This window comes from Doryrhamphus excisus, chromosome 8 (assembly GCF_030265055.1).
Source record: "Doryrhamphus excisus isolate RoL2022-K1 chromosome 8, RoL_Dexc_1.0, whole genome shotgun sequence".
In the NCBI taxonomy this organism is placed as follows: Eukaryota; Metazoa; Chordata; class Actinopteri; order Syngnathiformes; family Syngnathidae; genus Doryrhamphus; species Doryrhamphus excisus.
In genome coordinates, this window is record NC_080473.1 from 19,624,480 (window position 1) to 19,696,568 (window position 72,089).

The 72,089-nt window shown below is 40.7% G+C and overlaps 2 protein-coding genes across 4 annotated transcripts in view; one reads left to right on the forward strand and one right to left on the reverse strand.

The window, feature by feature from the left end:
• Nucleotides 1-312: 312 nt before the first annotated feature.
• On the reverse strand, nt 313-20,849 carry LOC131135065 (probable G-protein coupled receptor 149). The gene is made up of 5 exons (XM_058080880.1): nt 19,654-20,849; nt 16,574-16,754; nt 13,883-14,382; nt 6,465-6,608; nt 313-5,208 (listed from the first exon to the last, which is right to left on the reverse strand). The coding sequence occupies exons 1-5, from the start codon at nt 20,572-20,574 to the stop codon at nt 4,705-4,707; spliced, it is 2,250 nt and encodes a 749-aa protein (XP_057936863.1). The 5' UTR covers nt 20,575-20,849; the 3' UTR covers nt 313-4,704.
• Nucleotides 20,850-45,056: 24,207 nt separating this feature from the next.
• LOC131134323 (neprilysin-like) overlaps nt 45,057-72,089 on the forward strand; it is a 53,153-nt gene continuing 26,120 nt past the window's right edge. The window contains exons 1-4 of one of the 3 annotated variants that reach the window (XM_058079458.1): nt 45,057-45,264; nt 58,944-59,120; nt 60,542-60,577; nt 64,770-64,931. In XM_058079458.1, coding sequence (XP_057935441.1) covers nt 45,222-45,264; nt 58,944-59,120; nt 60,542-60,577; nt 64,770-64,931 — 418 coding nt within the window. In that variant the 5' untranslated portion in view covers nt 45,057-45,221. The remainder of the gene's footprint in view (nt 45,265-58,943; nt 59,121-60,541; nt 60,578-64,769; nt 64,932-72,089) is intronic. The other 2 variants (XM_058079460.1, XM_058079461.1) reach the window with 2 other exon arrangements.

The window sequence follows — 72,089 nt, forward strand, 5'->3', positions numbered from 1 at the left end:
TTTGTCTATATGTGCCCTGTGATTGGCTGGCGACCAGTCCAGGGTGTACCCCGCCTCTCGCCCAAAGACAGCTCGGATAGGCGACCCTCGTGAGGATAAGCGGTAGAATGAATGAATGAATGATGAAAGTAAGGTCAAGATATGGGAATCAGGTCAAAATATTACAAAGGCAAATAAATGCAGGCAAAAATGGAACCTCCATGTAACAATCAGTAGTAGTTCTGAAGTCAAGGAAATGTCACGATTAGAATTTAGCATATATTAGCTGCACCACTGTATAAGCTGTAGGTTTAAGAAAAAAGTAACGGCTTATACACCAGAATTTACGGTAAGAAGATATTGAGAATATTTCATACTCTATAATATGCTTCATCACCTGTATCCCAAAGATGAGATTCAATTTTGGACACCCCTGCATGAAAGAAGCAGAAACTCCGCCGCTAAAATGAGAGCGTCTGAAATCCACTGTGAAATAATCACCACACTGTTCTCCTGTCAGCACAAGTATAATGAAAGCCCAAGTAGATGTTTTTTTGCACTTTAGTCACTCCGATAAGGAATCCCATTTGTACCCAGATGGCTGACAAGAATGAATAAACACCTGATGTGCAAATCCAACAAGTAAAATGAGTTTATTGATCGACAAAGCACAAATTGACGCAAAGATGAATCCCGTTGAAAAGTGAGAGCGAGTTGATAATTGACTGACTTCCACTCAGCTGCATTGTGGAGAGATGAAGCCGCCTGAACGCGCCACTCAGAACCTTTGGCACCATTAAGAGCTGAAATGGTTTGTGGTCACTTGGACAGCAGGGCATTGAAGTCAACTTTACATTCATTACGGGAGCTGAGCTTCTATACCGTAAGCTTGGTGTGTTTTGTCCTCTGGCCTTAGGAATAGAAATGTCCCGCAGTTTAGTCGGAGGCTGTTTCCTCTAATGAATCTTTAACGATAGCATTCTTCAGGGGGATGGAACACGTCACAGTTGATGGAAGTGTGCTCGCGAAAGAAGAATTCAGACGCCTGCAAATGATGTCTTTACAAATGATGTATCTAAGAGCAGCTGCTCAAACTGCACACGCATAAAAGACACAATCCAAACCATAACGACATTTTAAAATGGGTTGGGAATAACTGTACGGTAGTTTGTTGCACACACACACACACACACACACACAAATATTGAAAGATATTTCATTATCAAGGAGAGTGAAGGCAGACTTGGTTCTGATAGACCAGGGGTGTCCAAATGTTCTTCCAGAGAGAGGAGGGCCACATAGTGAAAAACGAAAGGATGCAACTTTGCCACTTTGATATGTTGGAAAGCAACACATGTAAATATGCTAAGAAGTTATATATTGTATTATTAACAACTACAGGTCAAAAAGCCAGCTGTTTGGTCTTTGTGCTTTGTTTCTCAAGTTTTTTGTCATAATAGCATGACTTTATTCCCAGAATATTTGGAATATTGTATTTTTTTCCAAACCTAATGTTACGAAATGAACACATCATTATTATAATTTCCCCCTACATATTAAGATTTTTTATATTTTTTCATTCATTCATTCATTTTCTACCGCTTTTTCCTCACGAGGGTCGCGGGGGTGCTGGAGCCTATCCCAGCTGTCTTCGGGCGAGAGGCGGGGTACACCCTGGACTGGTCGCCAGCCAATCACAGGGCACACATAGACAAACAACCATTCACACTCACACATTTGGAGTGGCCAATTAACCTAGCATGTTTTTGGAATGTGGGAGGAAACCGGAGTACCCGGAGAAAACCCACGCATGCACGGGGAGAACATGCAAACTCCACACAGAGATGCCCGAGGGTGGGATTGAACCCTGGTCTCCTAGCTGTGAGGTCTGCGCGCTAACCCCTAGTCCACCGTGCCGCCCCTATTTTATTCATATTTTTTGAAATATATATTTTTTCTATAATATTTCACTTGTTTCAAAATGATGTAATTTTCCCTCATAAATTTGCATCATTCATGTTAAAAACTTTTTCTCATTAGATTTTGTCTTTATTCTCAAATAAAAAAGATTTTCCAACATTTTGCAATTTTATGACTTTTTAAATATCATATTTTTTCTTTAATGTTTCACCTGTTTGGTGCTAAAATGACATTACTTTTACTCATAAAATTGCTACTTTTTTCTTGTTAGAGGACAACTTCTTTATTTTTTTTTTTACGTTTTCCAAATTTTCCTTTTTTCGAATTTTCCAAAAATTACTACTTTATTTTGTTGGTTTTTACAACAATTTTTTCTTTTGTATTTCAACTTCATGCACCATTCTTTTTTCTCATAGTATTAGTTATTGTAGTAAAAATATTTTTTTTTCTTTTTTGATTACAACTTTTTTCGTTATATTTGGAAATGACTGAAGATTTTTTCCATTTTAGCTGCTGATGTGGTTTTCTTGTTAAATTATCTTTTTAAAATGTGCTGCGGGCCAGTAAAAAAATGGCAGTGTGCCCCGATTGGCCCCCGGGCTGCACTTTGGACACCCCTGTGATAGCTGTAGATCCAAACTGGTGATAAAATACACAACGTGACCTCCATAATCCCACTTGTGGATTTATGCACGTATGCATGTGGCCACCGGTGGCTCACTGATTGGACAGGAAGTGAATGCAGTGAGCCCTAAATTAGTCCTGCGATCGGAAAGAACATTCATGTGCTGCCCACACTGTGAATGCCCATCTCCATACAGCAAGTCCCCTCATCCTCGTCTTCAATTCCAGAATGGCTCGTCACCATTTGAGTCTCTCTCTCTCTTTTGATAGCAGCAACACTGACCGTGTAATACATAATGGATGTAGAGCAGGCGCAAAGAGAAACATGGTGTAATTAAAACAAATCACCAGAGTGGCTGCATTACATCAAAGAAAATGCTGTATGAAAGCTCGTGACGGCGGCAGCATCACAAACCATTACGATCATTACAGTCTCCATCCTCCATGGCGAATTTTGGAACAAAGACACACACACACACACACAAAAAAACTGCACACAGGGATGAGTCACACGGGTCAGCTGATCCCTCCCATCGCAGATCGGTATGGATGACGTCAGACATGTGACCACATCTTCACCCTTAACCGTGTCGTTATGAATTTATCTCTGGCCGCATCCGCTTGGGGGGTGACAGGCTGCGAGAAGGTGAACGTCCGGCTAAAATACAAACACTGAAACCTTGTTTCCTTCTCTAAAACTCAAAGCTGTACAGTCCGTACTGTACAGATATTTAGACAATAATGGATGTGTGCTGACTCCTTTGCAGTGGATGGTAAGACTATACTGCTACACAAGCTGTACACTGACTACTCTAAAGCATGGCTGTCCAAACATTTTCCAGCAAGGGCCCCATAGTGAAAAATGATATTTTGTACAGCAACACATGTAGATATACTATAAGAACTTAGAAATATTTCATGGAAGAACTGCATCTCAGCTTTGCCATACAGGTTACAGAATGTATTTTTTCCCTATTTTCACTGTTGCCTTTTTCTTGCATTTTCCAAATATTTAAATTATTTTCTCTTCAGAATATTTTGATTTAATTCCTGTACTATTATGACCCTTCCCCAACCTAATTTTTCAAGAATAACGACTCTATTATCTAAGTTTGTTTCATAATACATATTCATTCATTCATTCATTTTCTACCGCTTTTTCCTCACGAGGGTCGCGGGGGGTGCTGGAGCCTATCCCAGCTGTCTTCGGGCGAGAGGTGGGGTACACCCTGGACTGGTCGCCAGCCAATCACAGGGCACATATAGACAAACAACCATTCACACTCACATTCATACCTATGGACAATTTGGAGTGGCCAATTAACCTAGCATGTTTTTGGGAATGTGGGAGGAAACCGGAGTACCCGGAGAAAACCCACACATGCACGGAGAGAACATGCAAACTCCACACAGAGATGGCCGAGGGTGGAATTGAGCCCTGGTCTCCTAGCTGTGAGGTCTGTGCGCTAACCACTAGACCGCCGTGCCGCCCATAATACATATAATAATCATAATCATATAATACAAATCATAATACACCTTACAAAATAGACAAACTAAATTAGTTGGAATTCGAGTTTATCATTGTAAAAATATTTTTTTGTCATTTCTGTTGTCTATTTCAACTTTTTTCTATTAATTTTTCTTTATACCCATCATATTTTGACTTTATTCTCATAACATCAGGATTTCCCTCCCAACATAATCAAAAATTGCAACTTGTTGTTTTGTTTCTCACAATATAATGACTTTAAAAATTTAATTCTTTAATATTTCATCTTTATGCAACAAAAATTATTTTCCTTATAATATTACTAGTTTATTCTGGAAAAATTGTGATTTTTTTTCTTTTTTCTTCCCATAATATTTTGACTTTTTTTGTAAAATTACTGCAGATTTTGCATTTTCTTAAATATACTTATTTTAATACTTATATAATGTGCTGTGGGACAATAACAATGTAAGGATAGGCTGCAAATGGCCCCCTCAGTGCAGTGTGGACACCCCTGCTTTAAAGTCTATCCAAGATTTCTTTCTATGCTGCTGTCCCTGGGTTTGTGAAATACTGTTCCTTTTAGTTCCCAGTCTACTAACTAAGAGAAAAGTGTGCGCCATGTTGGAGTCCATTGCTGTACGAAGTGTCTTTCTACTTCAGGGTCATTCATGAATGTTTAGCAGGTTTCATTCCGTGTTCTCAGCTTGTTTCCTGTAGGCCTCATTGAGCAGCTGTATTTCCTCACGATATCCCGAGCTTCCCTGCGTCTGTCTACGAGTGTTCTGCCGATGCGCCTCCACAGTGTCAGGGATCGTGATGTTGATGGCCTCAACCTCTGGGTTGCCGGTGGTTGGGATGAGCAGAGAGTAGGATGCCGTCTCCCCCAGGTCGCAGGAGACAAAGCGGTTTTCACGGCGCGAGTAACGCAGCGAGGGCGAGCGGGCGTGGGTGGAGGACTGGCTGATGTTGGAGATGATGGAGACGCTGTCCATGGCCTCCTCGTTGTCGCAGATCTCCAGCACCTCCAGGTGGATCTTGACATTTGTGTCACCCACGCCGGCTCCGATGCCCATTCCGATGTCCAGTCCCATGTTGATGCCGCTGATGTTCACATCGCCTGCTTGGCCTTCTGATGCTTTGTCATCTGCACTGGGCTCATGGCCTACTGATTTGGAGCGGTACACCTCCACCTGTAGGCCATCAGGAGATAATGGACACATGAAAACACATTATCATCATCATTAATTTCTAATTACTCCATTGTGGAGAAATGCTGATAGAGTATTTAATAAACAACAAACGAGTGCACACATAGCGGCAAAAAGCTAAGTACAAATCAGCAGAGGAGTGTAAGTAAAGGCTTCATTATGCCTCAGCACCACGGCTAGTTCTTCTCCCTGCAAACCCACCAGTGGAACCTGACGTTCGCATCCTAAAAATAGAGGAAAAATAAAAATAAACACAAAACAGACAGTAGCTCTGTTGTGCTCCCAGATGTTCCCAAATCCAAAACAACACACAGTGGGGGTGGAGGGAGGACTGCTGGAGTGCCGCTGGGCATTCGCCCCTGCCGCATGGACTGGAGGGACGTCAGAAACTCCTGCAACTCCTGTTGCTTTCGCCTGCGGCCAAGCTTCTATGCTCCCCTTTTCACTCCTGGCCTCCTCTTTATGGTCAAGACTTTGTTCTTTGTTTTTGGCCGCTCTGCGTGAACTGATATATTGCTCGTTATAGACTTAATTATTCAGATTTGCCACCATGTCTTGGGGTAACTTTACACTAAATAATAGCTGAACAGAACAGAACAAATCAGCAGCAGCAACAACAGCATGTTATGGCTCTGGAAACTCTCTGGGTCACAATTCATCTTCCGGCTCAGGCTCCACGCCGGCCCAAGGTGCCCAAGGTCCGGTCGCCTCCTGTTCCTGCTCCCAGGTTTGGTTGCCTACTGTTCCCACTTAAGGCAGGCCGAGGTCCGGGCGCCTCCTATTCCCACTCCAACGCAGGCCAACGTCCGCTCAACTCCTGTTCCAGCTCCAAGGCAAGCCCATCCCCTTCTGTTCCCAGTCTATGTCAGATCCCGACACTTCCTGACACCTATTGTTATGGCGTGGGTTTTGTGTTTGTCGTCCTCCTCACCTCAATTGTTTGCCATAGTCGTTTGACTCGGCCTCGACCTGCCGCCATTCCTCCAGTCACCCACGAGGAACCCTTCTCTGGTCTCCGCTCTACCCACCTTGGGTGGTAATGTTCCTGTTCTTTGTTTTACCACCATGTACAGACAACCTATAGTGTATTTAGCTTAACTAATCTCACCATCATTTCCATTCATGCATGTCACACAAGTTTAATAAAAACATATTATGTGTGAAATTCCCTCACAAGCGAGCGTCTTTATTTATAAAACCGTAAAAAATTGAGAGCGTGAAGTGCCTGTGGGCTTTACCTTCTTGGCATTGTTGGGAGATATTTTAAGTCCATCACTGCTGACCTCGTAGGTAGACAGAGAGAGAGTCTTCCCTGTGGGGGCTTGCAGAGATACTGTTCCTTGGAAGGCACACAGCGGGATGGACAGACCGGCGGATGACCTCTACATTGAGAGAGAAAATAAATGACTTTGATTTTACAGGTGGGTTGACTATAATATCAATTTCACTTCATCACTTTTGTCTTTGTAGTGCATCAGCCCATTTGTTCATGAGATTCATTTACATTACAAAAATCATTTCATTTAATCCGTCAGAGGAGGCTGACGTCATTTCAGTGCCCCAATGAATGCAATGTATCATGGGAAAACTTTAAAAGACGTGGTTTTCCCCATTTAAAACTCAAATTGGTACATGTTTGTATATTTCTGTACCTATTGAGTGTTAAGTTGAATTTAGTGTCCTTTGAAAAACAGACTATTACATTATTATATATATAATGACCTCCTATGGTATGGTATGAATGTGAGTGTGACGCCTCTCTCCCATAGTCAGCTGGGATAGACTCCAGCATACCCCTGCAACGCTAGTTGACAAGCGGCATAGAAAAAGTGTAAATTGTCCAATCTCATTCTAAAATGTTAATATGACTAATTGCACTATTTTTCAGCTCAACAAAACCCTGCAATTAGAAAATGCATGATTATATTCTACTCTGTGAATCACCACCTGATTGTGGTGGAGGGCATTGAGTGCCTGAGTGATCCTTGGAGCAATGTTGTCCAAGGCTATACACCCCTGGTATATGGAATTTGACCATATATATCAAAATCAGTTTTATTACAAATTTTATGTAGAGTTAAATGTGATCTTTCACAGAGCGAACCATCCCCTAACATTTAAAGCAAAAACAGTCATGCCAATGAATCAGATGGGCATTAAAAGGATTAAAATGATGAAAACATTTACATCGTTTGTATTTTTTATTAAAACTGAAGCTGAATGTGAGATTTGAGGGAGAAAAAAATTATGATGTTTTTATATGTTTACCACAAAGGGTAGGAAAATTGGCCTGGGTGTCTGGTTGGCCTTGGAACAAAGTAATCTGAAATTTAAATTTCACAATTTTTCATGAAAAAAAACCATGGAAAAATAATCTCAGATAAAGTGATAAACAAAAACAAGCAACCTCAGAGGATTAAAAGCTTTTCCATGCATTGCTTCTATGTGGTGTGGTATACATTAAGTGGTTTGGATCCAGTGAAGCACAATAATTAAGAATGAGTATGAGTTAACACCATATACCGGCTGGATTTTGCTTTATTTGTGGGCTAAGTATAAATGGATATGATGATGATATATAAATCATGCAACAAGAGAGCAGTGCTTTTAAGCTGCTTCATTTCTCCATGACCCTAATGCTGTTTTATTCTTTGATTATAGCCCATAATGGTGATACATTTGTGGATTTACCTATGAATAATGGAGCGGCAGTTACTTTATTTGCAGAAAAAGGGGCACAGTGGTGAGACAACGAGGAGTAGGTGTCATTAAGCCCTTTACATTATTTACATCATAGCAGCATTCTGGGCAATGATTGCAGTGCATAGAGAAAAGAGGACGTCAGTGTCTTGTTCTGTCTGACTCTATTACCTTAATAGTCAGTGTCTTTGCATTAGCGTGAATGAGTGCGGGATGAAGAGATGGAGGGAGGGAGTGAGAGACTTGAGCGCTGAGAACACGTTGTCAAGTAAATCAAATAATGTTTCAAAGCCATCAGCGTGATGAGCACACAGATGGAAGGCAGCGTGTTGTGGGGAAATAAATCTGTTTAGACGCCGAGGGGATTCATAGGACACAAATAATGGTTATGAATCATTATATTTGAGGGTGCGGCCTTCATTGAAGGTTACACCAATAAATACACAATCGGAGGATAGCTCCCGGTCCAAACTGCACAACCTTGCATTTCTAATGAACTTTTACAGTACGGCTCTTGGACTGGATCTTATTAGATAGTGTACATAATTCAGTGCCACTGTGGCTATATTCAACATAACCTGTGAGAACAGCATCTATTTACGTCAGGGGTGGGCGAACGTTTTGACTGGTGGGCCGCGTTGAGTTAACAAAATTGTCCGGGGGGCCAGAAAATATATTTAACACACACACTTTTTTTTAATAATAATAATAATAATAATAATAATAATTATTATTATTATTATATTAATTCCAACAAATAATATTGTGACAAATAATTGTTATTGTAATGATAATTATAATAATAATTATTATTATTATTACAAGTAATAATAATAATTCTAACATCTTGCATTGAATTATTGTCTAATTTTATCTGTAAAAGTGTCATAAAAGCAGCTATATGTTTGGATATCCCGTTTTTCAGGAGCACTTTAAACATCAGACCACATCAAATTACAAAATAGAATTTTACTTTTTTTTTGCTTTTTTTTAACTTTTTTTTTTAAATTTTGACTTGCAAGTCATGTTGCCAGCTTGTATGTTAAAAGTTGAAATACTTAGAAAGCAACTGGCGGGCCGGATTCAAACACTTGGTGGGCCGCATGTGGCCCCCGGGCCGTAGTTTGCCCACCCCTGATTTACGTGAATGGATGTACTGTACTCGCAAAAGGAAAAAACAACTTCAGTTTTGCTACATCTGAATGCACAATAAAGCCCCCATCGCCCCCAGGGAGCGGGCTGGCAAACATGCCTCCCGGATCAGCGCTCACAAACCCAGTCTGAAGTCAAAGAGAGGGTAAAGATGTCTTTAAGCTTTAATTCCACCTCTCTCTCCGTGGAGGCCGCAGGCCAGAGTGGCTGACAGTAAGGAGCAGAGACAATGGATAATGACATCTCGCCTGTTAATAAGCAGCAAAACACAGCCAGGCTCCCCATAAATCACAAACTTTGGAGGTGATGCATGGCTTTGTGTGTCTGCACAGCTTGCGTGTGAGGATAAATAAGCTGCTTCTATGGGGGGGGGGAGAGAGAGGGAGGGAGGGAGGGCTGCAGACCCATTCAATCTTTTTTCGAAGGTTTCTATTCTTGAGCTTACTTGTAATTCGTCACAGTGACCGCCGGGCCGTTTGTTTACTCAACTGCAGACAGTACCAGGCACCTAGTAGCGGCAAGGTATTGTTTCCTTAGACTAGGGGTGCTCATTAAGTCGATCGCGATCTACCGGTCGATCGCGGAGGTGGTACTGGTCGATCGCTGGTCGATCGCGGCGTGACATTAAAAAAATATCATCCCAGCATCAATGCCGTCACTTGATTGATATACAGGGCAGCCATTCAGATGACAACTGAATGTTGCCCTTCGGGCGACCAATCAAATCAAACAACGTCTCTAAGTGCAGCAGAACTTACGATGTCAGCCTATCATCCATCCCCGTTACTTGATTGACATACAGGACAACCAGTCAGATGACAACTGAATTTTGACCTTTAGGTCACCGCTCATGCGTAAACAACGATGCAAAGTGCTAAGCTAGTCGGCGAATTGCGTCAGATTTTAAGCCCTCGCTAAAGTTTATGGTCACTAAAATGAGTGAAGGAGCTGGACCAAGTAAAAAGGCAAAAACATATCACTTCCATACGGAATGGGAGGTGGACTTTTTTTTTTCACAATGTCTTTTTCGAAGTGCGTTTGCCTCATATGCCATTCTACCATCGCAGTACGAAATAAGGGAAATGTGGAGTAATGTGGAGGTAATTACAAAAAATGTTAATAGTTAATTATGTGTGTTTTGCAATATTGGCTCATTTGGTTATGTAAGGTACATCAACATACATTGTACGTACAAATAATCCTCAATACATTTGAAAATAAATAGATGTTTTGCATTTTTGTAGTGGGTAGATCATTTTGACTCGGTCATTTTAAAAGTAGCTCGCATGCTGAAAAAGTGTGAGCACCCCTGCCTTAGACACTCCTGATCAAAATATTAAAACCAGTTGAGAAATTTCAAGAATGTAGTGTAGGTTCTTAATGAAGATCTAAGTGGAGCTTCAAAATGCAAATAATATGGAAGTAATACAAACATATTCGCAGTAAGCAATATATGGCAAACAAGCATTACAGTAAAATAGGCTGGTCATCAGGTGATTAAAAGCCCATAGCTCCAAAAAGCGCCTAAAATAAAATGCTCAAAAAAGGACTCGGAAGCTAGTGGGAATGTTGCTCCAGGTGGTGAAGATGTCTTCACCAAGACATCCACTGTCTGGAACTGATTCCATTTTTGTAAACTTCCCTTTCCATCCTTCCCCAAATGTTAGATAGGATTTAGATGAGGGGAAGACGCAGGATGAAAGATGCCCCCTCCAACATCTCCACATAGCCAACTGCTGTTTGACGCCCCTGCACAACCTGAAGCTCCATTGTTCCATTGTAGGGACTTTATGTTTACTATTTATTTTTACTGCAAAGCTGTGTATTGTCTGTTCTTCTATTTACTGTCTTTAAAATTAATACATTTAATACAATAAAAATCGTGAGTGCCGAAGACTTTTTCACTGTACTGTATGTGTATGTATTTTTTTTTCTCATGAATCAATTATAATAAATAATAGATTTGTTGTTTTGTTTTGCGACACGAGTGGTTAGCGTGCAGGCCACACAGCTAGAAAACCCGGGTTCGATTGCACCCTCGGCTATCTCTGTGTGGAGTTTGCATGTTCTCCCCGTGCATGCGTGGGTTTTCTCCGGGTACTCCGGTTTCCTCCCACATTCCAAAAACATGCTAGGTTAATTGGTGACTCCAAATTGTCCATAGGTATGAATGTGAGTGTGAATGGTTGTTTGTCTATATGTGCCCTGTGATTGGCTGGCGACCAGTCCAGGGTGTACCCCGCCTCTCGCCCGAAGACAGCTGGGATAGGCTCCAGCACCCCCCGCGACCCTCGTGAGGAAAAAGCGGTAGAAAATGAATGAATGAATGGTTAGCGTGCAGGCCACACAGCTAGACAACCCGGGTTCGATTGCACCCTCGGCCATCTCTGTGTGAAGTTTGCATGTTCTCCCCGTGCATGCGTGGGTTTTCTCCGGGTACTCCGGTTTCCTCCCACATTCCAAAAACATGCTAGGTTATTTGGCGACTCCAAATTGTCCATAGGTATGAATGTGAGTGTGAATGGTTGTTTGTCTATATGTGCCCTGTGATTGGCTGGCCACCATTTCAGGATGTACCCCACCTCCTGCCCGAAAACAACACTTGTGAGGATAAGCGAATGAATGAATGAATGAATGAATGAATGAACTGCAGTGTGTGTGTCTGCGGTAGCACGGGTAGTACTAGTGTCAAGGTTCATTACAGCCAAAAGGAGAAGTAGGACGCACCGGCAGTACATATAGCACACCAGCTTTGATTTAAACATGACGTAAAGTGTGAGCCAAAGCCAGGCAGTAGAGTTGCATGCTCCATGGATTTTACACCCTCTGGTGATTTTCACACCGAAACATCTCAGGCTTTCAAGTGGAGCAGAAATGAGTAGTATGAGTGTGTGTTTGACTGAAAATATGCATCACACTAATAGTGTTGACTCGCTTAAACCCACCAACAGTAAATGCGCTTTTCATATTTAATGCATTAAACATGACCTCAACTTCATTTAGGAAATAAATGAAAAAAAAACTACCTTGGAGACCAGATTAAGGTCTACCCCATCTCTTGCCTGAAGTCAGGTGGGATACGCTCCAGCTCACCCGTGACCCCAATGCGAGTACGGTATTGAAAATGAATGGATGAAAAAAAGCTAAAAAGGAAAGCTCAGTAGTTGGTCTCCCGCAGTAGTAATAGTGTGTACAGACAAGCCACAATTATAAATAAATGTAATTCATATAGACTTGAACACCACTCCCAGGAAAACACACAGTCAATAAATAGATGTAAGCTGAACTCTGTGGAGCAGCACGTAATGAATATTTAGGTGTGACTGGCAGGCTGACGTAATGTCTGTGTAGATTCTCAGTCATCCAAGTAATAGTAACCGGCAGGGGCTTCATCCAACAGGATTTTGATTTTTTACATTTCCTTTTTTTTTACCTTTAACACTTACTTTACTACTATACAGTGTGTGATTCTTGTGCTGGTGTATACAATGTATGCTAATTAAATGCAAAAATCAGCCAACAGTGCTCCATTGACATAACTGAGTTGCATATTAACCGAGCTACAGCAAAATTATTATTGTAGCAGCTAACATGAAAAACTAGCTAATTGCTAGTCTGAGCATCATTCACAGACAGAAGAGTGGATACCTCGCTCTCCATTTAGCTACCAAGACTCAACAAGATGCTGTATTGCCGTCAGCATTTTTTACCCGAGGACTGGAGCACACACACGTCTTGTGCTGGAAGACACAGCCATCCCAAGGATCAAAATCATCAAAATACGGCAAGATACTGCAAGTATTACATGTTAGTCCCAATGACAGCATTGTAAGCTAGCTCATATTAACTAATTTTGTCATGTTATAATGCACAGAAAAGGGAATGTTGATGTTTCACATAAGTGCAGTATTCTACCTTCATGTGTACAGGTTGTCATAAAACTGTCTTTAATTTCAGTTTGGCCCAAGTGTAAACACATGAAGGGAGATTAAAAGCCATGTATTTTATAGCCCTGTGTTGATTCTAAGGGTGGCCCAACCAGTTATTAGATTGGGGGGCAATCACTTTTTCACACAGGGCCATGTAGGTTCTATTTTTTCTTCCTTAATCATAAAAAGTTGACTTTAAAAACTACATTTTGTGTTCAGTTGTGTTGTCCGTCCATCCATGCATCCTTCTTATATGCCACTTATCCTTACCACAATCATGAGTATGCTGGAATCTCCTAGCTGACGTTGGGGCGAGAGGCGGGGTACACACTGGACTGGTCACCAGTCAATGACACCAGTCAATGACAGGGCGAATTTTACATTTGATGATCTGAAACATTTGAGTGTGACAAACAAAAGAAAAGAAAAAGATTCTACCCAATTCTAAAATTCTACCCAACGCTTTGGGTTGTCCAAAATAACCAAACACAATATAATGGAAATCACAACCCAGCAGCAAATAACTTAGCACCCAACAGAGATAACCCAACGAATTGGGTTCTCAGAATACCCAATTCAATAAAAATTACCCAATTAAATGACCCAACAGGCTCAACCCAGCGGTTGGGTCAAAAAAATAACCCAGCATTTTTAAGAGTGTAAGTGGTTTTAGCAAAGGGTAGTATATCATCATATACTGCATGCTAATGCAGCAATTGTTATACTAGCATAAAGAGGCATCAGACTTGAGTGAGTGTTGGGGGGGAAAAAATCATTTCATAGTAGCCATAAACTGCAAAATGACAGCTACAAATTGCTTCATTAAATGGTTCGATGTCAGAATAACAAACCGACCGTGCGGAAAATGCTTGTACCTGTCTGGGTGTTCGCTCTGATTTACTCCTGCACCATTCCCAATCTGTCAGCTCAATTTTCCGGCATTCTTCGTGCGACAGCCTCCTCTCGGATGCTTCGAACACAGACGAGGTGTCTGTAAGATGGTGGTCTTGTTCCCGGTGATTAAGTGGCGAGGAGGGGAGGTCGTGGAAACTTTCCTCATCTCCGTGGTGGTTACGGGCCAGTGGAGTACAATCAGCCAGCGTCTCTTCCCCACCAGCAACAGCCTCCAGCAAGAGGTCTGCATGGGAGGAGCTGTCCACAGGCAGCGTGGTGCTGAAACTCAAATTAGGCCCCAAACTGCACAGCCCGCCGCTTTCAAGTGCATCCGGACGTGCGTTGGGAAAGTCGTTGTTGAAGAGGCTGTGATAGGACGGCTTCTCGGCCAGTGTGGTGGGAGAGACGGGGACGTGGGATAACTTGAACACTCTGCAACCTTTGTGGAGGGAAAGGTTGAACTCAAAGCTTCTTTTCAAGCCTGTAAAAGATTTGACAGTAATTACAGCGTCTCGTCTAGTTTACTGTTAGTGTGCTTACTGTAAACATTTATTATACTCAGATCAATAATACAATGTCAGCTTTACAGATGCCATGTCTTTTATACAGAAATGTGCGTTATGATTCAGACATTGAATGCATCACGAGGTATCAGTCACATAAAGGTATTTAGAATAGCTAAGGAACATCACTTTTTTACGGTTGGGGAAAAAAACAGGCTTCTATATTTGAGGTGTGGTACTTATTTGTTCTGGTGACACTTTTTTGTTTTTTTTTTACTGGAAAAGGCTTCTATTTGAGGTGTGGTACTTATTAGTTCTAGTATCGCCAGTTTGTGTGGCGCTATTGGGGGAAAAAGAGAAGACATTATTTGAGGTGCTGCATTAGGCACCTGTTTCTTTTTTACTGGCGAGGCTTGTTTGTGAGGTGTGGTGCTCATTCTCAGTTTTTTACTGAAGGTGAAAAAGACGGCTTATATTTGAGGTGTGGTACTTATTTGCTTTGGTAACACTTATTTTTTTTACTTGGCTTTTATTTGAGGTGTTATTTTTTCTAGTGGCACATGGTTCTTTTCTACTGGTGGGCAAAAAGACTTCTATTTGAGGTGTGGTGGTTATTTGTTATATTGTGACACCTGTCCAGTTTTCTTAGTGGAGGTGAAAAAAGGCTTCTATTTGAGGTGTGGTGGTGATTTGTTATATAGTGGCACCTGTTTTCTTAGTGGAGGTGAAAAAAACGGCTTCTATTTGAGGTGTGGAACTTATTTGCTTTGGTAACACTTTTTTTTACTTGGCTTTTATTTGAGGTGTTATTTTTTTCTAGAGGCACATGGTTCTTTTCTACTGGTGGGCAAAAAGACTTCTATTTGAGGTGTGGTGGTTATTTGTTATATAGTGACACCTTTTTTCTTAGTGGAGGTGCAAAAAGGCTTTTATGTGAGGTGTGGTGGTTATTTGTTATATAGTGACACCTGTCCTGTTTTCTTAGTGGAGGTGAAAAAAGGCTTCTATTTGAAGTGTGGTGGTTATTTGTTAAATAGTGACACCTGCTTTCTTAGTGGAGTTGAAAAAAAGGCTTTTATTTGAGGTGTGGTGCTTATTTGTTGTAGTTACACGTGTTTCTTCATTACTGGTGAGTGAAAAGTGAGTTGTAACGGTGCCTGTATTATTTAGTGGAGGTAAAAATATTTAGGGTGTAGTACTATTGTATTTGTACTAGTGGTGCCTGTTTCGTTTTTACTGGTGGGAAAACAAGGCTTTTATTTGGGGTGTGGCGGATAATTGATATAATTGCAGTCATTTTGTCAGTGGAGGTGAAAAAAGAAGGGATCTATTTGGGGTACGATGCTTATTTTATTCTAGTGGCACGGGTTTATTTTTTGATCGTGGGGGGTGACAAGGCATCTATTTGAAGTATGGCACTTATTTGTTCTAGTGGCCCAGGTTTTTTTTTTTATCGTGGGGAGGAAACACAGGCTTCTATTTGAAGTATGGCACTTATTTGTTCTCGTGTCCCCTGTATTTTTAGTGGAGATGAAAAAATAGGTGTGGTGCTTATTTGTTCCAGTGGGACTGACTTCTTCTCTACTAGTAGGAAAGGCTTCTATTCGAGGTACGGAGCTTATTCGATCTAGTGGCATCAGTTTATTGTTTTACTTGATGGAAAAAAAAGAATGCCTCTATTGGAGGGTTGGCACTCATTTCACTCATTTATTTTCATGGAACTGTTGTTACCGGTGGGAAAATAAGGCTTCTCTTTGGGGTGTGGCGCTTATTCTAGTGGCACCAGTTTAATTCTTTACTTGTTAGAAAACAACAATGCTTTCTATTTGAGTGATGGCACTTATTTGTTCTGGATAAATTTGCTTCTGTTTTTACTGGTGCAAAAAAAAACTATACTATTTGAGTGTTTTGTTCTAGTATTTGTTCTAGTGGCACCCATTATATAAGTGGAGGTTCAAAAGAAGGCTTCTATTTGGGGTGTGGCACTTATTCTAGTGTCACCTCTTTTAATGTTGTGGGGGGGTATTCATTGGAGGTGTCGCATGTATTTCTTGTTGTGGCACCTGTTTCTTTTTTATTGGTGGAGGGAAAAAAAAGAAGGATTCTGTGGTGCTCGGCGTCTATAGTGGACAACATACCCACTGATTATGCAAGGCACTTACTACCTACCGGAGGCATCTTGCTTTGGGTCACGGTTGCAGTTAATGAAGCAGCCACACGGCATGTGGATCCAGCGCTTAGACAGCGCAAAGAGCGGCGTGACCGCAGGGGCCAGCAACGTGAGGAAGAAACTGAGTGTCTCCAGGGAGGAGCTGCGTGCATTGGCTGCGTGGCGCACCAGCACCAAGGTCTGTGAATGAAAAGGAAGAGGAAATGAATTCACTGTGGAGAAGCTGCTGATTCTAGATGCATAAGGGTGAAAACGTAAAGGAACACAGAGGAAACCAAGCTGGTTCTTCATGAGCACGGACGTTTCTATATTTAGGGTTTGCACGTCAAATCATTGTTTGTCCTGAGATCTGTTTAGTTACAAAGAAATATGACTTTGGCATTTTGTCTACACAAAAATGACATGTTCATTTGTTTTCGATTGGACCATTACTGTAGACCAGGGGTGCTCACACTTTTTCAGCATGCGAGCTACTTTTAAAATGACCGAGTCAAAATGATCTACCCACTACAAAAATGCAAAACATCTATTTATTTTCAAATGTATTGAGGATTATTTGTACGTACAATGTATGTTGATGTACCTTACATAACCAAATGAGCCAATATTGCAAAACACACATAATTAACTATTAACATTTTTTGTAATTACCTGAGTTTACTTTGATGACTTGCACTGAATTGAACCAGCCAGGGATGCATAGTCCGGACAGTAGCTGCTGATAGCCAGCCTCAAGCACACTTCCAAATGTTTATCAGTCATGGATAATATCCGTATCATAATATCCGTATAATATTCCATATCCGTATGGAAGTGATATGTTTTTTGCCTTTTTACTTGGTCCAGTTTTTGCCTTTTTACTTGGTCCAGCTCCTTCACTCATTTTAGTGACCATAAACTTTAGCGAGGGCTTAAAATCTGACGCAATTCGCCGACTAGCTTAGCACTTTGCATCGTTGTTTACGCATGAGCGGTGACCTAAAGGTCAAAATTCAGTTGTCATCTGACTGGTTGTCCTGTATGTCAATCAAGTAACGGGGATGGATGATAGGCTGACATCGTAAGTTCTGCTGCACTTAGAGACGTTGTTTGATTTGATTGGTCGCCCGAAGGGCAACATTCAGTTGTCATCTGAATGGCTGCCCTGTATGTCAATCAAGTGACGGCATTGATGCTGGGATGATATTTTTTTAATGTCACGCCGCGATCGACCAGCGATCGACCAGTACCACCTCCGCGATCGACCAGTAGATCGCGATCGACTTAATGAGCACCCCTGCTGTAGACTGTGCAGGTGCACCTGGTGTTGGGTTCCAGGGTGAAACTGTTCCATTACATCTAAACGACGGAGTCAGAAATCCACTCTGAGCTGTTATGATTGCCAAATGTGAAATCAAAATGTATTTACATACTCATTCCCAATAATAATTTCTCAGTGTTGAAAGTCATGTGATTTCTGCTTGCCCAGGGTTGTCTGTGGGCTGGCTGGCATTTATGATCCAATATTCTTTATTTACTCTGCAGAAAAGGCAATCTTCTATCAGCAGGTCTCCTTACTCTTCCTCGTGTGGAAAAGTATTTCAGAAAGAAGGTTTTTCTCAGCCAATACAAAAAGAAAAAAATCTATTCTTTTTTTAACACTGCAGATCTAAGTGTTTATTTTATTTACATATATTTGCACACACCAAAAGATAACTGAAGTTAGCTCCACTGGCTTGAACTATATGTTTCTCAAGCTGCTGCACCCCTCTGAAGTCTTGTGGCCTCACTTTGAAAACCGCTGAACTACGCTATTGGTACACATGGGGCATTTGTTTTTACATGACGTTATTGAAGGGGCTGTGATGTGTTGTTGTCGGGACCTTTAAGTAAAGGTTGCCCGCTGGTGTGGCTGTGCAACAGTAGTTGATAGAACACACACCTTAAGTAAGAGCTGGACGAAGAGTTGACAGTTCAGACTTTTAGCTTGTTGACTAGCTCAACTCTCATTTAGTGGGATCTAAGCCGCAGGGGGTATAGGCTGGGATTGCATTGCATTGGTGCCATAACCTGGATGAGTGGGAGGTTTAGGTGGATGAGTGTAACAGGTAGCAGGTAGCAGTACGTCAGTAAACTTGGGCTTTTAACTTGTGGCTTGGGGATGGGTGGACGGGCGGGTGAAGGGCCGGATTGTATGGGCCACTGCTGTTACAGTTCATTTGGAAAATTGAGAGCCCACATGATGAAAACAGCTGAAAATAACATATTCATTCATTTTCTACCGCTTATCCTCACAAGGGGGGTGCTGGAGCCTATCCCAGCTGTCTTCGGGCGAGAGGCAGGGTACACCCTGGACTGGTGGCCAGCCAATCACAGGGCACATATAGACAAACAACCATTCACACTCACATTCATACCTATGGACAATTTGGAGTCGCCGATTAACTTAGCATGTTTTTGGAATGTGGGAGGAAACCGGAGTACCCGGAGAAAACCCACACATGCACGGGGAGAACATGCAAACTCCACACAGAGATGGCCGAAGGTGGGATTGAACTCGGGTCTTCTAGCTGTGAGGTCTGCGTGCTAACCACTCGACCGCCGTACAGTCCCATATTCCTTCATTGATTCATTTTCTACCGCTTATCCTCATGAGGGTCGCAGGGGGTGCTGGAGCCTATCTCAGCTGTTTTCGGGCGAGAGGCCTGGTCTGGACTGGCGGCCAGCCAATCACAGGGCACATATAGACAAACAACCATTCACACTCACATTCATACCTATGGACAATTTGGAGTCACCAATTAAGCTAGCATGTTTTTGGAATGTGGGAGGAAAACCCACGGGGAGAACATGCAAACTCCACACAGAGATGGCCGAGGATGGAATTGAACTCAGGTCTCCTGTGAGGCCTGCGTTCAAACCACTTGCTCGCCGTGCATCCAAAATCATATGAATATGTAACATGAGAAATATAAGTTACCCTTAATGAACATTCTATGACGACATGAACACTTGTTTGCTATTTTGGATTTGCATTAAATGTATTAATGGCCACGATGGTGGATGGATGTATTTTGTGGGTGTTTGTCATGCTGCTTACCATCATTGGCATCCACAAAGTAACCCTGACAACCGCCAGGATCATGGAGAAGCGTTTTTGGGCAAACACCACAGGGGTGTCTCCCACGGCCGCCGACATCTGGCCACAGACGGACCCAGGGCATCTGGCAACTCCCTCCTTCCCTTCTCGGAGTTCGCAGGTCGCCCCGCACGAACTCGGACTCAGCTCGTTGTAGGCGCCAAAACTTTTGTCCAGGCTGTCCCGGGAGAGCGAGCGGATGACCCCCAGGTAGCCAGCACACTGCACGCTCCTCTGGGGCTCCCTGGAGCACAGGAGCTGGTAGGTGAGGGGCAGGAAGAAGAACAGCAAAGCGCAAAAACACAAAGAATACAAGAGGAAGAGCAGCAGGATGTAAAAGCTGTCACTTTCCGGGAAGCAGCCCAGAGGAGCCTGCGCGAAGCTGCCCCAACCGCACAGAGGCAACACGCTGACGGCCAGGCTGACCGCCCACACCCCGGCGATGGCCCACATCACCCCGAGGGGGCGGCGGACCGAGCGCAGCACCCCGAACCTCTTGGTCACGTAAAAAGTATAACCAGCTATAAGGCAGGCCTTCATGTTGCTGGAGACCCCTTGGAAGACGTAAAGGAGCCCGGCTAGAGTGCAGAGGCTGGCGGAGCCACCGTCCCGCTCCCATTGCAGGAGGATGAAGAGGGAGAGCGGCACCACGCTGAGCAGGTCGTCCACTGACATGGACGCCACGATGAGACTCAGAGACGTCTTCCTTCTCATCTGCAGGAGGGACAGGAGCGAGTAAACCCCGCCGATGAAGGTGGCGGCGGCGATGGTTACGCACAAAGCCAAGAGCAGCAGCCGGATGCGCCCCTCCGCCTCCGATGGGTCCGCTTCGCTGATAGTGCCCGCCGAGAGGTGGCTGTGGTTGGGGTGCGGCGTTGACATCTTTCCGGAGGTGAAGTTCTCTCCTTTAGCTGCTACTTTTGAACAGCTCAAACGAGACTCCTTTGGTTGAAGTTGACAAGAAATCCAATCAAACCACAAACAAAAAAGCAAACGCGAAAAGCGCACGATATCATCTCTTTGGGTTCTGTGTTTTAGGGGGGTTGGATGTGGAAACGGAGTCGACCGGGCTGAGTTGGCCGCTCCAAGTTCGCAACCGGTGGGGGTCGTCCAGCTGACGATGTGCACGCTGTCGTCACCCACCCACTTGTCCTCTCCGTCGTGATGGGGTTGGGCCGAAGCAAACACATGAAAAGTACTACTACTGCTTTATTGTGCAGTAACAACAACGACACCTCTGAGGAAATAAAGGAAATGACGTATTCAGTGAAGTGTAGTTTATTTCATTTATTATATGAATGAAAACAATAAATGGAACATCATAAACGCACCTATTGTGATAGATATTAGAAAATTGGCATCAAAGAACCCCAATGCAATGGCATCCATTATGTTTAATATTGTCCTTATTATTTGGACATATTAGAGCAGGGGTGCTCACACTTTTTCAGCATGCGAGCTACTTTTAAAATGACCGAGTCAAAATGATCTACCCACTACAAAAATGCAAAACATCTATTTATTTTCAAATGTATTGAGGATTATTTGTACGTACAATGTATGTTGATGTACCTTACATAACCAAATGAGCCAATATTGCAAAACACACATAATTAACTATTAACATTTTTTGTAATTACCTGAGTTTACTTTGATGACTTGCACTGAATTGAACCAGCCAGGGATGCATAGTCCGGACAGTAGCTGCTGATAGCCAGCCTCAAGCACACTTCCAAATGTTTATCAGTCATGGATAATATCCGTATCATAATATCCGTATAATATTCCATATCCGTATGGAAGTGATATGTTTTTTGCCTTTTTACTTGGTCCAGTTTTTGCCTTTTTACTTGGTCCAGCTCCTTCACTCATTTTAGTGACCATAAACTTTAGCGAGGGCTTAAAATCTCGCAATTCGCCGACTAGCTTAGCACTTTGCATCGTTGTTTACGCATGAGCGGTGACCTAAAGGTCAAAATTCAGTTGTCATCTGACTGGTTGTCCTGTATGTCAATCAAGTAACGGGGATGGATGATAGGCTGACATCGTAAGTTCTGCTGCACTTAGAGACGTTGTTTGATTTGATTGGTCGCCCGAAGGGCAACATTCAGTTGTCATCTGAATGGCTGCCCTGTATATCAATCAAGTGACGGCATTGATGCTGGGATGATATTTTTTTAATGTCACGCCGCGATCGACCAGCGATCGACCAGTACCACCTCCGCGATCGACCGGTAGATCGCGATCGACTTAATGAGCACCCCTGTATTAGAGTAAAACTATGCAATACTGTAGCTGAGCTCATTCATTATGTGTGTGTGTTTTGCCAGTCTAGTAGTGCCAGACCCTGACGTGTCCTTGTTTTGTCGTTTCATGAGCTTTTCAAGGATGTTCAGGCAAAAAGACCACCATGCTTGCTGTCAAGGTTAGATTACATTACATTAGCGGTAGTTGTTTTACATCTGCACACCGACTGGCCGTGCCTGTTTTATCTGCGTCCTGCATGTATCAGAGGTGTGGACTGGAGTCACCGACTTGAACTGTATCCAGATTCGAGTCACAATTTTGATGACTTTGGACTTGACAACTGGGATAGGCTCCGGCATACCCCCACCACTGTAATGAGGATAAGCGTCATAGAAAATGATTGGATGGATTGACTTGACAATATCATCAACGACTTGCAACTGGACTTTGATTTTAACATGAAGGATTCTGGACTTGACTTTGACTTTAGTCTGATGACTTGGGATTATACTTGAGATTTTCAGTAAGTGTGTTGAGTTTAAGATTAAGATTAAGATTAAGATTAAGATTAAGATTAAGATTAAGATTAAGATTAAGATTAAGATTAAGATTAAGATTAAGATTAAGATTAAGATTAAGATATGCCTTTATTCGTCCCTCAGTGGGGAAATTTGTATTGCACAGCAGCAAGAGTACAGAGTCAGTTAAGCAGTACAAAATACACAATATAGAAAAATAAACAATATAAACAACCCAAGTATTAACAAAATCAACAGTTTTTCCCAGAGTTATATACAAATACAGTATGTAGATAATATGAAACGAGATGAGATATATGACCAGTCTATACACTGAGATCTTGTTAGAGAGTTAATATGAGGCATTATGGAAATACTTCACATATAGAGCTTAGTATATTGCATATAGAGCCCTTAATATTGCACATGGAGGTTGATCAGATATTGCACAGTGAATGGGGTCTGGAGTAACTATACTGACTATAAAAGCAAGTATTACACAGATGTACATAGCAGTCTATCGCTAAAGGAGCTCTCAAGTGCTGTCAAAGTGTCCTGCCGGGGGTGGGAGTCGTTCTCCAACATGGATGATAGCTTAGCCAACATCCTCCTCTCTCCCACCACCTCCACTGGGTCAAGAGGGCAACCCAGTGCAGAGCTGGCCTTCCTGATGATCTTATCCAGTCTCTTCCTATCCGCAGCCGAAATGCTGCTGCCCCAGCAGACCACTCCCTGGAAAATGGCTGAAGCCACAACAGAGTCATAGAGCGTCTTGAGGAGTGCCCCTTGCACTCCAAAAGACCTCAGTCTCCTGAGCAGATAGAGTCTGCTCATGCCCTTCCTGTAAAGTGCTTCCTTGTGATGAGTCCAGTCCAGTCTATTGTTGAGATGAACACCCAGGTACTTGTAAGATGTCACCATCTCAATGTCCGTTCCCTGAATGTTCACTGGTGTTGGAGGAGAGTGGATGCGCCTGCGGAAATCCACCACCAGCTCTCTGGTTTTCCCCGTGTTGATCTGGAGGCAGTTCCGCTGGCACCAGTCCACAAAGTCCTGTGTCAGTCCTCTGTACTCCAAGTCGTCCCCATCTGTGATGAGGCCAAAAATTGCAGAGTCATCAGAGAACTTCTGCAGGTGGCAGCTTGGTGTGTTGTAGGAGAAGTCTGCTGTGTAGAGGGTGAAAAGGAACGGAGCCAGGACCGTTCCCTGCGGAGCCCCCGTACAGCAGACAACCGTGCCGGACACACAGTCCCGTGTTTTCACATACTGTGGACGGTTGGTGAGGTAGTCCAGTATCCACGATGTGAGGTGCAGGTCCACCCCTGTGTTCTCCAGCTTGTCCCTCAGAAGTGCTGGTTGGATGGTGTTGAACGCACTGGAAAAATCAAAGAACATGATTCTCACCGTGCTCCCAGGTTTCTCCAGGTGAGAGAGCGCTTTGTGCTGGAGGAAGATGACGGCGTCGTCCACCCCAGTGCAAGGTTGATAGGCGAACTGGAGCGGGTCCATCGAAGGACCCAGCAGGGGGCGGAGATGGTCAAGGATCAGCCGCTCCAGGGTCTTCATCAGGTGTGATGTAAGTGCCACCGGCCTGTAGCTGCTGAGGTCCTTGGGGTGCGGCGGGTGGGTTTATGACCTGTAAGGACTCCTAAATTTAAAGCCTACGACTTTAGACTTGGATTGACATCTCTTATCTCGACTTGGACTTGCACATCTTTACTTGAGACTTGACTCGAGACTTACTAGAGACTTGCAAAACACTGACTCTCTCCCAAATCTGGCATGCATACACTGAGTGCATGATTTTTAGGACCCCCAAAATAAATTGGGGTTTATGGATTTATACATCCAACCAGCAGGGGGAGCCAAGTGACCAGCCAGAGCTTTTCTTCTTGTCACTCACACTCACCAGTGAGCAGTTGACACACAGACCTGCAGGAAAAATTAAGGCACCCTTAAATGTTGGGCAGGATTAATTGTGTATACACAATTTTTAATTTTAATTTTAATTTTAATTTTAATTTTAATTTTAATTTTAATTTTAATTTTAATTTTAATTTTAATTTTTATTTTTATTTTTATTTTTATTTTTATTTTTATTTTTATTTTTATTTTTATTTTTATTTTTATTTTTATTTTTATTTTTATTTGTATTTGTATTTGTATTTGTATTTTTATTTTTATTTTTATTTTTATTTTTATTTTTATTTTTATTTTTATTTTTATTTTTATTTTTATTTTTATTTTTATTTTTATTTTTATTTTTATTTTTATTTTTATTTTTATTTTTATTTTTATTTTTATTTTTATTTTTATTTTTATTTTTATTTTTATATTAATCAATGTTATTTACGTAATTGGTTTTATGTTAATATTTGTCCCACAAATTTGTCAGCTTTACATTCAGCCTGCACACCAATACCCTTTAGAAGTCACTTTATAAGGTGTAGTAATATTGTGGATTGACTGAGAGCCATGTATTTGGTCAGCAGTATACCCAAAGAATGTGATGTACAGAATAATTAGTAGTGTGGCGACTCTGCCAGTGCAGCTGGGACCGTAAACATGACTGTAAATGTCTTTGACTTCTGGTCGACTAATTCAATTTGGCCTAAGTGACTTAGAGCACGCCTAATGACTCCACTCTCTGTGGATCCATGGGGACACAGCGGGGAACATTAGAGGCCACAACGCAACTCTCATGGGTGTGCACACGAATGCACATAAACAGAAACGCACACGCAGCATCACACGGCAAGGTGACCTACAGTATCCATCTATTTCCTTTACCGCCTGTCCTCGCTAGGTGACCCATGTGTGTTTGAGTATGTCTGTGCAACGTGAGGAGAAACAGGGAGACAGCAAATCATGTGAATTGTATTAGAATGGGACTGGATATTAATTGAAAAGAAACAGAGCTGTTCAGTTAACTGATCAGTTAATACTTCTTATTGCTGAAAAGACAAAATAAAGTGGCGTTTTAATCCATTTCCAAATTCCTTTTTGTAAACCTTTAACATGGAAACTAGCCGACATCATGACTTGCAGTTCTATTGTGGCACAATAGTCAAATGCATTCTGTAGCTTGCAGAAAAAAAGCCATGCAAACAACACAAACTGTCTGTCATCACATATGACGCACAAAGTAAACTACCCATGTACCATGTGGGCATACAAACAAATATCTATGTGCGATAACCATGCAAAAAAACAAAACAAAAACACCCATATATTCCCACCACAAGGCATGCTGGGCAGCTTGCCTTTGCAGTGTTTGTTGCATTTTTGCTAGATTGCAAAATATGTTGAGGAGGTTGTCAGAAAAGTAAACAAGGAGAAGTTAACATACTCTTGATTTGTTGATTTGAATGTTTTATTGTTCATAGCTGACAGGAAACAATATGTAAAGCTAGGAAAATACACATCTGCAAGTTCATATATTACGTGCGGAGTTCCCCAGGGGATATATGCTAGGACTACGTTACAAAGCCATAGCATATCAGTATGTGGAATCAAACTATGGAATGGATTGAGTAAGGAAGTCAAACAATGCACAACGATGAGCCAATTCAAGAAACAATACAAGCAGTTGATGTTTGCTAAATACAAGGATGAAGAGTCTTGAACCAGTCATGATGTGCTATACATATCACTATATTGACACTTACTATGGTACACATTATGTCATTGGATGCTCATATCACCTCATACTTCGGTACGAGGTACATTATTAAAAAAAAAAACAAAAAAACCTTAAACTGGTGGTGGTCTTCTGACATAGATTGTTATGATCCACAGCCAACTGGCTTGTAAAAGTAGTTTTCTCTATGAACGTTTTGATTTGGAAGGTTGTCATGAGTTTAAAATAAAAAAAACAAAAAATAGATAAGGGTCATGGTAATGGTCATTTTCATATTTCATTTGAACATGCATCAGATTACAATTGAATGCATCACATAATCAGTTCACAGTTCCACATGTCCAAAAGGAGTAGGAAGAAGCAAAGCTTATTAAATCCTACCCCTCCATCTGGTACTTTTACAATCAGTAACTGTTACATTTGTTCACTTCCTGCTTTCCTAATATAATTTTTTTTTGTCACGTACCAAAGTATGAGGTGATATGAGCATCCAATGCCATAATGTGTACCATAGTAAGTGTCAATATAGTGATATATATAGCACATCATGACTGGTTCAAGACTCTTCATCCTTGTATTTAGCAAACATCAACTGCTTGTATTGTTTCTTGAATTGGCTCATCGTTGTGCATTGTTTGATTTCCTTACTCAATCCATTCCATAGTTTGATTCCACATACAACGTAGTCCTAGCACAGGGGTGGGCAAACTACGGCCCGGGGGCCACATCCGGCCCGCCAAGTGTTTGAATACGGCCCGCCCAATCTTTCAAAAGTATTTAATTTAAACTCAACATACAACCTGGCATCATGGCCTGAGCCAACCTTTTGATGGTTGTATCAATTTCATTGTTTGACATGGTCTGTTGTTTACAAAGTGCTCCTGAAAAAAGAGACACAAGCACATAATAATAATAAAAATTAAAATAATAATTATTATATTATTATTATAACTATTATGATTATTATATTTATTATATTAATGCTAATTATTATATTAATTATATATAATAACATTGTTATATTTGCATATTTTACATAATAATAATATAATAATAATTATTTTAATTTTATTTTAATTATTATAATATTTTTAAAATATTTAAATATAAATATAAAATAATAAATAATAATAGCAGATTGCATGACAATTTTACAGATACAATAATACCAGGTGGACTGTTACGTGTAAAATATATAGTCTGCCCCCCCCGGAAATTTTGTTATATCAATGTGGCCCACCCCTGTCCTAGCATATAAGTGTTTCAAATGTACTTCTTCCCTGAGATCATATTTCTCCTCTCTTGTAGAGAAGTATTGGATGACATTTTTAGGTAATTGCTTATTTTTAGCCTTATGCATTATTTTAGCTGTTTGAAGATGAACTATATCAGCAAGTTGAAGTATTTGTGATTTTAGAAATAAGGAGTTAGTATGTTCTCTGTAGGCGGCATTATGAATTATCCTTACTGACCTTTTTTGCAGTACATTTAGCGAGTGAAGATTGCTTTTATAGTTATTAGCCCATATTTCCACACAATAAGTAAGATATGGTAGAACCAGAGAGCAATAAAGAGTGTGGAGTGATTTCTGATTGAGAACAAATTTTGCTTTGTTCAATACTGAAATATTTCTGGCCACCTTATGTTGTATATTTGTAATATGAGGTTTCCAGCTCATATTTTCATCTATTGTGATCCCCAGAAATGTATTTTCGTTCACCCTTTCAATGTCTACACCGTCTATTTGTATTTGCTGGTGCGTGTCCCAGGTCATGATTGCGCAAGTCGTGATGAAAGGTAGATAAAGAAATGACAGTGTTGATCCTTCCATTTGTGACAAAGGATTGAGAAAAGTCCCGATTACTGTGTGATTCTACGGGTAATGCGGGGCGACGTAAGAAAAAGAAAGAAATGAAAGTCTTGTAAATTGCTTGACGGGGAAAAAGAAAAGAGGCCACTTGTGTCATCAAATGCTGCTTGCTGGAGACAAAACTCTGGAGGCTGGAATCAAAGTAATCTAGTTTCTATCACAAAGATGGGGAACAGTCCAGAGCCTGGGTGTGGTCCGAGATGACGGGGATCAGGTCTTGTCATGGAAGTCACAATGTCACAGTCACAGTCTGTCCTGCTTACAAACTTGGGTACATTTTGGAGGTTTACTGACGGGATAAGGGACCTTGGCTGGACGTGATGGCAGCAGATCCAGCGCTGTGAAGAAGATAAGGGCTGGATTCAGCGGATGGCCACAACTCAAAGTAAGACCAGATATCTGGCACCACATGAGCCAACTTGTACTGTTGTACTGCGCATGTGCTGTACCCAAAATTTATGTCCGGCCTAATTGCATTCAACCAGGATATCCCAGATGTTGTCCTACACAACAAAGGAGGGGATCTTTCAATGAGGGGACTTCTGACATCTTTTCATCTTCATGGTGATTTAAACAGTATATTTTATAGCTACTGACATTTTCCTCTTTTCATTTGAGTGCCAAGAGTAAAAGTGTGGAACAATTGGAACCATGACTGTGAAAAGCATCTAAAACAGGGGTGGGCAAACTACGGCCCGGGGGCCACATCCGGCCCGCCAAGTGTTTGAATACGGCCCGCCCAATCTTTCCAAAGTATTTAATTTAAACTCAACATACAACCTGGCATCATGGCCTGAGCCAACCTTTTGATGGTTGTATCAATTTCGTTGTTTGACATGGTCTGTTGTTTACAAAGTGCTCCTGAAAAAAGAGACACAAGCACATAATAATAATAAAAAATTAAAGTAATAATTATTATATTATTATTATAACTATGATGATTATTATATTTATTATATTAATGCTAATTATTATATTAATTATATATAATAATATTGTTATATTTGCATATTTTACATAATAACAATATAATAATTATTATTTTAATTTTATTTTAATTATTATAATATTTTATTATTTTTAAAATATTTAAATATAAATATAAAATAATAAATAATAATAGCAGATTGCATGACAATTTTACAGATACAATAATACCAGGTGGACTGTTACGTGTAAAATATATAGTCTCCCCCCCCCCGGAAATTTTGTTATATCAATGTGGCCCGCGAGTCAAAAAGTTTGCCCACCCCTGATCTAAAACAAACTACACAACTAAGAACTACATAAAAATAAAACAACAACAGGGAAGATGGAGTGGGATGGAGTGGTTGTAAAAATAGAACAATATGGTATTTAAAAAATAATGCATAATAGTAAAAAAAAAGGACAAGTTTGGGATTAATTAGGATGCAGAAAAAGTTATAATGTCATGAGCATGAAGTCGACATGTTATGGGAATAAAGTCATAATAAAGTCATAATACATTATTAAAAATTTTTTACAAGAATAATGTTGAAATAATTAGAAAATTAATTTAAAAAATAACCACAAAAATGGCAAATACAGCTGTAACTGTACGAGTATTTTAGTAAAAAAGAAAGTCGCAATTTTAGCATGACTAAACATGCAATATGAGGAAAAATTATTTTTAAATATTTGGAAAATAAAAAAACAACAACTGCAAAAACAGCAAAGTTGATATTAATAATAGACATTTGACTTACATAAGTAAGGTTATGTTAAAAGGACCAATACCTAGTAGGGTGTCACGGTTCGGCATGTCTGTGTTGCGGTGCGACCCCAGGATGCAGAGAGCAGGACCAAATGCAGGTAAAAATATTTATTTTTGCAATAATTTCAGCAGCAGGAAAAAGGCAACTCAAGACGTAGACGGACAAACTATAATGATCCCACACAGGGAGAAGCACACACCTGAACTAAATAGACACTGAAATTAGGGACAGGTGTGGGTGACTATGACAACGGAGGCAGTCGAGGAAAAACAGGAAGTCAAAGACAAAATAAGAGCGTGCAAAAAGGAAACCAAAGCCCAGACCGGAAACTCAAACCCAAACTGTCACTTGGGAACCCACACAGGGCGTGACATAAGGACGTCATCAGCCATATTTTTTGGCATCCAGTATGGATCCTTTTCGATTTTTTTTTTAAATTTCTCATCCATCCATCCATTTTCTGTACCGCTTATATATTGATTTTCAATGATTTTGTAAATTTTATTCACATAATGTTATGACTTTATTCCCATAATATAATATTTAGTTTTGTTTGTTTCTAATTTTTATTTTTATTTTTATTTTTATTTTTATTTTTATTTTTATTTTTATTTTTATTTTTATTTTTATTTTTATTTTTATTTTTATTTTTATTTTTATTTTTATTTTTATTTTTATTTTTATTTTTATTTTTATTTTTATTTTTATTTTTATTTTTACACTCCCCAATTTTTTTCTTGGTTTTGTTTGTTTCTCTTAATATTACAACTTCATTTTTTCTTTAATATTAAAATTTTATGACACAAAAAATATTTTTACCTCATAATATTTTGTTATTCAATTACTTTCTCTCTTTTTTCTTAATATTTTGACTTTATTGTTGTTTTTATTTGTTTTTTATTTGTAGTATGACCAAATATTTATTAAGGGAATCATTTTTTTACTGCTTTTTTTCAAAAAAAAATGTTGTGCACTTTAACACTCCACAAATGACAATATATTGTGTCCAATTTGCTTCCTGACTCTTTTCCCATAGGACGTGAAGAAAATGTAGAGAAATGAAATATGTGTCAAGATGTAAAAGTTGTGGTGTGAATAAAGGATCGCCAATTGTGCAAATGTTGCCAGCTATTTGTTCAAACTAATTGGCCATAAAGCTCTTGTGGGCCCATGTCATCTCATTAGGTGTGCATTGTACCTCATGAAGTGTCTAGGGAGTTCACATTTTCACCACTAGATGGCCCTATTGCACTGTGGTGATATTGTAATACGTACATTGAATTCCGGGTTTGTCAACAATAAGACGCCACCAGAGACTCATGTCTATTTGTCAGAAAAAGTTAGGTGAGGACACTGAAAAGCTCCGTGAGAAAAGCAATCAACAAGGAGCATGACGGAAGAAATGCAGCAAATTATATCAAATTTTTTTGGGAGACTCACCTCCATCTGTGAACTGTGAACCTTCATCCCCACCGCCTGCGTCACACTAATCATCACAATGAATTCCTTCAGCTTGCCTGGTATAATGGAATCAATTACTAGTGAGAAGAAAAGAGGCAGCCAAGCAGAAGGGTTGGGAAAGTAAAATGATGAAGACTGGATTAATATTCATGCTGAAAAAATGTCAAATTCTCAGTGTGTCGTCTGCAGCAAGGTCACGGTTGTGTTTATTCCCAGATGTTTTTTTTTTTTTAGGAATTTCATTGTCACATATTCATTACAAGTAAAAGGTACCTCATTTAGCAAAATGAGTTCCCTTTCAACAAAAATGAATAAAAGCTATATTATTTTCTTCATGGAGTGTACTTCCCCATCCTTAACCTTTCCACCATGAGCACCCAAAATCTATGCAACGCAGACAGGTTGAAGAGACCGTATCAAAAAGCACATCATCATCCTCAATCAGTCTGAAAGGCATTGACATAAAAGTTGCTTGCAGCCATGCGTGCTAAGTTACCATGGCGACACCTGCATTGGTTTTCTTGCCCACTTGTGATAAGCAGCGCCAGCGTGGGGGTGATGAAAGGAGAGCACGACACAGAGGTCATGTGGCAAAACCATTTGTATGTGTGTTGTTTCCCTTCCATGATGTACGTATACCTGGACTGGTCGCCAGCCAATCACAGGGCACATATAGACAAACAACCATTCACACTCACATTCATACCTATGGACAATTTGGAGTCGCCAATTAACCTAGCATGTTTTTGGAACGTGGGAGGAAACCGGAGTACCCGGAGAAAACCCACGCATGCACGGGGAGAACATGCAAACTCCACACAGAGATGCCCGAGGGTGGGATTGAACCCTGGTCTCCTAGCTGTGAGGTCTGCACGCTAACCCCTAGACCACCGTGCCACCCTGGAGATTATCATCAAGCCCCAAAATCATTAAGCCACCGGAACAGTTTCATCCTACAGCTTCCTGTCAGGACATCACTGTGCTGAGGTTAAGATCATCTTCATCAGAGCATCTCCTTCAGACTGCCACCATCATCGACATCGACGAGCCTCGGTTTCATGCAGATACCACCGCTGCCTTTGAGCCGCTTGCATCATCTGGTGGTTTCAACTTTAACTTCAACAGTACTACCTGGGATAGCGCTGCACTTCCATTACACATTTACTTGATGACCCCAAAAGCAGTCAGACAGCTTTTACTCAGGCAGATGGACCACATCTTCTAATCTTCATCGCATGTCATCATAGACTCTTTTCCAAGGTTCCAGCAAAGGCTGTCGCTGATTTTTCCAGACTCAAAAGCATCCATCATCCACCGACCAAGTCTGTGAAGAAGCTAAGACCTTAGCACAGACCTAAAACCTTGCTTCCTAATGCACAAGACTAGACACACACAAACTAATAAACACGTCTAAAAACCTCAGGTAGGGTTTAACAAGAAGAAACTGATGTTTGGGTTGGTCACCTGTCCAGACACAGTCTCAAGTTCTTGTTTTTTAATGCATAAGATTAGACACATGTAATCCAGAAAATAAGTAAATGTCACAAAAAAAGTGGGCTAATAAATTGACACACAAAGACTGCAGATTTCAGAAAATAACAGATGAAATCTCTACACTCTACAAGAAGCAATGAAGTCTGTAAAATTAAATAATTAAAAATAAAAAAATCACAAAATTTTTAACTATAATGATGAAAATGGTAATATTAATGATGATTATAATGATGGTAATAATGATAAAGATTATAACAATAATGATAATAATGATAATAATAATAATAATATTACAATGATAATAATAACAGGGGAAACAAGACAGTGGCATGAACATGAATATATCCTGTAAAAAGGGGTAGGCATTTATAAGCTTTTGCTTCAGCCTACTCCTTTTGGGCTTGGGATCAGATAGTTGAATACAAATGTAAATAATGGAAAGTTATATTTTGATTGATGTAAGAAATGCACTGTAATGATTCACATATTTGCCCAAATAAAGGGAAAAAAAAAAAAAAAAAGCTGAACTTCCACAGGGCTCGATGGAAAAAGTTCAAAAAGCTGGTGGAATCGGGTGCAGAGTGCCCGGACCAAAAAGACCCATTGGAAGACGCAGTCCAAGGCATTGACTTCACTCCAGTAGGCCGGCCTGGAACACCTTTAAATGTTCTTTCACTTTTATAGCCCTTTTTTGCACCTCCGAGGCACTCAAAGGGCTTTGACACTGTTAGCATATTTACCAACTGGTGACGCAGCATCAGGAGCAACTTGGAGTTCAGTATCTTGTCCAAGGATACTTCGACATGAGCACGGGAGGACAGAGGATCGAATCCACAACCTTCAGGTTGGGAGACGACCATTCTACCACCAGAGAAATGCTTCCAATTTAATCGTGAAAAAGAATAAAAACCAGTGACTGCCAACCTAATCACCAAGCCGCTCCTCATCAACGGTCGTTTCAGGAACACACGCAATCCGTCATGTCGGAAAAAATTGTCCTCACAACATCAGCGTTCCTTCATTGCTATGGACCCTCATGCTCGGATTTTGGCAGTCCATACCCAAAACTATCATTGCCCTACCCTAGCCAAACAAACCAATAGACAATCCCAAGAATTACTGTCCGATCTCACTGTGTTCCCCTCAAGATCCTGGAGCGACTCCATGAACCTGTCATCAACCCCCAGCTCCCAGACAGCCTTCCGCTAATGGCAGACAGATGGAGTCATCCCGCTAGACCAGGGGTGCTCACACTTTTTCAGCATGCGAGCTACTTTTAAAATGACCGAGTCAAAATGATCTACCCACTACAAAAATGCAAAACATCTATTTATTTTCAAATGTATTGAGGATTATTTGTACGTACAATGTATGTTGATGTACCTTACATAACCAAATGAGCCAATATTGCAAAACACACATAATTAACTATTAACATTTTTTGTAATTACCTGAGTTTACTTTGATGACTTGCACTGAATTGAACCAGCCAGGGATGCATAGTCCGGACAGTAGCTGCTGATAGCCAGCCTCAAGCACACTTCCAAATGTTTATCAGTCATGGATAATATCCGTATCATAATATCCGTATAATATTCCATATCCGTATGGAAGTGATATGTTTTTTGCCTTTTTACTTGGTCCAGTTTTTGCCTTTTTACTTGGTCCAGCTCCTTCACTCATTTTAGTGACCATAAACTTTAGCGAGGGCTTAAAATCTGACGCAATTCGCCGACTAGCTTAGCACTTTGCATCGTTGTTTACGCATGAGCGGTGACCTAAAGGTCAAAATTCAGTTGTCATCTGACTGGTTGTCCTGTATGTCAATCAAGTAACGGGGATGGATGATAGGCTGACATCGTAAGTTCTGCTGCACTTAGAGACGTTGTTTGATTTGATTGGTCGCCCGAAGGGCAACATTCAGTTGTCATCTGAATGGCTGCCCTGTATATCAATCAAGTGACGGCATTGATGCTAGGATGATATTTTTTTTATGTCACGCCGCGATCGACCAGCGATCGACCAGTACCACCTCCGCGATCGACCGGTAGCTCGCGATCGACTTAATGAGCACCCCTGCGCTAGACCTTATTGCGGTCTATGGAATTGTGTGGCCTCATCCTGAAACTCCTACGGCCCATCCCAGGCTGCAACCTCATGCGGTTCATTTCCAACATTAATCTTCTTCATGTTTAAAATACAATGAGAAAGGGAACTGACGCATTTGTCAGTTCTAATTAAAATATATTCATTGTGTTAGAGAGGAAGTATGGTGTGAGTTACGGTGGCGATCCAATCAGAACTTTTGTATTTGGGAGGTAGGGTTGCAGGAACAACGCAGTATGCTGCAGTGCTGTCGTCTGTAGTCTGTGCCAATCTGCAGCCTGTATATGAGGCCCGACTGCAAGTGCTGCATGAGTGCCCCGTACAGCGTCCAATGGAAGACATTGTCCTAGACTTGGCCTTCTCTAACCCTGATACAATGAGCTAGCTGCAATGTTTGGAGCTTCGTGGCTTCTGAAGACAAGAAGATCACAAAGCCTCCAACAATTATCCCCACTGCCCTCTTTGGACTCATTTAAAAAACACTTATTGGTTGCATTCATGCTTTAGAAAACATGGTAATGGTAATGGTAATGGTAATGGTAATGGTAATGGTAATGGTAATGGTAATGGTAATGGTAATGGTAATGGTTTTATTTCATTTGAACATGCATCAGATTACAATTGAGTGCATCCCATAATCAGTTCACAGTTCCACATGTCCAAAAGGAGTAGGAAGAAGCAAAGCTGATTAAAAATCCTACCCCTCCATCTGGTACTTTTACAATCGGTAACTGTTACATTTGTTCACTTCCTGCTTTCCTAATATAATTCAAGTTTTTTTTTACTTCATTTTTATTTTTATTTTTATTTTTATTTTTAGGGCGGCACGGTGGTCTAGGGGTTAGCGCGCAGACCTCACAGCTGGGAGACCAGGGTTAAATCCCACCCTCGGGCATCTCTGTGTGGAGTTTGCATGTTCTCCCCGTGCATGCGTGGGTTTTCTCCGGGTACTCCGGTTTCCTCCCACATTCCAAAAACATGCTAGGTTAATTGGCGACTCCAAATTGTCCATAGGTATGAATGTGAGTGTGAATGGTTGTTTGTCTATATGTGCCCTGTGATTGGCTGGCGACCAGTCCGGGGTGTACCCCGCCTTACGCCCGAAGACAGCTGGGATAGGCTCCAGCACCCCCCGCGACCCTCGTGAGGAAAAAGCGGTAGAAAATGAATGAATGAATGAATTTTTATTTTTATTTTTATTTTTATTTTTATTTTTATTTTTATTTTTATTTTTATTTTTATTTTTATTTTTATTTTTATTTTTATTTTTATTTTTATTTTTATTTTTATTTTTATTTTTATTTTTATTTTTATTTTTATTTTTTGTCACGTACCGAAGTAGGAGGTGATATGACCAAACAATGACATAATGGTACCCATGTAATGACATTTTTAGTTAATTGGTTATTTTTATCCTTATGCATTATTTTAGCTGTTTGAAGATGAACTATATCAGCAAGTTGAAATATTTGTGATTTTAGAAATAAGGAGTTAGTATGTTCTCTGTAGGCGGCATTATGAATTATCCTTACTGACCTTTTTTGCAGTACATTTAGAGAGTGAAGATTGTTTTTATAGTTATTATCCCATATTTCCACACAATAAGTAAGATTCGGTAGAACCAGAGAACCATGCTAGCAGACATGTAATACAAATACTTTCAAATTGTTATAATCTTGAGACAAATACCCAATGACTTAGTACATGGAACAATTAGTTCCAAAGACATTTTGCTAATTCGCTGACATGTTTTTCAACCAATCATGCTCAAACATTTCAGGCGTGTGCTCGTCAATCTCCTAAAAGGTGTGTACCAAATTTTATAAAGTTACAGTGAGTGTTTTGTACAGCACATGGAGCTATTTTTGGCAAGTTTGAGACCCATATATATATATACAGACAAGCATCCAAACCAAATCTTAAATTGAACATTTGGTCTCTTGGCAGCGGGCTTGACTCCTGTCCACACAAACACACAGAGACACACACTTGAGCCAATCATCATCAAACACAGCATCCAACATGCAGCATCTTCTCAACGAATCTCATTTTTTATGTTTTTGAACCTTCCCCATCCTGCTGCAAAAGAAATGAGTCGTTTGGCTGCCGTCAAAGGGGATAAAAATCCCTCCTTTTACTAAAAATAGCAAGTGTGCTTCACCACATGGGGACGAGTAAATGTCGCTCAGCTTCCTTTACTCAACATCACACAGGCTCCCTTTCTTTAATCTTATGTTGAAAGAGGAAACAAAATACATCCCACTTCCTGTCTGCGACTGACTTTTGTCATTAAGATGCCCGTATCTGTGCCTGTATTATCCACAAAGAAAGTATACAAAATGCTTTAGAAAAAAAAAGACTTTGAAAACAAAAACACCAGAAAACAATGTTCATTGTCACTTACAAGCCTCAATTGAGCCTCAGTACAGACTCTAATTAAATGTCATCTGACTTCATTGTAACATCATAATAAGGTCGGACTGAACAAAACTGTTGCCCAGACATAACCGTGACACTGAAGTCAAAATTAAAGTTAGTAATCCCCTTGAACTGAACGACCTACTTTTGATAGCCACAATGGACTGCGATCATTGTGAATTCTAGTACCACCTGATGGCTGAGAAATGAAACGCTAATGACACATTCTGATTAGCCCTCCAGTGTGCAGAAAATGAATGGGTTACGGTAGTGAAGGATTTATAAAGAGAGTCAACAAGGTACTTGATAACGCTGGAATTTGCATTCGGGACTCATTTCGTGAACAGTCTAATGTCCACTTACCACCACAGAGAGAAGGAGCTTTCTTCTCAGGTCTTGACCACCAGTTGTGGCTCATTCTCCGGAAAGCATGCCAAGTGGCTTATTTGGCCCGTGTGAGTCAGGACCCAAGGTGGGCCAGGACAGCACAGAGACACATAAGAGAATGACTGTAATGTTTCAGTTCTTACTGATAACCACAGTTAGGAATATAAATCCAAAGTCACAACACACAGTTTGCTCCATTGCAGCTTTGCACACATAATATAAGCAAATAATTATGTATGTAATAATGTGATTGTTTCTCTTCCATGCCACCACCTTGCACAAAGGAAATGAATATAAAGAGAGTCAAAATAAGAATCCACAAAGTCAGGAAACTTGCAGTAATACAGCTTTGTAGCAGTGATGACATAAGCACAAATGTTCAATTTGAGGGAGCCAGGAGACGTCCAACATGGTACAAATGGTCTCGTGTTACATTATGGGTTAATGTTTCCATGATATTAATGTTAATATAGTCAAACCTCAGTTTTCGAACACCCCAATTTTAGTACCTTTGGGTTTTCAACTGAAAACTTCGCCCCCCAAATCAGTTTGCAAATTAGCAAAATGTCTTTGGAACTAATTGACCATGTACTAAGTCATTGGGCATTTGTCTCAAGATCATAACAATTTGAAGGTATTTGTATTACATGTCCGCTAGCATGGTTCTCTGGTTCTACCATATCTTCCTTATTGTGTGGAAATATGGGCTAATAACTATAAAAGCAATCTTCACTCGCTAAATGTCCTGCAAAAAAGGCCAGTAAGGATAATTCATAATGCCGCCTACAGAGAACATACTAACTCCTTATTTCTAAAATCACAAATACTTCAACTTGCTGATATAGTTCATCTTCAAACAGCTAAAATAATGCATAAGGCTAAAAATAACCAATTAGCTAAAAATGTCATCCAATACTTCTCTACAAGAGAGGAGAAATATGATCTCAGGGAAGAAGTACATTTGAAACATTTCTATGCTAGGACTACGTTAGCGTTAGCATAGCATTTCAGTATGTGGAATCAAACTATGGAATGGATTGAGTAAGGAAGTCAAACAATGCACAACGATGAGCCAATTCAAGAAACAATACAAGCAGTTGATGTTTGCTAAATACAAGGATGAAGAGTCTTGAACCAGTCATGATGTGCTATATATATCACTATATTGACACTTACTATGATACACATTATGTCATTGGATGCTCATATCACCTCGTACTTTGGTACGTGACAAAAATAAAATAAAAAAAACGTTAACTATATTAGGAAAGCAGGAAGTGAACAAATGTAACAGTTACTGATTGTAAAAGTACCAGATGGAGGGGTAGGATTTAATAAGCTTTGCTTCTTCCTACTCCTTTTGGACATGTGGAACTGGGAACTGATTATGTGATGCATTCAATTGTAATCTGATGCACGTTCAAATGAAATTAAACCATTACCATGACCAAAATGGAGGTAAACATGACGGCCAAACATGACTTCTCTGTCGGACTCATATGTCTGCTGACCTTATGAGCACAATAACCAGAAGAATGAATGCTGCTGCTCTACGAGGCAAATCTCTCCATGATATATTTACATTTGTACAAGTCCCTGAATGTGTGAATGCTGGTCTTTCAATTGGGACAAACGCACTCATCGATTCGCTTCTAAAGTTTTCTGGTGCGGCAACAAGGATATCCGTTGACTCCGCAAAAAGCACAGCATCATTGGTAAGAACATGTGAGATGTCTCTGTGAGATGTCTCTCAATGGCGGCTCAATTTGTATACACTTTTGGGGAAGAATTTGATATGGTGAAATCGACTATGCAGATTTACCCAATGGAGGGAGCACATCTCACTCCTCTCAAGAGCATATCTCTAAAAAACATTTACATATTTTCTTATCTTGGTTTGACTTCTTATGCTTCACTACTGTCTCACCACGGAAGAGCGAGCGTGGGTAAGGGATTAAAAGGACTGTCTCTTGTCTGGTGTCATTCTGGGATATATGGAGGAAGCTGGCACTTTATGTTCTCTTCGTATTTCTTCCTCCATCCTCCATCGCTCTTCTTGCAGCCTCACAGCTCAAGTCTGATAGCGTCTCTCTCTGAGCGACACGGGCAAACTCATTTCAAGTACTTGTGTGTCAGCCAACAACAGCAGACTTTAAGCAGAACCAGGCAGAACCTTTCCCCTGACAGTTTCCCGGAAAGAAGGTGCTGATAGAACAAACCACCCGAGTGAGCTGCCTGCTGCGGCTGCTTTGACTTGAATGGAGGATAACGTAAAAACATTAAGAAAAGATCGGCAGGAACCATTTGCATTGTGGGGAGAGGTGAACAGTTCAGTTGTGACTTAATGAGTCAAAAAGTGAATATTAGCCTCTTGACCAGACGACCAGGGGTGGATTGGGACAAAAAGTGGCCATGGAATTTTTGGTTCAGGCTGCACCCCGCCCCATCTCGAACTTTTTGTAAAAAAAAACCAACAAAACTGTCAAGAGTTGGGATCAAACCAACGGTCTCTGCCTTGAAAGGAAGTGGCGTATAACATTACATCAGTGGTGTCCAAAGTGTGGCCCGTGGCACAGTCTAATAATGGAAAATTCAAAAATTAGCAGTCATTTCAGGGTTTTATGCTGCCAATACCGATCCAAATAATCCAATAATGAGTTAAATCAGCCAGTACTGATACCAATATGATCACATAGGTAAAGTGTAAATGTTTACATGAAATACTGGCTAGATTAAGGGTCACCAAGGTTTTTTTTCCTGTGAGAGCTACCTTTACTAAATGAAAGCCCCCCGATCCCCTAAATGCCACACCAATCTGAAGCTTTTCAAAACGCCTGTTACGCTGGGTTATGCTGGCACTTGTGCAAGGTGTTGAGGACCCCAGAGAAGAGACCAAGGCAGATGTAGGAGGAAAAACAAAGTACAACAAAAGACGGCAGTGACAGAAGGTCACTGGGAAGCTACAGAGTACATCAGGATCACAAAGTGGCTCAACTACTTATAGACAGTAGGCAGCAAAAATACGAGTTACAGGGTCAAAATACAAAATGTCAGGAGCAAAAATGAAGCGTGCAATGTGCAGGCAGGACGAGGCATGAGAAGGCAAACAATCTGGCAGGGGAACAAAGGAAGCGGAGTGCCATATGAAGGCCTAATGGCTGATGGGCAACAGGTGTGCAAACCAGGAGAACAAGGCAGGAGTCTGCTGCAGGACAGAAAAGAGGCAACAGGGGGCAGCAGAACAAAACAAGTGCAGATCATGACAGCGCCACCCCTGTGAGACGTTTTTATTGTGGCATGTTTTGCAGGGCGCAAAACTTATATCACTCTCACAAAGACAGGAAGTCCTGTACTGTAACTTCTTGTATTTGCCATATATTTAATTCATAGATGTAATTATACCAGATTTAATTCCCATATATCATAGAATATACACAAAAAAAAGTACAAAAATATTGAGTACAAAATGCACCGGTCTAGGACTCTTGGGGCCCTACGCACGCCACGTGTTCTGCCCTGACTGGGTCAACTTGCCCCCTTTGCTGTGGTATCTGTGTGCTCCATGTTCCTGGGTGTTACCGTAGTTACACAATGTGGGAGTTAACCTGCGTGACAGTTTGTTTAGTTTCCTTTCTATGCCTTTGCTCCTGTAGAGCTGTCTGTAAGTAACAATTTAAGTGTGCTAACTGTGTATTCTGTGTAATTAAGTGCTTGTCTGTGTAGCATTATAGAGTGTGCAAAGCGTGCGAATTACAAGCTCACAGTCAGTGGGTCTATTCAAGTGTTTTTAAACACAGATTGTCTTAGTTGTCAGGTTGCACTTAGTAAACATGGCTTTTAAGCTTCACGGCACCAACAGTGCCTCTGACAAATTGTGTCTGACAATGAGTGCTCCTCTTCAGGCAGGCAAGATGAATGCAGCGCCCTCAATCCTGGCTTCTCCTGAGCTACACCGCACAAGCAGTGTTACCACTCCTTGAGTTCATACACAGCTAGTCAGGGATCTCCAGCCAGTAGCTCATGAGATACCAGTAGCACCTGACCACCGACAAAATCAGAAAGTGGGATTCGGCAGTAATCCGGAAGTACTCTGGAGTGCTTGGGAATGTGACCAATTACAGCAGACTGGCCATATCCGGAGACAGGTGCCGTGGATGGAATAAATTAAGACAGATTTTTTTGGAAATGGAAATCCATCTCTGTGTGGAGTTTGCATGTTCTCCTCGGGTTTTCTCCGGGTTTCCTCCCACATTCCAAAAACATGCTAGGTTAATTGGTGACTCCAAATTGTCCATAGGTATGAATGTGAGTGTGAATGGTTGTTTGTCTATATGTGCCCTGTGATTGGCTGGCGACCAGTCCAGGGTGTACCCCGCCTCTCGCCTGAGGAGAGCTGGGATAGGCTCCAGCACCCCCCGCAACCCTCGTGAGGAAAAGCGGTAGAAAATGAATGAATGAATGTTTTGGAAATCAAGGAATACAGTTGGAATAGGTATAGATTCTAGAAACTTTCTGTGTGGGTTATTGTGTGTAGCTGCTCTATAGGATTCCACATCTCGATACAAATGGATGGAAACTAGCATAATGGGTCCCCTTTAAGACAGTTGTTATCTCAAAATGACTGCCACTTTTTCCAGCTTGTCTCTGTGTCACGGCTGCATCACTCCAGATCACAGGATTGTGGGTGACGATGAGAAAAGCTCTGACTTGCTTGGGGATGAGTAATTTGCCGCCCCCTGTAAGTTGGGATGTATATGTGTCTATTTAAATATAGAAAGACTTCCGGGTGGGCGGCACGGCGGTTGAGTGGTTAGCGCGCAGACCTCACAGCTATGAGACCAGGGTTCAATTCCACCCTCGGCCATCTCTGTGTGGAGTTTGCATGTTTTTCTCCGGGTACTCCGGTTTCCTCCCACATTCCAAAAACATGCTAGGTTAATTGGCAACTCCAAATTGTCCATAGGTATGAATGTGAGTGTGAATGGTTGTTTGTCTGTATGTGCCCTGTGATTGGCTGGCGACAAGTCCAGGGTGTACCCTGCCTCTCGCCCAAAGACAGCTGGGATAGGCTCCAGCACCCCCCGCGACCCTCGTGAGGGAAAAGCGGTAGAAAATGAATGAATGAATGAATGAAGACTTCCGGGTGTTTTCTCATTTTATATGCTAGTCAAAACAATAATTCCTCTATCTGGATTTTTACCCAGATCTGCACCAAATGTTTAGGGTTCTTTTTTGGAACTCAACTTCTTTCTGCTTTTTCCTGATGACTTTTATGAAACCAAGTAAAAAGCATATTTAATATAAGAATAGAGACTCCAAAAAGCTACATGTCACACTATGTGTTTTTAAAAGAAAGGAATCTTTCCCTTTAAAGTGCTTTAGTCACCCAGCAAACAACACAATTACTCGGCAATAAAATGTCAGTGAACAATGATCAAATGACCAACAGAGACAGGGTGAGGTGCTTTAATTTGCGGCGCGCGGCAACAAAAATGATGAGGAGTATGATCACAGTGATTGCACAGTAGGCACGTCTCCTACGTGTTGACGGGCGGCTCCTTTTCAAAACAGCTGTCAGTTGTGCTTCACCGATTATCAAAAGTTATACACACAGATGGAAATGCCTTGTGTGTATTTGTAGGAGGGGGTGTGCCTTTCATTATCAGAAGCAATGAAATATGGATTGCGTGATGGGGTGACACAAGACGAGGCTTGCATAAGTGTTCTCTGAAGCGATGATTGACAATGCAGCCGAAAAAAAAAAAAAAAAAGCCAAGCCCATGCGGGGAATAAATGTGTAATTTCGCCTCCGTTACAACATAACTAAAATCTTGACATGTCCTGTGTGAATATGAAATGACAGCCAGAGTAAGCCACTCTCTCAAAAACCTAGCCCTAACAATGATTTGCAGAGGTAATTGCTCCAACAAATGTGACCCCTGGGTGACCTTCGGGCTCCAGTGGTGGTTGAAAGGATTTGAAGCCACAGGTCACTTGGGGCTAAACTTGTAAACAGAGCAAATGGAATTAAGGAATTTAGTTTGACATGTTGATATGTTGTAATATTGGTGTGGTCACAGCGTGATTGCCCCAATTTGACCTCCGGTGACCACTTTGAGGTCCATTTTAAAACTTTTCCACTTGTTGCTGACGGTCCACTTCCAAATGGAAGAATTTGAATGGTCAAAACCACTATTTAAAAAAAATCTGAATAATTAGAATGATACAATCCTGATCACATTTTCACATGACTCAACTATGACTCAGCTAGTTCATACTAATATGTAATAATGGCACAAAGCTAATAACAATAATAATAATAATAATAATAACACAAGTAGCTGCTACAACTACCAACATCATTTCCTGTCTTCCAAGTTAAACTGTCTCAAATGGCATGCTACAAATATAAAAGGGACTATAGGGGTGTTATTTCATGTTTAGAGGGCTCTTTCATTCATTCATTTTCTACCGCTTTTCCTCACGAGGGTTGCGGGGGTGCTGGAGCCTATGCCAGCTGTCTTTGGGCGAGAGGCGGGGTACACCCTGGACTGGTGGCCAGCCAATCACAGGGCACATATAGACAAACAACCATTCACACTCACATTCATACCTATGGACAATTTGGAGTGGCCAATTAACCTAGCATGTTTTTGGAATGTGGGAGGAAACCGGAGTACCCGGAGAAAAACCACGCATGCATGGGGAGAACATGCAAACTCCACACAGAGATGGCCGAGGGTGGAATTGAACCCTGGTCTCCTAGCTGTGAGGTCTGCGCGCTAACCACTAGATCGCCGTGTTTAGAGGGCTCTAATAATGTTTAAAAGATTTGGAAAAATGTTCTATAAGACGGCCGCACAGTGACCGAGTGGATAGCATGTTGGCCACACAGTCAGGAGATCAGGAAAACTTGGGTTTGATTCTCCGCTCTATGTGGAGTTTGCTTGTTCTCCCCGTGCATGCGTGGGTTTTCTCCGGGTACTCCGGTTTCCTCCCACATTCCAAAAACATGCTAGGTTAATTGGCGACTCCAAATTGTCCATAGGTATGAATGTGAGTGTGAATGGTTGTTTGTCTATATGTGCTCTGTGATCAGGGATTGGGGGGAACATGCAAACTCCACACAGAGATCTGCACGCTAACCACTCGGACTGCACCACGCCGTGCAGTCCGACATATAATTTATGTGGAATATAATCCACAAAAGCATCCCAGTGTACTCCTCTCCATGTTGTATGTTTGCAGCTAGGAAAATGTTGCAGGCCTACTTGTGAGGGTTGAATCAGCGCAGTGGAAGCTAAATATGGAGCACGGCGCCGTGTGCACTTCACACCTGACCTACACTTGCACCGCATGCGCAAGAGTGTGATGGATCATTTACATTCAGCCAACCCCTTTCTCTTTCTCCGTCTCTCTCTCTCTCTCTCTCTCTCTCTCTCTCTTCCAGAGCGGTTGATACGCCAAGGAGCAGGTAGTGGAGGTGCTGGGCATGCACGCGTGCGTGCGCAGGAGGCAAGTCAAAAGAAGCGAAGCAAAGAGGCGGGATTATGTTCCTGGCGGAGCTTCCCGACTGAGGCGAGCGGATCTGCACTTCGCACCTCCTCCTCCTCCTCCAAGTGCATCGGATGGATGTCTGACGAGTGGATGGGATGCCAGTTTATAGCATCGACCGAAAATTCCCCGACTTGGCCGGTAAGTTTATTACTGCCGACGTGTTCTCGGGTCTATTTGGGTCTATTTGGGTCTATTTGGGGTCGATACGGTGGCAGCGTGCACCAGTTGATTCATGCAAAGACCTCATTGGAGTTCCTGATGTGCAACAGGAGTGTTGCATGTGTTGCTGCAACTGCTGCACTTTTTGCATTGGGTTATTTCATTGGATTGCCTGAATCTCTACCTAAAAGCCTTTCAAATATTCTTATGTGATTCTTTAGAGCTGATATTGATTCTATCTTGTAGTGCAGGGTGGACATTTCAAGTGCTGTGAAAAAGAGTGCTCCAAAATAAATATTACAGCAACCTATTCCAGTGAGGGCCACATATTGAAAAAGGATAATTGGCAACTTTGCCGCTTTGATATTTTGTTAATTTATTTATATTGATATTTTGTTATTTTAACAACACATGTACGTACTGTAGATATGATATGAAGTTTGTTAGTATAAACATTGCTTCTTCCCACTTCCATTTTTACTGATTTTGCATTTTCCAAATAATTCAATTCTTTCTTTAGGACACTTTCTTTTTATAATTATGACATTAGTCCCATTATATTTGGACTTTAGTCCCATATTAGTATTTTATTTTAATTTGTATTATTATATTATATTATTTTATTATATTATTATATTATAGTTTATATTTGTTATATATATATTATTATTATATATTTATGTTATATTTTAATATTATATATTTAATATTTATTTTAATATTTAATAATAATTATTATTGTCCCTTCATTATTATTATTTTATATTTTAATATATAATATTTTATATTTTTATTTTTATTTTTATTTTTATTTTTATTTTTATTTTTATTTATTTTTATTTTTATTTTTATTTTTATTTTTATTTTTATTTTTATTTTTATTTTTATTTTTATTTTTATTTTTATTTTTATTTTTATTTTTATTTTTATTTTTATTTTTATTTTTATTTTTATTTTTATTTATTTTTATTTTTATTTTTATTTTTATTTTTATTTTTATTTTTATTTTTATTTTTATTTTTATTTTTATTTTTATTTTTATTTTTATTTTTATTTTTATTTTTATTTTTATTTAATATTTATTTTTCTAGGGGTGTCCAATAATTATCGGCATGGTAATTATTGGCCCACTATCAGCATAAAAATGCAATATCGGTTGATATTGGTATCAGACTTTTTCTCGATCATGAAAAGGTTTTTTTTTAAAAAAAAGCTGGATACAACACATATGTGTTCATTCCACCACAGGTGATATCGGTATCATTAAGTTGGACAATATCGGCATATCGATATCGGTCTCAACTTTTTTTCCCAAACTAATTTTCAAATTTGTTTTGTTTTGTTTGTTTCTCATAATATATGACTTTCTTATCGTGCTACTAAAATGGAATTATTTTTCCTCTTAATATTATGAGTTTGTTGTAAAATTGGACTAACTCCAGTAATATTGTGACTTTTTTCCCCCAAACTATTTTTTGTTTGTTTGTCTCATAATATAATGACTTTAACATTTCAGCTCCATTGTGCTAAAATTATATTATTTTTCCTCATAATGTTTCAACAATGCTGGTTCTCAACAATGGTTTCAAAAAGTGATTTTCTGTCATTCACACGTCGGGACAGAAAATGTTTTCGTGGAAAGTGAAAGGCAACAAAGTGAGCAGTGAAGCATACAAGCTTATTCAAGAGTCAAATTGCATGCTGAGCACGACAAATTCAGACATGCTGGCAGGTCTGCACTAAAATTGAAAGTCCTCCCTGCCTCTCACGTCCACCCCTCCCCTTGACAGTTCATCGCATCCCCCCCAGGGGGGCACTGCCCCAGTATTAAGTAAGCTATTACAACCTTGTATTTCAAAAAACATTTTTGTAAAATAATATTTTTCGATTGTGCCGTGGGCCATTCTTATGGTGGAGTCATGAACACTGACCTTAACTGAGTCAAGTGAGGCCTGCAGTTCTTGTTGTGGGGTCTTTTGTGACCTCATGGATAGGTCATCGCTGCGCTGTTAGGGTCATTTTGATTGGCCCACCACTCTTGGGAAGGTTCATCACTGTTCCATGTTTTCACCAATTGTGGATAATGACTCTCACTGTGGTTGGCTGGAGTCCCAAAGCTTTTGAAATGGCGTTATAACATTTTTCCACACATTTTTTTGAAGGGGGGGGGGGGGGGGGGGCAATCAATTTTTCACACAGGGCCATGTGTTTTTTTCTCTCCATTAATAGTAACAAACGTAAAAAAAGGGAGGAAGGGGGCAAATTCTTATTAACACTTAAAAAAGAAACATAATATACAGTTTTGAGAGCATTGATTGTGCAAAACAGTTATTTGCAGATAAATTTAAATTCAAGAAAAATCGGGTACTGGCTGCAGAGACTTCAAAGAAAAAGCTTCAAGTATTAAGTTTCTTATTTTTAGTGCCAACCATTCCAAAAGGCCAAGCAAGTGGTTTTATAAGTCCTTGATTCTAAAATGACATAAATAATAATATAACATAAATATTCCACATGGTGACCTGGAATAAATCCTGCAACATTTGGAACTGAACACATAAAGCAAAAATTAAACCAATGAATTCTTTGAAGGGCGGCACGGCGGTCGAGTGGTTAGCACGCAGACCTCACAGCGAGGAGACCAGGGTTCAATTCCACCCTCGGCCATCTCTGTGTGGAGTTTGCATGTTCTCCCCGTGCATGCGTGGGTTTTCTCCGGGTACTCCGGTTTCCTCCCACATTCCAAAAACATGCTAGGTTAATTGGCCACTCCAAATTGTCCATAGGTATGAATGTGAGTGTGAATGGTTGTTTGTCTATATGTGCCCTGTGATTGGCTGGCGACCAGTCTAGGGTGTACCCCGCCTTACGCCCGAAGACAGCTGGGATAGGCTCCAGCACCCCCGCGACCCTCGTGAGGAAAAGCGGTAGAAAATGAATGAATGAATGAATTCTTTGAATGACGGAACACCTCCAATATGAAACATACATACGTTTACTAAAGATACTTCTCGTTTAAAAGTTTCCTCCTGCTGTAATTCCATCATTCTGCAGTGCATGATTCCTCCCTTGGGAAACTGGGCAGCATGAGAGTTTTCCAGCATGATATGGAGCCCAAACACCCCCCCCACCCCCAAATGACAAGTGCCTGCTGAGGAAGCTGAAGGTGAAAGTGATGGAGTGGCCAAGTATGTCTCCACACATAAATGCAATTGAGCACGTGTGACACATCCTCAAGTGGAAGGGAAAGAGATGACCACACGAACATGGATATGTTTTTAAAGTGCACATTTCCCCCGCTGTGGTGTTAAGAAATGTTTTCAACATCCACCCGAGTGGACGCTTTAAATAATACGCAGTATTATACACTGGCCACTATATATATATATATATATATATATATAATCATGTGGGCATGCACTAGCTCCACCATTTATGTTGTCATGGCAAATTATTCTAGTGAATTCCATGCCCAAGAATAGACCTGTCCTGATAACAAATTTTGCTGGTCGATAATTGTGCTATAAATTATTGTCAATAATCAATATCAACTTTTTTTTTTTTTTTTTAGTAAAAATGTCATTATTTGTTTCATTACACCGACTCGTCAATGCAACCCAGACTACCTTTTCTGGGCATGCCAAGTGTTCATACAAAGTTGAGGGTGTTTGACCAATCACAGTGGAGTGTGCTGAACATGTGGCGTGCCTGGAGGAGGGCCGGGGGTGCAGTGGAGGAAATTACACAGACCGTTTCGGCGGAAGGCAGGAAACTCATAGAAACACTTGAAGAGGTGCAGAGTCTGGAAGATCTAGAGAGCTTTATGTAAGGCAGGGGTCTCAAACTCAATTTACCTGGGGGCCACTGGAGCTAGGGTCTGGGCAAGGCTGGGCCGCATCAGGTTTTCCAAAAAAAAACAAACGCATTTATTAAAAACAGATTAAAAATGGTTCCAATTTTCTACAATAAAAGCTCTGATAAAACATTCCACTGTTCTCAAATCTCTTAATTTTTATTTTTCTGCACAAAATAAGATGAAAAATCAAGAATAAAGAAAATCAATCAATCAGTAATAAATAAATATAATAATAATAAAACAGCAAATAATAAAAACTTAAGAAACCACATATAGTTGGTGGGTAGACAAATTATTTTTTTCAGATTAAAATGAACAAAGCATTATTAGAGCCCTGTAGACATGACAAAACACGACTATAGTCACATTTATACTCTTTTTATTTACAACATATTGCGCAACTGCAGGGTCTTGAGACACATGCTAACTCGCAAACTAGAGAGCTAGTGACCTAAACGGTAGCCTTCAAGTTATTTCCTTCAAACTTAAATAGACAAAACTTAACCACTTCCACACGGATAGGGAGGATAACTATTAACAGTTATTTAACCTTTAACATGAACATGAATCAAACGTAATAATTTTTTCTGGGTACATGATACCATACAGCATCCATATCAAACTTGGCGGGCCGCACTAACATTAAACTTTCATATCAAGGCGGGGGCCTCAAACTAGTGTATTTGGGGTCACGTGTTTGAGACCCCTGATGTAAGGGTTATTGTGTGCAGCTGCTCCATAGTAGTCCAGAACTCAATAGGTTGAAAATGAGTATAATAGGTCCCCTTTAAAATATCAGACAGCAACACAGATAAAAACACTACTAACCAATAAACCAACAACTATGTGTATACTATAAGTCTATGTACTTATCAGCCATACTACAGCAAAGCTCGCTGGGAAACAGGAAGTGCTCCCAAGTGAAGTGAAGTGCAATGCTACACTATAAAGACTGTCTGTGATAAGAAAAAAAAAATCAAATAAAACCGATACAGCTGAGTTGTGGCGGAAAATGTCATGTTGCTGATGGTCGTTCACACGCCGTCCTGCACTCGACCGTACAGCTCAGGAACCGCTGCGCTCCACAAGTGCATGCAGGCTCTCCCAAACAACTGGCACCATCCGCCAAACACCTCAAACATGTTGCTGCACCAGTGAGCGACACTCTAGAGCAGCGGTCTCAAACACGCGGCCCGCGGGCCAAATGTGGCCCGCAGGACACGAGTTTGAGGCCCCCGCCTTGATATGAAAGTTTAATGTTAGTGCGGCCCGCGCAAGTTTGATATGGATGCTGTATGGTATCATGTACCCAGAAAAAATTATTACGTTTGATTCATGTTCATGTTAAAGGTTAAATAACTGTTAATAGTTATCCTCCCTATCCGTGTGGAAGTGGTAAGATTTGGCTATTTAAGTTTAAAGGAAATAACTTGAAGGCTACCGTTTAGGTCGCTAGCTCTCTAGTTTGCGAGTTAGCATGTGTCTCAAGACCCTGCAGTTGCGCAATATGTTGTAAATAAAAAGAGTATAAATGTGACTATAGTCGTGTTTTGTCATGTCTACAGGGCTCTAATAATGCTTTGTTCATTTTAATCTGAAAAAAATAATTTGTCTACCCACCAACTATATGTGTTTTTTATTATTTGCCATTTTATTGTTATTATTATATTTATTTATTTATTACTGATTGATTGATTTTCTTTATTCTTGATTTTTCATCTTATTTTGTGCAGAAAAATAAAAATTAAGATATTTGAGAACAGTGGAATGTTTTATCAGAGCTTTTATTGTAGAAAATCGGAACCAAAGCACTGAAAAAGTTTGTATATTTTTCTGTTTTTAATAAATGAGTTTTTTTTGGGGGGGAAACCTGATACGGCCCAGCCTTGCCCAGACCCTAGCTCCAGTGGCCACCAGGTAAATTGAGTTTGAGACCCCTGCTCTAGAGTGTACCACTCCCTGTACGTTCTCTCTTTGCCGATCAAACGCCCCAGCAAGCGCCCCACAGGCCTGTGCCACTGTGCCACTGTGTCATGTGGCTTTGACTCTATCATTCCACTATAGACTGACACATGCAGAGTGAACCGTCGGCGCTACACAACACAAACACACACGCTATTAGTGCCAAACTGGCGTTTAACTTTCCAGTTAAGTGTCTTGCTCAATGAAACCTCAGCTGCTTCACTATAACTAACCATTCTGTCATCGGTCCAGTAACTTGTCACATGGTTGTGACAACATACGCACACCAAATATCCCGTAATGTTGCCAGTAGCAGCTAACAGGCCACATGTTTCACAGAAGGCGTTAGTTCAAATTTAAGTAGGCCACATTCTTGCGCTTATTATAACACCTCAATTAAGTGCATGACATGTTCATGGCTCACATGGATGTGTGTGTGTGTGTGTGTGTGTTGGGAGGGGAGTCGATGGGTGTTTTCAGGTGTCATAGTGAATGATGGGTTTCATTTTGAAAGTCCCACGGGACATGGGGAGTGATTATGTTTGGGATATTTTTGAGACAGACAGTGAGTGGACACTTTGGGTTCTGCTTAAATAAACTGAAATAACACTTTTGGAAAGGGGCGGGAAAATAACATCATCACCTGATAAGCGGGAATAATGCTTAGGGTCGTTTTCATTCTGGGATCGCTCATGATGCCCGACTATCCTCATCATTAGCCACGTTTACATGGACCCAAATATTCCAATTCCATTCGGGTTATTTGCTCAAACGGAAAGAATGTAACCTTTCCGAAAGAAAAGTGTCAATCCGAATGAATATATAATGGGATTCACAAGGGTGGAATATTCCTTTCCCCAATCCGATTGAGGTATCTTGTATCCGCTCAATCGGAAAGTTGTCAGACTGCGTTCTTCTTCGTGGTGTTTTTCTTCTTCTGTTGTTTATTGGCGGTTGGCAAGCAGCTTTCGTGTGCATTAGCGCCATCTGTGGAACAGAATCTAAACCCTTCTATACGCCATTCACAAGTCCACTTTTATTCAAAAAGAAAATACATATCTATATAAAACATGTGACGAGCTTAATTATAAAATATTAGCAAGATTGAACTTGAATCCTGTTCCCGGGTGCGTTCTTTCAGCGAATGCTGAGATATGACGTAACACGCAACTCGAGACGTTCTTCGATTTAAAAAAAAATGGAGGCGAGCAATCGGCACTGGACTGCTAAGGAAAGTTTGTTTTTGATTCAAAATAAGACTAGACGAAGGAAAAACTGGCAATACGTTAGTTATTCCAACAACTCGAGGAAGTCGGTATCACGTGATGTTGGTGTTTACACTTTACTGGGCATGCCCCATTGACTATTCTGGTTGATTATAGCGTGTAGACACACGATTGGAATATTCCTTTCCATGTATACCATTGCTTTCGGAAAGGTCATTTTAAAAGATTCCATTCAGAAAGAGAAAAACTTCTCATGTAAACGTGGCTAGTGTCACAGATAATGCTCATCCCTGGTTTTTAACGCTTTCAATATGCATAAGAAAACAAATGTGGAAAATTCTGGTCGATTCTGGTTGATTATAGCGGCGCATGTAGACACGCGATTGGAATATTCCTTTCCATGTATACCATTGCTTTCGGAAAGATCATTCGGAAAGATACCATTCGGAAAGAGAAAAACTCCTCATGTAAACGTGGCTATTGATTGGTTGTTTTCACCCTCAACGCCTCGTTAACCTGATTAACTGCACCTGATCAGTCCTTAGTCCAAGCCTGCATTTCTATTTCCAGTTCTGGTAGTAGATGTGTTGTTTAGTTCCTAGCCTGTGTCTGTGTAACACTTTTTCATATATATTATATGAATGTCATAGCATAGTATTTTGTAATTGGCACATTATGATCATCATCATTGGTTTGGCTTTTTGGGGGATCTACTTGTATAGGGGGGAATATATGATGTTTTGGTACTTTTAAAAACAAACTTCGCTACACTTCCTATGCCAAGCGATGTAAAAACATTGTTGTAATAAGTAAGGGTGGACATGCTCTACGTGTCCTAGAAGATCCATACCTAGCATGCCTCAGCTCAGTGTGAGGCAGTCCACTTAAACGGGATTTAGGAGCCTGTCAGTGTCCCACTTGGTTTTTACACCTCTCACCCTCCCCCCCCCCCCCCCACATCTCTCCGTCGTCCTTGTCTTCCTTTCCTCACATTCTCAAGTCGGTCTTTTACTTTTCTGTTTGTATAAACTTCATTGCAACTGCATTTCATTTCTTGGCATGCAATGAATCAGATTCAGCGGCAGCAAACAATGTGCGCGCCCCCTCTGATGTACACCATGGTTTTATTGCAGCGTGGGGGTCGAGAGGGGGAGGCGGGGGGGCTGTCACTGACTGTGATGTGTTTGCCTCCAGACAAGAAAATAAAGTCAAAGAAAGGATCTGACCACCGCCTCACTCGCTCGCTCCGGGCAGATTGCACAGAGACGCATGTTTGAATTCATTTCCTGTTTGTCTCTCGTATTCAACACTTGGTCTGTAAGGGAACAACGTGCTTGAGGTGCAAAGTCTCCATTTGCATGAATGGATGCTTCATGTTTTGTTGACTGGTCACTATGGATCAGAGGCTTTTTGACTTTACACTGGGAAATGTAGTCATTTGCAATATTTACCATACTTACAGATAGGAAACATCACAATACCTGAAAAACGTGTGCAAAAAAATGAAGCACACAATTATTAAAGAATGATATGACCCAACCTTTCTCAACACAATCCAGGTTTAAAGCCAAAATATGCTTCACACATTTATTAAATTCATTTTAAAGTGTAAAGTCATCCCTTGTTTAATTTGTTCCATACCTGACTGCTTTAAAAAAGGTAGGAAAAAAGGCCTTTTGCTTTTTGCTGTGGGGAAATTGCAGGTAGAGTTCTTATAAATTGTACTTCTGCCACCTTGTGGACATTTTTCTGCACCAAACATTCATTCATTTTCTACCGCTTATCCTCACAAGGGGTCGCGGGGGGTGCTGGAGCCTATCTCAGCTGTCTTCGAGCGAGAAGCGGGGTACACCCTGGACTGGTCGCCAGCCGATCACAGGGCACATATAGACAAACAACCATTCACACTCACACATTCATACCTATGGACAATTTGGAGTCGCCAATTAACCTAGCATGTTTTTGGAATGTGGGAGGAAACCGGAGTACCCGGAGAAAACCCACGCATGCACGGGGAGAACATGCAAACTCCACACAGAGATGGCCAAGGGTGGAATTTAACCCAGGTCTGCGTGCTAACCACTCAACCGCCATGCAGCTCGGCACCAAACATGCTCTCTTCTATTGTGGAGTTGTGTCACCAACCTCTTTTTGCCTCCAGCGCAAAAAAACACATGAAAAAACATATAAGTATGTCTTTGGGGGCAGGAGGTTGGGTTGAATAAAAGCATATACATCTTTGGAAGTGAATTAGTTCATAAATTTAATATTTTTTAGTTGGTTAAATTTGTTCATGACAGGTTTTAACATTGTTAGACACCCCATTGTCCCCTCCACACTTCTATTAACAAGCCAAAAACCTACCACTTCCACACAGAATTTTTTTCACGTGGGACATTAGATCACCTGCAGAGCTTTGTCAACGCTAGCTAATTGAAATCAAGTTTAACCAAAAAAAAAAAAAAAACTCCACCTGCAGAGTGGAACAGAGCGAGCTGGAGTCAGAGCGGAATAAAAGTAAATTCAACAATAGAAACATGACCAACACGGAAAAAAAACAGTTCGACCGAAATCTTCAAAATTGTGGGAGCACTCCACCACGCTTCACAAAATAAAAAATAAAAAATGTAACATGCAAGCTTTGCAAAAGTGATACGACATGGCGGGAGCTCCACAGTGAGGATGCAACACCTGAAACGGAAACATGTTGGAGTCGTGGAAGGGAACTCAACAGCGGAGTCAGTCAACAACACCCCAGGTTTGTTCCGCTTTAAAGTGAGGAAACGAAACGTTGATCGTGTGTTACTTTTTATTTCAGTCATAAACTGCAAGTTTGAGTGAAGCCAGTTATTGGTGTGAGGCGGGGTGACTTACAGCAGTGGTTAATGGAACTTATTACATCCTCTACTTCAGGGGTGCTCACACTTTTTCAGCATGCGAGCTACTTTTAAAATGACCGAGTCAAAATGATCTACCCACTACAAAAATGCAAAACATCTATTTATTTTCAAATGTATTGAGGATTATTTGTACGTACAATGTATGTTGATGTACCTTACATAACCAAATGAGCCAATATTGCAAAACACACATAATTAACTATTAACATTTTTTGTAATTACCTGAGTTTACTTTGATGACTTGCACTGAATTGAACCAGCCAGGGATGCATAGTCCGGACAGTAGCTGCTGATAGCCAGCCTCAAGCACACTTCCAAATGTTTATCAGTCATGGATAATATCCGTATCATAATATCCGTATAATATTCCATATCCGTATGGAAGTGATATGTTTTTTGCCTTTTTACTTGGTCCAGTTTTTGCCTTTTTACTTGGTCCAGCTCCTTCACTCATTTTAGTGACCATAAACTTTAGCGAGGGCTTAAAATCTCGCAATTCGCCGACTAGCTTAGCACTTTGCATCGTTGTTTACGCATGAGCGGTGACCTAAAGGTCAAAATTCAGTTGTCATCTGACTGGTTGTCCTGTATGTCAATCAAGTAACGGGGATGGATGATAGGCTGACATCGTAAGTTCTGCTGCACTTAGAGACGTTGTTTGATTTGATTGGTCGCCCGAAGGGCAACATTCAGTTGTCATCTGAATGGCTGCCCTGTATATCAATCAAGTGACGGCATTGATGCTGGGATGATATTTTTTTAATGTCACGCCGCGATCGACCAGCGATCGACCAGTACCACCTCCGCGATCGACCGGTAGCTCGCGATCGACTTAATGAGCACCCCTGCTCTACTTTATGTAATGAAGTATTAATGTTACTTTGTTAGATATATTTAATACATGTGTGCACATATAAACATATTGTGCTGTAATACATACCCATACTGTACCCAATACCCAATACCCATACTGTACCATCTTTCCCATTTCATTGAAACAGCAAACACGATGAGAAAGACATGCACACCAAAGCAAGCAGCTGTCTTGACTGAGAGCCTCCTCAACCTGATTGTTACTGACACGAGGTGGTTGAACACTACAATGGTCCGCAACTTTCATCCAGGTTACACTCGTCCCTGAAGGACACCTCTTACAAAGCTCACAGAGAGAAAATATGAAGAGACTTTCAAAGAAGTGAAGACTGCAATGAACACAAACAGCGGCAAACTTGCACTCACTGCTGAAGTATGGACACATCGCCAGAAATACGTAAATGTTGACGCAAATCCTGTCTTTGGGTTTTCTGGGTTGTATTTCTTTATTTATAATTTATTTATTGTTCCAAGAGGAACGGGTATCTAGTCTGGATGCCTCTCAGACGCCTCCTTGGTGAGGTGTTCTGGGCATGCCCAGCCAGCCGGGAGAAAGCCGAGGACAAGCTGGAGGGATTATGTCTCACAGCTAGCCTGGGAGCACCTTGGAAAATTGAGCTTTGGCCCCCTGTGCCATTGATTTTGACACAACTGATCAAACAACTGATCTATACTATTTGTTTAATGAATCGTTTGATAAACAATTGATAAATTGTTAAATGTCGACGTTAGTCACCAACTGTATTGTTGACCACGGTGGTGAGTCATGTTGCCAAATACAGTAAAACATGTAGTGACAGTACATGGAGGACGACGCTGACATTCACATCACATTTAAAAAGTTCAGCAATATTGAATAGGATTCCAAATCTATTGTGTTTGATGGATGTGGTTATGGATACAGCACCAAGTGTGTGTGTGTGTGTGTGTGTGTGTGTGTGTGTGTCCACTTGTTCAAAGGGAGCCATGAGGCTTTGTCCTCTGGTTGTGTGCTCTCATCTCAGCCAGCACATGGAAACACCCTCCCGTGTGCACAAAGGCTCCTCATCACACCAGCTTGTAAAAGTGACTGTGTGTGTGTGTGTGTGTGTGTGTGTCAGAGAGAGAGAGACAGAAAGAAAGCATGGCTTTGAGGCCAATATGTGTGCAGCGATTGCGTGAGTGTGTGCTGAGGGATTAAGGATTAATTGCCTTCAAGAGATGTTCCATGAACTCTGTAAAGTTCTCACTTTGGCCCCAGAGAGGAAACAAAGCTATTTAGTGAGCGGCGGAGGAAATTGTTTTTTTTTTTCACTCCACGTGAGGGTAAGAAATTGTCCACTTTGTAGCACCATTAAAGAATAACTGTGTGCTATTTACTTATGAATTATCTTCATTTACAGTTATTTAAATGAAGAGAATATGTTTGCTTTGCTGCACAAAGAAGCGTGAAAATTAGGACAAAACATGAACCCCCACTGAGCTGCTTGAGTCTTTTCTTTCTTAGGCGCTGTATTTAAACCCCAAGTTTGACCCCATAAGTCGGAGTCGGAATTTCTCACACAGCTCATTGCACAGAACATCCCTGGAATTTTGGGCAGGGGTGTCCAAACCTTTTCCAGTGACAACTTTGGCAACTTTGCCATGTTGATATTTTGTAAAACAAGACATATAGATATGCTAAGAAGTTATATATATTTTGTCTCAGCTTTGTTATATAGGTGAAAAAAATCCATAATTAACAAATATTTTTGTTTTTTTCTTTTTAATTTTCCAATTATGTCAACTTTTGCTCTCGTAATAATATGACTCTACTCCCACAATATTTTGATTATTCTAACAATACAACTCAATACAATCAAAGCGCACATACAGACAAACAACCATTCACACTCACATTCATACCTATGGACAATTTGGAGTGGCCAATTAACCTAGCATGTTTTTGGAATGTGGGAGGAAACCGGAGTACCCGGAGAAAACCCACGCATGCACCAGGAGAACATGCAAACTCCACATAGAGCGGAGAATCAAACCCAAGTTTTCCCGATCTCCTGACTGTGTGGCCAACATGCTATCCACTCGGTCACCATGTGGCCGTCTTATAGAACATTTTTCCAAATCTTTTAAACATTATTAGAGCCCTCTAAACATGAAATAACACCCCTATAGTCCCTTTTACATGTGTAGCATGTCATTTGAGACAGTTTAGCAACCTAGCATGTCTTTGGAATGTGGGAGGAAACCGGAGTACCCGGAGAAAACCCACGCATGCACCGGGAGAACATGCTAACTCCACATAGAGTGGAGAATCAAACCCAAGTTTTCCCGATCTCCTGACTTTGTGGCCAACATGCTATCCACTCGGTCACCATGTGGCCGTCTTATAGAACATTTTTCCAAATCTTTTAAACATTATTAGAGCCCTCTAAACATGAAATAACACCCCTATAGTCCCTTTTACATGTGTAGCATGTCATTTGAGACAGTTTAGCAACCTAGCATGTCTTTGGAATGTGGCAGGAAACCGGAGTACCCGGAGAAAACCCACACATGCACGGGGAGACTCCACACAGAGATGCCCAAGGGTGGAATCGAACTTGGGTCTCTGAGCTGTGTGGCCTGCACGCTAACCGTGTGGGTCCTGCGGGCTCATTTTTCCACGTTTGTTGTGTTTTTTTTTTTTTTATTGTCAAATTCTATCTTTAGAATGTGCCGCGGGATGATACAAAAACAGCCCCAGGCTGTGAATGGCCCCCAGGTCGCACTTTGGACACCCCTGCTTTAGGGTCTTTAGCGAGATTCCAACCTAACTGCCAACTTTTCCTCTAAAGCAGATTATTAATTGGGTGTTATTACATGCAGGTGATTCCATACAGTTAGCAGCAGAAGGAGACCTGATGACAATGACCGACAACAACCCCCCCAAGTCGGCCAAGAAGCCCCACTGGACGTCCCTGGAGATCGGCCTCATCACAGTAGTGTCCTTACTCTTCATCGTCATCGTGGCCCTCGTCATTCTCTACGCCACACAGAGGACCGGTGAGTGTTCCAATCGGAAAACAAGATAATGTAGGGGAGGGGTCTGCGGTTTCGTTGTTGTCTCTCACTGTTGTGAAACCAACCCATGGGGGCTTTCAGGGTCGGCCTCATTTGGACTAAGTGTGCATGGACCCTCACTTCCAGCTGTGATCACGGTTGAAGACACGAAGGAAGGAGCGCGGTGAAGAGCGGTGACACGTGTTGTTGTGCAGAACCTGGGCGCCGTCTATCTACCGAGCCGTGAAAAAGGCATTCAGAGCCTTTCTAAATATTGTTAGAATCACCACTAAACACATTTTATGAATCAGGATTTAGTTCCAAAGTCTGTTTAGCCTGGATGCTCTACCTCTGCATAGGATAGCAGAACCTGATTTGAATCAATGGCTGGATTTACACTGCAAGTCTAAGTGCTCTATTCCTATTTACGGCATATATCTGATTTTATAGTCAATTTAAATGCATTTTTAAGTGACTCATGTCCAATATCACTGCATTTATGTTTATTGAGTTATACCTCAAACAACCCACATACCCCCATGCAAAAATAGTGACGCAACATCGCAAAAATAACCATCCATCACACTGACTCTCCGTCCAGTTTCCCTGAATTCATGGTAGACATGCAGTAATTAATTGATCACTCAATGATTAATTCATTCATTCATTCATTTTCTACCATCCTCACGAGGGTCGCGTGGGTGCTGGAGCCTATCCCAGCTGTCTTTGGACGAGAGGCGGGGTACACCCTGGACTGGTTGCCAGCCAACCACAGGGCACATATAGACAAACAACCATTCACACTCACATTCATACCTATGGACAATTTGGAGTGGCCAATTAACCTAGCATGTTTTTGGAATGTGGGAGGAAACCGGAGTACCCGGAGAAAACCCACGCATGCACGGGGAGAACATGCAAACTCCACACAGAGATGGCCGAGGGTGGGATTGAACCCTGGTCTCCTAGCTGTGAGGTCTGCACGCTAACCACTAGATCACCGTGCCGCCCTCTGTTTAAATATATGAAATATAATGTTTTTTCAAAAGCGCAATACAAGTGAAAGTGAACGACCATACTCCAATTGTTGATATATTTTGTTGTGTGTGTTTGAAAGGGTTCATTTATGTAGAGCCACGTACGTATTCTGCAGCAACAGAAGCTTCTAAAACCGGTTGGATTAGCATGTAAAATATGTTTGTTTTGAGCAAATGATCTTCAGCTGTCCTGCACTTGCACTGGAAAAAAAAAAAAGGAGTGAGAGATTTGCTGAGCATGAACGCATTTTGAAGGTCATGATAACATTGTTACGTTTGATGAGGGTGAAAAGTTTAGCTGCCAAAAGGGGATTTGAATGTATCTATATTTGATAATGAATCATAACCACAAATATTCACCCTGATTTCTTTTGTGTTCTCCTCTAGAAGAAATCTGCACCACGTCTGACTGCACTCAGTCGGGTAAGGACTGTTTGTTTGTCTTTTTTTTTTTTGTCTCTTTCTCGGGCATGGCTTTTGAGATTGGAAAAAAAGGCATGAACCTCAAACATACTTTAATAAAACGCCACTTCAACCCTTCGAAAGCAGTTTTGCTCCACAGAAACAAACACAGTGGAACCTGGGTTTGTGACAAAGATTCTTAATAAAAATACGACTTGGTTTTCATACACTGTCTCAGTTATTGTACGGCCCAACACCCCAATAAAAGCATCCCCACATTGTTGACTCTCTAGTGTTGGGACACTATAGACAGATTCCACCCAAGGAATCTATAGCCACGTTTACATGAGGAGTTTTTCTCTTTCTGAATGGAATCTTTCTGATTGACCTTTCCGAATGGTATACATTCATTCATTCATTTTCTACCGCTTTTTCCTCACGAGGGGTGCTGGAGCCTATCCCAGCTGTCTTCGGGCGTAAGGCAGGGTACACCGTAGACTGGTCGCCAGCCAATCACAGGGCACATATAGACAAACAACCATTCACACTCACATTCGTACCTATGGACAATTTGGAGTCGCCAATTAACCTAGCATGTTTTTGGAATGTGGGAGGAAACCGGAGTACCCGGAGAAAACCCACGCATGCACGGGGAGAACATGCAAACTCCACACAGAGATGGCCAAGGGTGGAATTTAACCCAGGTCTGCGTGCTAACCACTCAACCGCCGTGCAGCCCGGCACCAAACATGCTCTCTTTTATTGTAGAGTTGTGTCACCAACCTCCACACAGAGATGACCGAGGTCTCCCTGGTCTCCTAGCTGTGAGGTCTGCGCGCTAACCCCTAGACCACCGTGCCGCCCAATGGTATACATGGAAAGGAATATTCCAATTTCATGTCTACATGCGGCGCTATAATCAACCAGAATAGTCAATGGGGCATGCCCAGTAAAGCGTAAACACCAACATCACGTGATATCGACTTCCTCAAGTTTTTCCTCAGTTTTTCCTTCGTCCAGTCTTGAAATTTAGTTTGAATCAAAAACAAACTTTCCTTAGCAGTCCAGTGCCGATTGCTCGCCTCCATTTTTTTTTAAATCGAAGAACGTCTCGAGTTGCGTGTTACGTCATATCTCAGCATTCGCTGAAAGAACGCACCCGGGAACAGGAAAAGATAAAGTTCAATCTTGCTAATATTTTATAATTAAGCTCGGCACATGTTTTATATAGATATGTATTTTCTTTTTGAATAAAAGTGGACTTGTGAATGGCGTATAGAAGGGTTTAGATTCTGTTCCACAGATGGCGCTAATGCACACGAGAGCTGCTTGCCAACCGCCAAGCGGATACAAGATACCTCAATCGGATTGGTTAAAGGAATATTCCACCCCTAGGAATCCCATTATATATTCATTCGGATTGACACTTTTCTTTCGGAATGAGGTGTATACAAAGGTTACATTCTTTCCGTTTGAGCAAATAACCTGAATGGAATTGGAATATTTGGGTCCATGTAAATGTGGCTAATGTGTAACTGATGCACGTACTAGTTCTGAGTGCTAAAAGTGACGTTAAATGTTCATTTACAGTCTATTTCATCCATCATTTATCTGTATTCTGCTTCATTTTCTGCATGTTAAAATATAATTATTCTCTAAAAAATGTTAATATTTTGGGCTGTCTGGGAAGGATTAGTTGCATTTACATTATTTTATGGGGAAAAATAGTTTTTAGACCTTAATAGACCTTTTTGAACAAATGAATGATGAAAACCCAGCTTCCACTGTAGATGGATATTTAATCTCATCTCATTTATTAACATGATATTCACTGCTGTAGTCTGAGACTCCAGCTTGTAAATTTGGATGCATTTCAGAGGATTAATGTCCTACTTCTGTCACATTTGACTGACAATAGTCAGAAGTGATCTCGCTGCAGCCTTTCAGAAAAAATAAATCCACATCCCAGTGAATGATTTGAAAGAACCGAACCGCAGTTTAATGTTGGCAAATGAGCTCCATCATCTGTTTTTTTTCCACTTGATTTATGGATGTCAGGTTGAAAGGGATAGTTTGTTTTCAAGTGGACTTGTGTATGTATATTCACTATACCAGTGAGGTGTGAAACACTGTGTTTGTATGCCGGGAGGTCTCAGGAAACGTTCGGTCCGCATCACTGACTTAGACAATATCAGGCTGAGGGTTAGATGAGAGGATCGCTACGTTGTTTCATCGAAAGTCTTCTAAAACAGAAGTTTTCAAAGTGTTGCACAGTGAACCTGCCGGCAGAGAAATGTACGTAATACGTTTGGGGCCGCTCCTGCTCCCCGTTAAAAACCGACTCTGTTTACTCTCTCACTGTAGGAACTAAAAATCAATCACTTTGACGTGACTGGAGTTAACTTAGCAGGCTTGGAAATTTTATGTTTTCTTTATTTTTCTAGAGCTGCTGCAACCCCCCACCCCTCCCACCCTTCCATCACTCACAAAGTCTTCTCTGGCACCTCTGCTAGGAGACCTGCTTCACACTTTCAACAATCGCCAGTTTGGGTCACATTACTAAATCTGTTTTTACAATATAATAAATAGTTAAAATAGTACAAAAATATACATTTTGCACTGTTGGATCTTACGGAGGTTCTAAGTAGAGCTTCAAAGGTTGGTGAAGATGGCTTCCACTGTCTGGAAATGTGAATTTTTGGAAATATCCATTGCCATCCATGTCCAAATATTCTGTGTTCCACACAGATGAGGGCCTTCAGTCAAGAGGCAACATCTCCACATAGCTAGCTCTTGTTTGACACCCCTGCACAACCTGAGGCTCCATTGTTCCATTTATGGGTCATGAGCATCTCCTTGTCATGCCATCAGGACCGTCAAGAGAGAATAGAACTTTCAATGTCCAATGTTTGGTGCTCTCTTGCCAATTCCAAATTCAAAAACATCCAAAAACATTTATTTTGGGGTCAACCACTTAACTTTTTTTCCATAAATTTTTTCCATAAATGCTTGAAGAAGTTTCAATGACTGTCTTACTGCATCCAACCTTGGCAGCTGAGAGAGGCCTTGCTTATGCAGTTCAATAATCCCTTTACGGCCGATGCCGTCAATAGAATACCTGACACAATTTTGCACGGTGGACGAGTGGTTAGCGCGCAGACCTCACAGCTAGGAGACCATGGTTCAATTCCACCCTCAGCCATCTCTGTGTGGAGTTTGCATGTTCTCCCCGTGCATGCGTGGGTTTTCTCCGGGTACTCCGGTTTCCTCCCACATTCCAAAAAAAAAAAAATGTGAGTGTGAATGGTTGTTTGTCTATATGTGCCCTGTGATTGGCTGGCGACCAGTCCAGGGTGTACCCTGCCTCTTGCCCAAAGACAGCTGGGATAGGCTCCAGCACCCCCGCGACCCTCGTGAGGAAAAGTGGTAGAAAATGAATGAATGAACAAATTTTTGCCTTTTAAAGGTTGTGCTCTTAAACTTTAGATTGACTCCCATGTCTTTGTTTTACATTTTGATCTACTGTACTTAGAATCTCCTTAAGATCTAACAGTGCACAATGTAAATTCTTGTATTTATTTAACTGGTCTTAAACTTTGGATCAGGAGTGTATTACATAACATAATAATGGATAATGCTGAGCTTTGATTGAGACATTAACTTAATGTTTGTTTTGCACTATTAAGCCTACCTGCATGGACTTTTCTGACTTTTAGAGCATATACGCGATCCTTGATGTGATTTCGAGATGCTGAATGCAAATAATCAGATGAGTTTATGGTTTGCCTTGCAATAATTACACTAGATTATTAATAGCAGAGTAAGTCCCAGTGCTTTTCAAGAATTAAACCCTCAAATCACCACCACAAAGAATTTCATCAACATGGAAAATAAGCACACCCCAAAATGCGATAATAATCCCTTTATCGCCTTTTGCCAGCTTGCTGTTGCATAACTTCTAAAAAAATAGCATTGGAAAAGAGACAAATCTCAGCTTCTACTGTTGTCAACCTTGGGATTTGTAATTTTCATTCCTCGCTATGATTATATCAGAGAAATGGGAAAAAAATCAGAAATCTTGTACTACAAGGTTGAGAGTTTATCCTTTAATGTGATGTGGTGCCACAGCAGTATCATGATGGAGCAAATCATTCCTACCTGACCACTTCCTGCCAACTTACATGGTTTGCGCCGTCTGTCTCTTACATGACAGCGGCTCGCCTGCTCCAGAACATGGACACCAGCACGGATCCTTGCGACAACTTCTACCAGTACGCCTGCGGGGGCTGGCTCAAAAAGAACGTCATCCCAGATAGCAGCTCAAGATACAGCACCTTTGACATCTTACGGGAGGAACTGCAGGTTATTCTTAAAGGTCAGCGTCTGCTCACACGCCCGGGCAAAATGGAGTACACCACTTGTTCTCAACCAGCAGAAGCTTTGTTGTGCAAGTCTCAAAGAATAACACCACATCAGCTATTTACCTCCACTACAGCACAAGAATCATTTGCTACATACAGTTTGGATTTACAGTCATCCCTCCTTCAATTATCGACCTCTCTCTGTATGGTGTTTTTCAGAAAATAATTAACGAATGATAATTAATTCAATACATATTGAAATACATGTGACATGTAGTATTCTGGTCACTAGGTGACAGTAATGACACAAAACATTGAGACATTACCTTACATTACATCACTTTAACGCTGCATGAAGTTAGCCATGGTATGTCCCTTATGATAACAAAGTTATCCTCTCATTCTGTGTGGAAGTGGTAAGTTTTGTTTTAATAAGTTTAGACCGAATTAGGATTCTTCATTAGGGTTCTTTGTGACTGGGATATTTTCATAGGTTGAGCATCGAAAAACCCATTTATGACCTTCTAAATGTGATTTTTCACATTATTTTTAACTTTTATAACACTATTAGAGCCCTCTAGACATTAAATAACACCCCTATGGTCACTTTTACACTCATGCTAACCAATATAGTGGTAGTCTTTTAATGTGTTTTCTGAATGTGTTTCAGTCTTAATGATTTTTATGCTTGAACATGCTTAATTTAAGCCCAAAAAAGATAAAATGTGCTTAAACATGCATGTTTTTGACTAATAATAAGCTGTAGTCATATATGAGACTGTAATGATTTATTAATTAACCCTTTAAAGGGTATGTAACCATATATGGTAACTTAAAAAAACAGGGTTTCCCCATGTCTCAGCAAGGCAACAGAGTTATGTGACTTTCTCATACCAATCAGCCAAGATCAGACAATGTCACAGGAAGTGACGTCATGGGCTGTGATCAATCAGGAGCGAGCCAGAGAGCATCAAACTTCCTTCTTCATTCAGAAGTCGGAAATTGCAATTTTCTGACGCTTGGGGCCCCGACACTCTCGGCTCAAACATAAAAACTAACCATGATAAGTTGATGACAGTCACTCTAACTACAGTACCTCTGTTGGTGTCACCTTGTGCAGTTTGACCTGTCCCTATTCCATACCCTAAATGGGCAAGGAACCGTATATGGTAACTTCTTTGATCTTGATTTGCACCCAAAACCTGAAACTTTTTTAAAAAGTAAAAAGAGAAAAAATGTCTTCTTATAGCCCCCAATAACACTCAAGGATTGATGTTTTAAATTTCTAAGTATTTCAGTGAGTGCCCTATAAAGGGTTAATACATTTTGAAAAACCGTGATAGAGTGAAGCCGTGAAAATCGAGGGACGAGTATTATGAAAAAGTGATGGCTTGCACATATAAGTCTCGAGATCTCGAACTTCGGACAACCTGCATCTGCGTTTTTCAGACTGTTTTCTAGCAGTGATGGAGATTTCACCTCTTTATAGAGAGCTGTTTCTTTTGGCTCCATTCACAAAAAAGAGCTGCTAAGTGGCTCCTCCGATTTTTTTTTTTTTTTTGTCCTAAATTAATTTCTCACCAAATTATGTGTATTGTGTAATGTAAGAAATACACAATGTCAAATGTTTACCATTTAAATGGATTCATTTCAATCCTCAATGAGCAGCTAAAAATATATAAAATACAAGACCCATCTCAATAGACAAGGTCAAATATCTGCATGCACGTTACTAACGAGTTACAATCAAACAACACACAAATTAAAATGTGCAAAATAAAAGAAAAAGCAGCATTCAGGTAAGAGTTTGAAGATTGGCATTGAAAGACTCGTGTGTGCTAACCCCGCCCCCATGGCATCACACTTTTAATAGAAAAAAAGCCGTCTCCTTTTGTTCATTTCAAAGAGCCGATTTGTTTGCGACTGACACATTTTTTCCGGGAAAAATACCATAATCCAAAATCTTATATTTGGGTCAAGTACAGTAATATTACTGCTGCTCTATGGTTGATTCTTATTTTTGTTAATAGCTTTTTTTGTTGATTTATTTTTATTGTAATTTATACCATCGCACACTGGTTTGTAGTCTCCCTCAGTGGTTGGTGCCTTCTCTTTATTTCCATATAAAACACCTCTGCTTCTATAGTACGCATCAAGGGAGTCACATCCGAGTGCTGCAGGAAGTGGATCCCTCCAACAACCAACTCTGCGGTGGCATTCAGAGCTTTGGCAGCCCACTAGATAAGTCAAGGATGGGGTTAAAACGTAAGGAAGGGAGCGAGGATGAGGATCAGATTCATATTTTGACTAAAGCGGATGTCCTTCCAGGAAATCCGACGCCGTAGATGTCACACATGCCAGGACACTTTGGCTCCCGTTCTGATCCGCTGACTGACATCTCCGAGTGATACAAACAGAGTCGTGTTACATTCTTTCCCACCTTATGACGTACGTACTTGGAAACGAGAGCGCTTTAGTGGAGCAGCGGCGAGGTTGTCATCGGGAATTTGTCAAGATCCTGGATTGTCTGCAGGAGAAATAGAAAACCAATGTCATTTAAATTCCGTCTTCAAGCCCATTTCGAGACCCGTCAGAGGGATTGGTAGCTGCCGTCCAATCGTATGATCATATCAGATGAAATTGTGGTTTGTCAGAAATGTGGTCAGCTCCGACAGCAGTTGACAAACTCAAAGTGGATGGATTTACGTACGTATATACGCGTGTCGTAGTGTCGTAGCGGTATATGAGGTATGATCTGCGAATAGATAAAAATGACCTGAGAAGACACTGACTTGAACGAATGAGAATATTCATGCATGATAGATCAAACCAATTGGTCCTGCAGGTGTTGTGACCGGATGTAGTGATCCTGTCATTCTCCCTCAAACCGTCAAATTGGCCTCCACCGTAATCAGGGCCCAGAGATGTTGACTGGACTGACAAAACCCTCAGTACATGTTATGGTATGGTCATACGTCCTATAAAAACAGGAAATGCCTGATTAAAAATAACGTACATTTTACATACTAATTCACAATTAAACAACTAAATGATGTGACTTCGGGCGGCACAGCGGTCTAGTGGTTAGCGCGCGCTAGGAGACCAGGGTTCAATCCCCACCCTCGGCCATCTCTGTGTGGAGTTTGCATGTTCTCCCATGCATGCGTGGGTTTTCTCCGTTTCCTCCGGTTTCCTCCCACATTCCAAAAACATGCTAGGTTAATTGGTGACTCCAAATTGTCCATAGGTATGAATGTGAGTGTGAATGGTTGTTTGTCTATATGTGCCCTGTGATTGGCTGGCCACCAGTCCAGGGTGTACCCCGCCTCTCGCCCGAAGACAGCTGGGATAGGCTCCAGCACCCCCCGCGACTCTCGTGAGGAAAAGCGGTAGAAAATGAATGAATGAATGAATGATGTGACTTCTGGTAATGGTAATGGTTTTATTTCATTTGAACATGCATCAGATTACAATTGAATGCATCACATAATCACATAAACTGTCACGGTTACGCTTGGCGTTGTTGCGATACGACCCCAGGATGCAGAGAGCAGGACCAAAAGTGCAAATAAAAGGTAGTTTAATGCAAGAATGGCAGCAGCAGGAAAACACAACAGCCACTAACAAACCAAAGACAATTCGCAATGAAACCACAACAGAAAGAGCACGCACCTGAACTAAATAGGGATAATGAAATTAGAAGCAGGTGTGTGAAAAGAGCAGGGGTAAGGAAAACGGAAGAGAACAACAAAGGAAGTGGTTACCAAAATAAGGGCATGGAAACTGGAACAGAGGCAAAGAAGGAAACTAAGAGAGCAGTCACGAGGGGGTGACGCCCACATCGTGACATCCACATTTCAAAAAGGAGTAGGAAGAAGCAAAACTTATTAAATCCTACCCCTCCATCTGATACTTTTACAATCAGTAACTGTTACATTTGTTCACTTCCTGCTTTCCATAATACAGTTTACTTTTACAATCAGTAACTGTTACATTTGTTCACTTCCTGCTTTCCATAATACGGTTTACTTTTACAATCAGTAACTGTTACATTTGTTCACTTCCTGCTTTCCATAATACAGTTTACTTTTACAATCAGTAACTGTTGCATTTGTTCACTTCCTGCTTTCCATAATACAGTTTACTTTTACAATCAGTAACTGTTACATTTGTTCACTTCCTGCTTTCCATAATACAGTTTACTTTTACAATCAGTAACTGTTACATTTGTTCACTTCCTGCTTTCCATAATACAGTTTACTTTTACAATCAGTAACTGTTGCATTTGTTCACTTCCTGCTTTCCATAATACAGTTTACTTTTACAATCAGTAACTATTTCATTTGTTCACTTCCTGCTTTCTATAATACAAATTTTTGGTTTTTTAAAAAAAATGTACCTTGTACCGAAGTACGAGGTGATATGACCATCCAATGACATAATGGTTACCATAGTAACTGTCAATATAGTGATATATATAGCACATCATGACTGGTTCAAGACTCTTCATCCTTGTATTTAGCAAACATCAACTGCTTGTATTGTTTCTTGAATTGGCTCATCGTTGTGCATTGTTTGATTTCCTTACTCAATCCATTCCATAGTTTGATTCCACATACTGAAATGCTCTGGCTTTTTAACGTAGTCCTAGCAGATAAGTGTTTCAAATTTAGTTCTTCTGAATCTAAAGGGACAAGCGATGAGCTCCAAACTAATTCACTTTGTCACTTTGTACCCCTGACTCTTTTGGAGTTGTGAATCCAGATCAAAGCACAAACAATCAAGAGAAGCACATCGCTTTGTCGCTCCACTGTGTATTATACGTCTTCAGCGCTAAGCTTTTGTTCCTTGTTTCCTCTGCAGCGAAACAAATCTTCCATATGCAGCTTGAGGACATGATTGCAGACACCTTAAATGCTAACATCTTTTCCTGGGATGGGGCTCTTAGGGGGTAAAAGTGAATATGATGATAATTGCAGTGGAGTGTAGTCAGTGCCAGCAAAGCCTTCTCTGCTGCTATTACACTATCAGAAGCACTGACCTACATTTACAACTTAACTTATAGTATTTGCTCCATGGAAATGTATTCATTTATTCGTCATGTTGTTGTGTCTCTTGGCTGCACTGCTTCCAGCATGCGTAGTTTGATGTTTTGGTCCAATCACATTGAAGCTTGTTTATGTTGCCGTGCAAATGGAGCTGTTTCTTTAATCTATGAGATTTCAGACAACATTTTTCTGTTCTATGATTGGTTGATCAGAGAAAACAGTTCGACAAGGTTAAAAGTTATAATTGTTATTTTGCATTTTGTATATTTTTGTATATTTTTTGTGTAATTGCGACTTTGGGCGAAACACTTCGCCCACCTTGGCTTCAGTGCTGCTCACACTGATGTAGGAAAGTTTGGCAGCCACGTTCCTGTCAGACTACCCCAGGACAGCTGTGTCCACAGATGTAGAATACCACCACCGATGTGTGAAGGAGGAATGAATGAATAATAGGTTCATTGTGAAGCTCTATATAAAAACTAATCCATTATTATTATTCATTCATTCATTCATTCATTTTCTACCGCTTTTCCTCACGAGGGTCGCGGGGGGTGCTGGAGCCTATCCCAGCTGTCTTCGGGCGAGAGGCGGGGTACACCCTGGACTGGTGGCCAGCCAATCACAGGGCACATATAGACAAACAACCATTCACACTCACATTCATACCTATGGACAATTTGGAGTTGCCAATTAACCTAGCATGTTTTTGGAATGTGGGAGGAAACCGGAGTACCCGGAGAAAACCCGCGCATGCACGGGGAGAACATGCAAACTCCACACAGAGATGCCCGAGGGTGGGGATTGAACCCTGGTCTCCTAGCTGTGAGGTCTGCGCGCTAACCACGAGACCGCCGTGCCGCCCCATTATTATTACTATTTTTATTATTATTATTAAGAGATGGAAGAAGTCAGTTAATTCGCCACCTGCCACCGGATAATTGGTATCGTCATCATAAAAGTGCATTATTTAAATTCTGGCCGCTACCCCTCATGCATAATTTGCTGCATGATGAGATGTAATGGCTCACAAGAGCAGTCTATGTCATGTTTCCATAACTAAACAGACAGTGTGCCTTGGTATTTCTAAGCGTGTCGCTTTGAAATGAACCAATTTCACTGGTTTCAAATTGTGTAATATTTGATGCAGTGTAAATGTTTACACTCACTTCAGCTAATCAGTCAGCAGCGAAAATCCGCAAACCCCATTCCTTCAGCCGCCATAGCGTACACACACACATGTCGGGGTGTATTTTTGTGTGTGGAAGTTGGCTGATATTATCCTTTCATGTCAAACTCAAAAGACGTCTGAAGTGTGCCTGGATCTCACATCCAGCTGGGGGACAGATCTCCTTCCTGCTTGACAGCTGGACCGGTCTGGGAACACCTATAGGGCAGAGCTGGAGACGGCACCACGGCCCAAGCGTTGGCCAGCAAACGTCTGGGATTGTTCTCATCCCTGCCCGTTTAAACGCCGTGATTTATTCCCGCCTCGAGACCTTTGAAAGAGTCATTTAAATTCATGTTGCATTCCATAGGTCTTCTGATTTTGACATTTTGAATGTTGCTTTTCTATGTGCTATAGCAGCATGACCATGACATGAATAAATATGTCGTAAAATAATAATCATAAAAATGCCAAATGAAAATACCATTCAACATAACGCCATTAAAATAGTAAAAAAACAAAACTAAACACAGGAAATATATGAAATAAATATTTGATGGTAATTTCCACATTTTAAATTAATAATTAAATATTTTAATGTTCAATTCACTTGACTTTTTAGTTATTGAATTTGAGCACAAAAATGTCCATAAAAATGTGTGTGGACATATTATATTATATTATATTATATTATATTATATTATATTATATTATATTATATTATATTATATTATATTATATTATATTATATTATATTATATTATATTATATTATATTATATTATATTATATTATATTATATTATATTATATTATATTATATAGAAAATAGTATGAGACAATTAATGTAGCATATAAATGTTACCATTTATATATAACGCCATTCAACATAATGCCATTAAAATAGTAAAAAAAAGATAGCTAAACACAGGAAATATATGAAATAAATATTTGATGGTAA

Excerpts from the sequence above, each read along its gene's own strand:
- LOC131135065 (XM_058080880.1), bottom strand. The coding sequence starts at position 20,574 with ATGTCAACGCCGCACCCCAACCACAGCCACCTCTCGGCGGGCACTATC. Across the intron at positions 14,383-16,573 it reads CCCAAAGCAAGATGCCTCCG|GCTTGAAAAGAAGCTTTGAG; the intron begins GTAGGTAGTAAG and ends AATCTTTTACAG. Across the intron at positions 5,209-6,464 it reads CTCCCAACAATGCCAAGAAG|GTGGAGGTGTACCGCTCCAA; the intron begins GTAAAGCCCACA and ends GATGGCCTACAG.